Here is a 72,089-nt window from a genome sequence, read left to right as displayed (position 1 = left end):
AGCTTGGAAATCAGTAGCCTAACTGGGGAATCTTCTGGTCAGCTTGCTAGGCGTGCGCTATACCCAGCTCTATGTGTACCCCAGCTCTCCTTGTTCATTTTCCTCCTCTCCCCATTCTTTTCCAAGCCATCAGGTGGAGGAGAAACAGGGAACAGCTTTGGCACAGGGTTTAAGCCCCAGTGCCATCCCTGAACAGGTTCAGGATAAAGTGAATCACATCTCATTTCAGAGGTGAAGACAAGTCTCGAGACCAGTGTCCGGTCTCCAATGTGTCTCCCCTTTTGGGGGGGTGATTATGGGGTTGGGGGATTCTCAGCTTCCATCCTCCTTCCCAGAGTCTACTGTGCATGCTGAGCCCCAAATAGGTGCATAGCCCCAGGGAGCTGTCACACCGGTTTCCATTCAGGTGTCCTCCCAGGGAACAGAGCAGCACAACCTTACCCATTAATATACCACCCTAGCCTATCACCAAACTATTAATGTATGAATCCATTAATTAAAAATGCTTACCCATTAATATACCTGTCTAGCCTATCACCAACCTATTAATGTATCAATCCATTAATTAATCACTTGTCACTTGTGATTTTTTTTCTCTCCATTTTTGTGGCATGATACTGGGGATTGAACCCAAGGGCACTCTACCTCCAGGCTACATACCCAGCCCTATTTTTTAAATCTTTATTTTGAAATACAGTCTCAACTAAATTCCAGCAGGACATATCAAGTAGCTGAGGCTGTCTGCAAACCTGCGATTCTTCTGGATCAGCCTCTTAAGTTCTGGGATTGCAAGCATGCCCCAGCAGGGGTGGCTCACTGCCTTCTCTTCTACTCAGTGTCCTGTCTCCAATGTGTCTCCCCTTTTGGGGGTGATTATGGGGTTGGGGGATTCTCAGCTTCCATACTCCTTTCCAGAGTCTACTGTGCACCCCACCAGAGGTCTCTTGGGTAATAAAGTGGTCCCCTCATACCCTGCTGGATGCCCAGCTCAGTGAACAGAACCCAAAGCCCTATCTGTGCACATGACCTTGAACTAGTGAGGGAAAGAAGAGACAGCTAAAGTCTGACTCTCCTGAGGCTTCCTGAACATTTCTTAGGCTCCTTAGAAATCAGGAGGAAACTCAAAGACAGGCTCCTTCCATTACTCATTCACTGCCTGAGATGGAAACACCAGGACCTGGGAACCTGGATCTTGCCTTGGGAAACAGTCTTCATGCCAGCCCTCCTGTCCCTGGGCTGCTGTCTCCTGCCACAGCCTCCCTCTGAGCCCTAGGCATCTAGCTCCTCACTCAGCACCCTGTGAACACTTGCTGACAGTATGCTACGTATGCTGACAGTCCATACGTAGGTCTGGTCTTTCAGAGGACTTCTCTGTGCTACTGCTCTAACAAGGAGAAAATATCACTGTAGAAAGACCAAACTGGAGCTGGGTGCGCTATCTAGTGACTGTAACTGCAGTCCTTGGGAGACTGACACAGGAAAATTGCAGGTTTAAGGCCACTCTAGGCACTTAATGAGCCCTCAGCAACTTAGGGAGACCCTGTTTCAATAAATAAAAATAAAAAGGGCTGGGAGTGCAGCTCAGAGGAAGAATACCCTGAGTTCAATCACCAGTACCAAAAATAAATTAAAAAATGAATATCCTGTGCCTATCAGTTTTTCCTCTCAGGTATTAGTGTCATAGTGGCAGAATGCTAACTAACCCAAGCCCTCTAAGATGGCATTCTTTAGGTCTGCTGGTCAATGGCTGCTGGGAATCCACCCCCTGGCCTGAGACTCACTGGCAGGAAAGGTGACAGGTCAGAAACCTGGAAGAACAAGAGCAGAGTTCAAGCTGGACGTGCTGATACACATCTGTAATGGTAGTATTTGGAGGCTTATATAAGAGGATCACAGATTCGAGGCCATTCTCAGTCAATCAGAGAGGCCCTCAAAAAATTAGTAAGATGCTGTTTAAAATGATGCAAAATGGCAACTGCAGGACACAGCACATCTCCTTAGCTGAAACAAATAAAGTCCAACTACCAAGAAGGCAGTGTCTTGACAAAAAAAAAATACACAAAGCAGTGCTTCCACACATGAACCAAACAAATACTCATGAACCAAAACAACATGGGATCCACGACAGAAAGAATCCGGTTCTCTGAACACCAGATCCACTGCAAAAAGCCTGACCTGGTGCAGCCGCCGGTGTCTTCTTGGGCCGCTGTTCCAAACTGTGAGTGCCAACTCCAGCTCTGCAGCCCCAAGAAATTTTGAAAAGTAATCCAAGAACTAAGTGCAGAAAGTGGTGGCAGAGCTCCAACATTTTTGTTTTGCAAGTCTGGGAATAGAACCCAGAGGCATTTGACCTCTGAACTACACCCCCTACCCTTTTTTTTTTATTCTTGTTCTTCTTTTTTTTTTTTTTTTTTTTTTTTTTTTTGGTGGTTCTGGTGATGGAACCCTTCTACCTCTAAGATACACTCCCAGACCTATTTTATATTTCATTTGGATAACAGGGTCTCTACCTGCACGATCCTCCTGTCTCTGCCTCCCAAGCTCAGGGATTACAAGCGTGCACCACCACAACGGGCTTATTCTTTATTTTGAAACAGGTTTTCACTAAGTTGTGGGGAGTCTCACTAAGTAGCTGAGGCTGTCCTCAAACCACAATCCTCCCATCTCAGTCTCCAAATGCTGGGATTACAAGTGTGCGCCACCACATGCTATTTGAGCTCCAACATCTTAAGTGACCAGGTCCATGCTTCGGGGATACAGAAAAAGATCCCAAAGCCCATGTGCTCACCAGAGGCATCACTTGCAGTGGTGCGCTGTGCCCTCCAGAGACCTGGCCCACAGGATGGCCAGGGAACTGCACTGAGTACTCCTTACTCAGCGGAAGACCACCAGAGCAGCAGCGGGACCCCAGAGGGATAAGACTGGGTGGCCCAGCATGGAGGTATACAGTTAGAACCTACAGAAACACAGAAAAAGCCCATAGGGTTCAAAATGCAGTAACTGCACAGGGTCACAGGATGTCACTGTGAGACTACACAGGGCGGCCTCTGCAGGTGCAGGTAGGGAGTCACAGCCCAGGGCAGGAAGGGAGAGAGCAGAGGGCCTGAGCCCAGGGCAGAGAGCTCAGAGCCAGGGCTGAAGAGTGCTGAGCCCAGGGCCGGGGGGCATGCAGAGCAAAGGGCGGGGAAGTACAGAACCCTGAACTTACATGGAACTCATTACCAGTGTCACTTGAAACCCTGCTACCTAAACACAAATCTGTCAGAGGTGAGAGAGGAGCGCAAACACTCATAAAGTGGGTCCAAAACCTGACAATGGGTTATGGAGCAAATGAGAGACATTGGAATATACTCCAGCAGGGATGTCCCCCCAGTTCTTCAAATCAGAACTCCAGAAATCAATTACTCCGTGTAACTTATCTCATGGACAAACTCTCCTACAATGGGCCCTGTGGTAGGGAGTGGCCGGAGTGGGAGGAACATTAAAGGATGCAATGGGGGCAGCCTCTTTTCTGCAATGGTATCATTCACTCTTCCCTCCTCTTCCTCACCAGGGCTGCTTTTCTGCCCACAGGCCACTCAGCCGTGTCACTTTGGAGGCGCTGTGAGCTGTTGGAAAACCTGCTCATGTGTAGAATGTCACTTTTCCTTCAGAGTTTACAAACTCCATGGCTACCAGCTGCTCTGGCTGAGCCATGCCCCACCCTGACTCTGCAAGGAAAATGCAAAACAAAGAGATAAATATCTGTGCTCATCTTTCATGAGCATCGACTTTATTATAAGATTCTCAGAAACACAAATTCATTAAGAACCATGCCAGGACAGGGGGCACTCCCCAGAAAAAGTCTCAGGGTTTTGCTTGCAGGTAGGGAAGTGGCCTTGTGGCTCAGCCTGAAGTCTGTGACTTTCATGATCCCTTCCTGGGCTTCTACCTCCCAAAGGCCAGTGAGCGGCCTACCTGCGGGTAAAGCTCGTGTGCAGAGGGCACCAGCTCCATGTTCTACTTGCTGATGAACATGTGTGCAGAAGGCACAGTTCACTAACCTACCTGCTGATAGACACCTGTGCAGAGGGCACTGCCTCAAGGACATACCTGCTGATGGAGAATGCATGTGGAGGGCACTGGAACATGGTGTACATCTGTGCAGAGGGCACCCGCTCATGGACCTGTCTGCTAATGAGCTCCAGTGTGGAGGGCAGTGGCACACAGCCCTACCTGCTGATGAGCATGTGTGCAGAGAACACCGCCTCATCGGCTGACTGCTAATGGAGCACATGTGTGTAGGCATCGGCTCACGGGCCAACCTGCTAGTGAGCTCATGTGTGTGAGACATTGACTCATGGACCAGCCTGCTGATGAGCATGTGTGTGGAGGGCACCGTCTCACGTGCCTACCTCATGATGAAGCCTATGTATGTAGGGCACAGGGTTACTGACCTCCCTGCTGAAGAGCATATGTGCAGAGGGCACTGACTCACGGGCCAACTGCTGATTGAGCCCATGTGTGGAGGGCATTGGCTCATAGGCCAACCTGCTAATGAGCACATATATGGAGGTCCTCAGAATCACAGGCCAACCTGCTAATGGAGCATGTATGTGGAGGGAATGGCACCTGGGCCTACCTGCTGATCCAATGTCAGCATTAAATATCTTTGTCATACAATAATAATAATAATAATTTTTAGTTTCAGGATGGAGAACTATTTTATTTATTTATTTATTTATTTTTTATTTATTTTTTATTTATTTATTGCAGTACTGGGGTTTGAACCCAGGGGCATTTTACCTCCAAGCTACACCCCAGCCCCATTTTTTCTTCTTTACTTTAAAAAAGTGTCTCACGAAGTTACAGAAGGCTTCACTAAGTAGGTGAGGCTGGCTGTGAACCTGTGATCCTCCTGTTCTAGCCCCACCACCACCACGCCTGGCACCATATTTATTATGAAAGTCTAGTAAAAGACTCACAGGTTTCTGACCATATGGTGCTTTAGTAAGCATAGACGGTTTAATATAATTTATATTTATCATGTAATTACTAGCAAAGTGTTCACAATACAGATTTTAAGGGTACATATAAAATAATATCAATTTGATCTTTTTATGGTACTGGAGGTTGAACCCAGGGGCATTCTACCTCTGAGCTACACCCTTAGCTCCTATTTTATTTTCTTTTTTTTTTTTATTTTTAATTAATTTATTTTTTAAATTGGTGCATTGTAGTCATATATCAATCACATTGGAGTACAAGACTTGAGAGGATATACAAGCACACATCATCCAATTAGCCCTCCTCCAGCCCCCGTCCCATTCCCTCCCCCTCCCTCCATCCCACACTTCTTTGGTGGTTTACTTTGATACATTTGTTTATGTACCTCCTGCATTTTAAAGAGGCTCCGTCCTCCAGTATTACATACCCTCTGATTGGTCACATTAGTTGCTTCACTATAGGGCCCTTTCTATAGCTCAACCTCTTCCTGTTGCCCGTTTCCTCCTAGTTATTGCTGATTAAGAGAAGCGTCTGATTTATATTTTCTGCGATATTTCTCTGTGCATGCTGCGTTGCAAGTACCAATCCCACTCTTGATGGTCCCAGTAGTGGCCTGGCTACTCAGTGGACTGATCCAGACCTCGCTGGCTCACGCAGCGGCCTTGCCTCATGGGAGGACCCAGTTCTGGTCTCGCTGGCCCCTGAACCGGTCAAACCCCTAAGCTGACTTTGGTCCCGACCTTGGAGGCCGCAGGAGTGAACTTGCCTCACGCCAGGCTCCGATGCTGGCCATTGGCCCCTGCACCAGTCTAACCCCTTGGCAGGATTCCAGTCCCGGCCTCGGAGGCCCCAACACTGGTAATGCCTCACTGCAGGCTCCGATGCCGGCCTCACTGGCCCCAGCACCGGCCTAACCCCTTGACAGGCTATTATCCTGGCCTCAGAGGCCCCAGTACCGGCCTTGCCTCAAGGCAGGCTCCGATGCCGGCCTCGCTGGCCCCAGCACCGGCCTAACCCCTCGGCAGGCTCTTATCCTGGCCTCGAGGCCCCAGTACCGGCCTTGCCTCAAGGCAGGCTCCGATGCCGGCCTCGCTGGCCCCAGCACCGGCCTAACCCCTCAGCAGGCTCTTATCCTGGCCTCGGAGGCCCCAGTACCGGCCTTGCCTCACGGCAGGCTCCGACGCCGGCCTCACTGGCCCCAGCAGTGGCCTAACCCCTCGGCAGGCTCCGATCCCGGCCTCTGAGGCCCCAGTACCGGCCTTGCCTCAAGGCAGGCTCCGATGCCGGCCTCGCTGGCCCCAGCAGCGGCCTAACCCCTCGGCAGGCTCCGATCCCGGCCTCAGAGGCCCAGCACTGGTCATGCCTCAAGGCAGGCTCCGATGCCGGCCTCGCTGGCCCCAGCTCCGGCCTAACCCCTCGGCAGGCTCTTGTCCTGGCCTCGGAGGCCCCAGTACCGGCCTTGCCTCACGGCAGGCTCCGATGCCGGCCTCGCTGGCCCCAGCAGCGGCCTAACCCCTCGGCAGGCTCCGATCCCGGCCTCGGAGGCCCCAGCACTGGTCATGCCTCAAGGCAGGCTCCGATGCCGGCCTTGTTGGCCCCAGCACCGGCCTAACCCCTCGGCAAGCTCTTATCCTGGCCTCGGAGGCCCCAGTACCGGCCTTGCCTCACAGCAGGCTCCGATGCCGGCCTCGCTGGCCCCAGCACCGGCCTAACCCCTCGGCAGGCTCTTATCCTGGCCTAGAGGCCCCAGTACCGGCCTTGCCTCAAGGCAGGCTCCGATGCCGACCTCACTGGCCCCAGCACCGGCCTAACCTCTCGGCATGCTCCGATCCCGGCTTTGGAGGCCCCAGCACTGGTCATGCCTCACGGCAGGCTCTGCTGCCGGCCTCGTTGGCCCCAGCAACGGCCTAACCCCTCGGCAAGCTCTTATCCTGGCCTCGGAGGCCCCAGTACCAGCCTTGCCTCACGGCAGGCTCAGATGCCGGCCTCGCTGGCCCCAGCACCGGCCTAACCCCTCGGCAGGCTCTTATCCTGGCCTCGAGGCCCCAGTACCGGCCTTGCCTCAAGGCAGGCTCCGATGCCGGCCTCACTGGCCCCAGCACTGGCCTAACCCCTCAGCAGGCTCTTATCCTGGCCTCGGAGCCCCAGTACCGGCCTTGCCTCACGGCAGGCTCCGATGCCGGACTCGCTGGCCCCAGCAGTGGCCTAACCCCTCGGCAGGCTCCGATCCCGGCCTCGGAGGCCCCAGCACTGGTCATGCCTCAAGGCAGGCTCCGATGCCGGCCTCGCTGGCCCCAGCACTGGCCTAACCCCTTGGCAGGCTCTTATCCTGGCCTCGGAGGCCCCAGTACCGGCCTTGCCTCGCGGCAGGCTCCGATGCCGGCCTCGCTGGCCCCAGCACCGGCCTAACCCCTCGGCATGCTCCGATCCCGGCCTCGGAGGCCCCAGCACTGGTCATGCCTCACGGCAGGCTCCGCTGCCGGCCTCGTTGGCCCCAGCACCGGCCTAACCCCTCGGCAAGCTCTTATCCTGGCCTCGGAGGCCCCAGTACCGGCCTTGCCTCACGGCAGGCTCCGATGCCGGCCTCGCTGGCCCCAGCACCGGCCTAATCCCTCGGCAGGCTCTTATCCTGGCCTCGAGGCCCCGGTACCGGCCTTGCCTCAAGGCAGGCTCCGATGCCGGCCTCGCTGGCCCCAGCACCGGCCTAACCTCTCGGCAGGCTCCGATCCCGGCCTCGGAGGCCCTAGCACTGGTCATGCCTCAAGGCAGGCTCCGATGCTGGCCTCGCTGGCCCCAGCTCCGGCCTATCCCCTCGGCAGGCTCTTGTCCTGGCCTCGGAGGCCCCAGTACCGGCCTTGCCTCACGGCAGGCTCCGATGCCGGCCTCGCTGGCCCCAGCAGCGGCCTAACCCCTCGGCAGGCTCCGATCCCGGCCTCGGAGGTCCCAGCACTGGTCATGCCTCTAGGCAGGCTCCGATGCCGGCCTCGCTGGCCCCAGCTCCGGCCTAACCCCTCGGCAGGCTCTTGTCCTGGCCTCGGAGGCCCCAGTACCGGCCTTGCCTCACGGCAGGCTCCGATGCCGGCCTCGCTGGCCCCAGCAGCGGCCTAACCCCTCGGCAGGCTCCGATCCCGGCCTCGGAGGCCCTAGCACTGGTCATGCCTCAAGGCAGGCTCCGCTGCCGGCCTTGTTGGCCCCAGTACCGGCCTAACCCCTCGGCAAGCTCTTATCCTGGCCTCGGAGGGCCCAGTACCGGCCTTGCCTCACAGCAGGCTCCGATGCCGGCCTCGCTGGCCCCAGCACCAGCCTAACCCCTCGGCAGGCTCTTATCCTGGCCTAGAGGCCCCAGTACCGGCCTTGCCTCAAGGCAGGCTCCGATGCCGGCCTCGCTCGCCCCAGCACTAGCCTAACCCCTTGGCAGGCTCTTATCCTGGCCTCGGAGGCCCCAGTACCGGCCTTGCCTCACGGCAGGCTCCGATGCCGGCCTCGCTGGCCCCAGCACCGGCCTAACCCCTCGGCATGCTCCGATCCCGGCTTCGGAGGCCCCAGCACTGGTCATGCCTCACGGCAGGCTCCGCTGCCGGCCTCGTTGGCCCCAGCAACGGCCTAACCCCTCGGCAAGCTCTTATCCTGGCCTCGGAGGCCCCAGTACCGGCCTTGCCTCACGGCAGGCTCCGATGCCGGCCTCGCTGGCCCCAGCACCGGCCTAACCCCTCGGCAGGCTCTTATCCTGGCCTCGAGGCCCCGGTACCGGCCTTGCCTCAAGGCAGGCTCCGATGCCGGCCTCGCTGGCCCCAGCACCGGCCTAACCCCTCGGCAGGCTCCGATCCCGGCCTCGGAGGCCCTAGCACTGGTCATGCCTCAAGGCAGGCTCCGATGCCGGCCTCACTGGCCCCAGCAGCGGCCTAACCCCTCGGCAGGCTCCGATCCCGGCCTCAGAGGCCCCAGTACCGGCCTTGCCTCACGGCAGGCTCCGATGCCGGCCTCGCTGGCCCCAGCAGCGGCCTAACCCCTCGGCAGGCTCCGATCCCGGCCTCGGAGGCCCCAGCACTGGTCATGCCTCAAGGCAGGCTCCGATGCCGGCCTCGCTGGCCCCAGCTCCGGCCTAACCCCTCGGCAGCCTCTTGTCCTGGCCTCGGAGGCCCCAGTACCGGCCTTGCCTCAAGGCAGGCTCCGATGCCGGCCTCACTGGCCCCAGCAGCGGCCTAACCCCTCGGCAGGCTCCGATCCCGGCCTCGGAGGCCCCAGCACTGGTCATGCCTCAAGGCAGGCTCCGATGCCGGCCTCGCTGGCCCCAGCACCGGCCTAACCCCTCAGCAGGCTCTTATCCTGGCCTCAGAGGCCCCAGCACCGGCCTAACCCCTCGGCAGGCTCTTATCCTGGCCTCGGAGGCCCACGTACCGGCCTTGCCTCATGGCAGGCTCTGATGCCAGCCTCGCTGGCCCCAGCACCGGCCTAACCCCTCAGCAGGCTCCGGTCCCGTCCTCGGGGGCCCCAACACTGGCCTTGCCTCACGGCAGGCTCCGATGCCGGCCTTGCTGACCCCAGCACCGGCCTAACCCCTCAGCAAGTTCCGGACCCGACCTCGGAGGCCCTAGCACAAGCCTTGCATCATGGCAGGCTCCAATGCCGGCCTCGCTGGCCCCAGCATCTGTCTAACCTCTCTGCAGGTTCCAATCCCGGCCACGGAGGCCTCAGTAGTGGCCTTGCCTCACAGCAAGCTCCGATGTCGGCCACTGGCCCCGGCGCCCGCCTAACCCCTCAGCAGGTTCCGATCACTGTCTCTGTGGTTATTATTTCAAAGGTTCCAGTTGTAATGTATCAGATCTCTGCCTCCCCCGAATATTGGCCACTGGCATTGCCACTGCCTCCACCGTTTCAAATCCTTCCCAGGCTCTTTTTCCACTCTGAATGTTGTCCAGTGTTCCTAAGCATGCGTGATGGTAGCATTCGACATTTAGTGTAATTTCTCCAAAAAAATAAAGTTGGTAAGATCCGGTTTCTGCTTCTCCTGAATACAAGTCTCCACCACCATCGCAAAGAACTCTTTCAACACTGCATTTCTCCTTGGTCTCCGCTAAACTCTCTCCTTATATGTGATGTCTGAGATTCTTAACAATATAGAGAAATAGCAGTCCTCTTTCACGGCGAATTTTTCCATAAGTTCCAGTGCATTTAGATAAGTTTTGTCTGCATCTCCAGTGTCCTGGCATCCATAACAGCTTTCTTACCACCTCTCCGATATTTTTCTTTATCTTTTTCTGTTCTGGGCCCGGTTTCTCCAGGGGTCTGGCGTGCTACTCGCAGTTCGGCCGGGACCCAGAGTCCCGCGATCCGGGCCCCAGCTGGCGTGCCCTGTGCTCGACCCCCGCCCAGAACCCAGCGTCTTACTGGGCCTTGTTTCTCCAGGGGTCTGGCGTGCTACTCGCAGTTCGGCCTGGGGCCCAGAGTCCCGCGACCAGGGCCCCATCTGGCGTGCCCAGCCCGCGACCCCTGCCCAGAACCCAGCGTCTTACTGGGTCTGGTTTCTCCAGGGGTCTGGCGTGCTACTCGCAGTTCGGCCTGGGGCCCAGAGTCCCGCGACCCGGGCCCCATCTGGCGTGCCCAGCCCGCGACCCCCGCCCAGAACCCAGCGTCTTACTGGGTCTGGTTTCTCCGGGGGTCTGGCGTGCTACGCAGTTCGGCAGGGGCCCAGAGTCCCGCGACCCGGGCCCCATCTGGCGTGCCCAGCCCGCGACCCCCGCCCAGAACCCAGCGTCTTACTGGGTCCGGTTTCTCCAGGGGTCTGGCGTGCTACGCGCAGTTCGGCTGGGGCCCAGAGTCCCGCGACCCGGGCCCCATTAGGCGTGCCCAGCCCGCGACCCCCGCCCAGAACCCAGCGTCTTACTGGGTCCGGTTTCTCCGGGGGTCTGGCGTGCTACGCAGTTCGGCAGGGGCCCAGAGTCCCGCGACCAGGGCCCCATCTGGCGTGCCCAGCCCGCGACCCCTGCCCAGAACCCAGCGTCTTACTGGGTCTGGTTTCTCCAGGGGTCTGGCGTGCTACTCGCAGTTCGGCCTGGGGCCCAGAGTCCCGCGACCCGGGCCCCATCTGGCGTGCCCAGCCCGCGACCCCCGCCCAGAACCCAGCGTCTTACTGGGTCCGGTTTCTCCGGGGGTCTGGCGTGCTACGCAGTTCGGCAGGGGCCCAGAGTCCCGCGACCCGGGCCCCATCTGGCGTGCCCAGCCCGCGACCTCCTATTTTATTTTCTATTTTGAAATAGGATCTTTCTAAATTAAGTTATGCTGGCTTTGAAGTTGAGATCTTCTTGTCACAGACTCCCACCTAGAAGGAAATTATAGGTGTGTGCCACTGTGCCCCGCTTAGTATTTATTTTTACTTTATGTTACTTATTATTTTGGGGGTGGGCACAGAAGATTAAGCCTAGGGGTATTCTACCTCTGAACTAACTTTTCAGCTGGTTTTATTTTTAAATTTTTATTTATTTGTTTGTTTATTGTGGTACTGGGGATGGAACCCAGGGACATTCAACCTCTGAACTACACCCCCAGCCCTGTTTTTAATTCTTTATTTTTAAACAAGGTCTCACTAAGTAGTTGAGAGCCTCACTAAGTAGCTGAGGCTGTCCTCGAACCACAATTCTCCTGTCTCAGCCTCCTGAATGCTGGGATTACAAGCGTGCGTTACCATGCCCCACTTCATTTATTTATTTATTTATTTATTTATTTATTTATTTATTTATTTATTCAGGAGTATTGGGGACTGAACCAAGAGGCAGACTACCACCAAGATTCCCCCCAGCCCTATTTTATTTTTTATTTTGATACAGTCTCACTAAGTTTCAGAGGGCTCAGAAGGTTGCTAAGGCTGGCCTCAAACCTGCAATTTTCCTGTCTGTCTCCCAAGTACCAATATGACAAGCATATGCCACCACTGGTTTATTTTTTGTTTTGAAAAAGTGTCTCATTCAGTGTCTGAGGGTCTCACTAAGTTGCTGAGGCTGGCTTCCAACTTGCAATCCTCCTGTCTCAGCCTTCCAGGTATTGAGATTACTAGTATGTGCCACCATTCTCAGCTTGGTGTTTATTTTATTTTCTTTGTTTATTTTGTGGTACTGAGATTGAAACAAGGGACATTCTAACTCTAAGCTACACCCCCATCCCTACTTTTTTTTATTTTGAAACAGGTTTTTTCTACGTTGCTGAGGGCCTTGCTAAATTGCTGAGGCTAGCTTTAAAACTGCAATCCTCGTCTCAGTTTTCCAGGTATTGAGATGACAGGTGTGTACCACACACCATTTAGTGTCCTTATTTATTTATTTACTTATTTATTTGTTTGTTTGTTTTCAGTCCTGGGGATTCTACTTCTGAGCTACACGCCCAGCCCTTATTTTATTCTCTCTCTTTTTTTTTTTTCTTCAGTACTACAGATGGAATCCAGGGGCATTCTACATCCAAGCTACATTTTTAGCCCTATTTTTTATTCTTTTATTTTGAAACAAGACTCAATAAGTTGCAGAGACCCTAAGTAGCTGAGGCTATCCATGAACCTGTGATCTTTTTGTCTCAGCCTCCCAAATACTGGGATCTATTTTGTATTGTTTATATTGAAACAGTGTCTCACTAAGTTGTGGAGAGCCTCACTAAATAGCTGTGGCCAGCAAAAAACCTGCAATCCTTCTGTCTCAGCCACCCAAGTACTGGGATTATAAAGAGTGCACCATCATATCCAGCTAGTCTTTACTTTTAAAGACAAGTTTATAGTTTCTGGTCTAATTTCTAAGTCTTTGATCCATCTCGAGTTGATTCCTGTGCATGGTGAGAGGTAAGGATTTAATTCCATCTTTCTACATACGAATAGCCAGTTTTCCCAGCACCATTTGCTGAAAAGCTGTCTTTTCTCCAGCGTATGAATTTGGCCCCTCTGTCAAAGATTAATTGGCTATAGGTGTGTGCATTTGTTTCTGTATCTTCTATTCTGTTCCACTGTTATTGTGCCAGTACCATGCTGTTTTTACTACTATTGATCTATAGTATAATATGAAGTCTGGGATTGTGATGCCTCCTGTGTGATTCTTATTGCTGAGGATTGCTTTGGCTATTCTGGGTCTTTTCATTCTCCATATAAAGTTCATGATTGATTTTTCTTGGTCTGTGAAGAATGTCATTGGTATTCTAATGGGAATTGCATTGAATCTATAAATCACTTTTGGCAGAATGTCCATTTTGATGATATTTATTCTGCCTATCCATGAGTACGGGAGGTCTTTCCATCTTCCAAGGTCTTCTTCAATTTTTTTCTTTAATGTTTTATAGTTTTTGTTGTAGAGGTTTTTTTACATCTTTGGTTAGGTTATTCCTAGGTATTTTATTGGTTTTGAGGTTATAGTGAATGGAATTGATTGCTTTATTTCTTTCCTTGTGGATTCACTGTTGATGTAAAGAAAAGCCACTCATTTCCTTAGGTTGATTTTGTATCCTGAAACTTTGCTGAATTTGTTAATCAGCTCCAGAAGTCTTTTGGTTGAGTTCTTAGAGTCTTCAAGATAAAGGATCATGTCATTTGCAAATATGGATAATTTTGATTCCTCGCTTTCTATTTGAATTCCTTTGATTTCCTTCTCTTGTCCTATTGCTGAGGCAAGAGTCTCAAGGACTATATTGAAAAGAAGTGGTGATAGTGGGTATCCTTGTCTTGTTCCTGATTTTAGGGAAAATTCTTGCAGTTTTTCCCCATTAAATAGAATGTTGGCCTTGGATTTACAGCATATTGCCTTAATGATGTTGAAGTATGTTCTTTGGTTCCAATTTTCTGCAGTGTTTTTGACATAAGTGGGTGTTGGATTTTGTCAAATGCTTTTTCAGCATCTATTGCTATGATGATGTGTTTTTTGTTCTTGATTCTATTTATGTGGTGAATGACATGTATTGAGTTGCGTATGTTGAACCAGCCTTGTTTTTCTAGGATGAAACCAACTTGGTTGTGGTGTATTATTCTCTTGATATGGTTTGAATGCATGTGGCTAGTACTTTGTTTAGAATTTTTGCATCTACGTTCATTAAGGTCTGTAGTTTTCCTTTCTTGAGGTATCTTTATTTGGTTTGGGGATTAATGTGATCCTGGCCTCGTAGAAGCACTTTGGGAGAGTTCCATCTCTTTCAATTTCCTGGAACAAGTTATGAAGTATTGGTATTATTTCTTACTGAAGGTTTTGTAGAATTCAGCTGGAAACCCATCTGGGCCTGGGCTTTTCTTTGATGGAAGGATTTTTAACGCTATTTCTATTTCTTTGTTTGCTATTGGTTGGTTTAGGCTTGCTATGTCCTTTGGTTCAGTTTAGGTAGGTTAACTGTGCTTAGGAATCTATCAATTCTTCCATGTTTTATTGTCTATTGGAGTATAAATTTTTAAAATAGTTCCTGATAATTCTTTGAATTTCTTCACTATTTGTGATGATGTCTCCTTTTTCATTTCTGATTTTAATAATGTGATTTGATTCTCTTTTTCTTTTGGTTAGGTTTGCCAGGGGTTTATCAATTCTATTAATCTTTTTAAAGAACCAGCTTTTTGTCTTATTGATTCTTTGAATTGTTTTTTGTTCTATATTTCATTTATTTTTGCTCGAATTTTAATAATTTCCTGCCTTCTGCTGGCTTTGGGATTAGACTGTTGCTGTCCTTCTAGGTCCTTGAGTTGTGTCAATAGGATCTGTACTTGATGATTCTCTGTCCTTCTTATGTGGACACTCAATGCTATAAACTTTCCTCTTAATACTGCCTTCATAGTGTTCCATAGATTTTGGTAAGTTGTGTCTCTGTTTTCATTTATTTCCATAAATTTCTTTATTTATTGTTGTCCTGTAAGGACCATCTTAGAAATCATATGGAATCCAGTTCTCAGCTCAAGATTGCAAGAATTCAATGCAGTAATTAGAAACAAGCCCATAAAGCATGCATGTCTTTTTTAAAAGAAGAAATAGTATCAAAGCCAAACCCTCTCCAATTAGTTTGCTGCAGCAGATCAAGATTAAAAGTGACAGGAAACTGAAAGCTAGTCCCAAGATTTAAAAGACATTAGTTTTGGCAGAGCTGGACCCACTCTTTGTTCAAAAAATTGTATGATTGTTTTTTTATTTTTTTGCCACAGGGGCCAAAGGGGGAGGGAGTGTTGGCACCAGGGCACTCGTTCCAACTTCTTTTCCTGGGCTTTTTGAGGCAAATGTGATCTCCTTCTGATTTTTTAGCATGACCTAGATTTTCCTCTGACAATTTATATACATGAAGCAATTTTTCAGTTGCACTTTCCTATATAAAAAACCGTGCCGTCAATTTGTTGAATGATAATTCTAATTAAAGACTAAATGACCCACCACTAGGGGGAGGTGTTTCTCCTCTTGCCAACAGGCTTTCGTAATATATATGTATATTTTTTCGAATTCTGTCACATATCTCTTTGTCTAGAGTCCCTTCCTCGGGAAGCCAAAGAATGCATTCTATTGCTAATTTATAGCAACTTTGCAATTCTTCTGGTGACATCTTTATCTTATATTGCCTTAAAGGATGATGTACTAATTTTGTAAAAGGATTCTTACTCACTGCATTTCCCATACTGCTTCCTGGTGCTTTCTTAGCACTACTATTATTAGCTTTCTTATGATTATCTTCGCAATCTTTACTCACGTGTTCTAATTGGCCACATGGCAAATGTACCTCTTTTCCAACCAGAGGTGTTCTTTTTTGAATCTGCTTTATATATGAATTAAATGTTTGTCCTTTCATGACTACAGCGTACATTATTCCCTGAATGACTGCTGATGAGGCATTTAATGAGTGCCTCATGGCTACCTGTTATCCTCTCACCTTCTTAAAACTGATGAGTTTAGCAATGAGCCTGCAGCGCTCTGGCGAGGACCTATCCTTTGCCTAAAATTAAAGAAATAAAGAAAAAAGAGATAGCTTACCTTCCAAGACTCAGTCTGAGAAGACCATTGGGGTCTCGGGCCACCTGGTTGGGCGCCACCTGTGATGGACCAGCTCAGTTGGGCACTGAATCCGTTCGGGACTTAATTCCTAAAAGGTGGGCAAAGAGACTCGGCTGTGTTCTGCAGAGGCCTCTCTGCAGCGATTTCCCTCTCTGGCCAAGTAAAACTCCTTCAAATCCTTGTTCGGCGCTAAACGTGGGGATTTTTCCCAGGACTTGGGAGAGAGAGATCTGAAAATGACTGGACACGGACAACTGCCTCTCGTCCAATTGACGGAGTTTTATTTTTCATAACCAATATTTATACCCTTATCCCCAGTGGCAAAGTGTAAATACCAAAGAACAATAGTGAGGCATTAAGTGTAAACAAGATAAACAGGATAAAAGGAGGACCTGTGGCGTCACAGTTTAAGATTTGTCTGGAACCTTGTGATTAAAGTCAGCCCCCTTGGCTTTGTGATTGAGATCAGATTTCTGCCCTCACAGGTGAGCCCTAGGGGGGAGAGTCTGGAGTCCAGAAAGGCAGGAGTCACACCCAAAGTCTTTTTGGAGAAATTCAGCCTTTAGGATCCCCTTTAACCCTTTTGGAGTCTTCCATTCCTAGGGCTTAGTCCATGCCCTCCTCTGTCTAGCAAGGTCCGAGTCGTGTGCGTTTATGATGATCCAAAGGGCTGCGGTGGAAATCTGTCCGGTCCTGTCTGCTCCGCCATCTCCTATGAGGCAATACTTATAGTATAGTTAGTAGACAGGGCCAAAAACATTATGACACAGGCGATTTGATTTCTATATTTGTTCTTTAATAAATAACCTTGAAGCCAGTTTTTTATTGCAGACTTTGGGATTTTACAATTTGTTAGAAGTACTTTTATAGCTCCTACTCTCCTGCTGCTGAGTCACAAACGGTAGACTTTGGTTAAGCCAAGGCCAGGAAAAGGCTTATTTGCATCTCTAAAAGAGAAGCAAATGGCCCAGATTTCAGAGAAAACAATTTCACACCTCTTGGGGGATGAAGCAAAAGGTAGGAGCCCCTGTTTGGAGGCAGGACAAATTTGCAGCCTCCCCTTCTGGCAGAGATGGTGCTGAGATACAGGAGCTAATCTGTAGATCAAAAGACCTGCCTGTGGAAAGGCCCAAAGGAACTTTGCAGCCCCTCTCCAGCCCCTGAACTCTGACTATGTTTTATTAGCAAGGCAAAGGACATTTAAAGGCTTTTAAAGGCCCAGACATATTACTAGAAAATTTATCTTCCACGGACTCAACTTCTCCCACAGTTCTAATTTTGGGGATCCCATTTTACATCATTGGAGCTATTAGTATAGAATAAGAGCAAGGAGTACTCTGGGCAGAGACAACGCTCCCTCCTCGGGGCTTTGCTTTCGTTAAGCATTAGCCAGTCATGCGCGCAGGCTCACGCGCACAGATGCCGAGGAAGAGGATGTGGTGGCAAGGGCCAGGGGTCTTCACAGACATAGAAAGACCAGAGCCTCTGCCCTGGGTAACTTCTTGGTGATCCCAAAGGGGGAAGAATCAAGACTATATTATATGACCTTGGGCTTCCCCCAGGTCAGCAGATCCTGGGAATGGTATGGTCACTGACCATGGTGCTGAAAGCCGGGCAAAGTGCTTGGCACTCCAGTGCCTCTGTATTTTGTTTTTGGTACTGGCTATAGAACCCCAGGGACCTACCTCTGAGAAACATTCCCAGCCCTTGTTTTATTTTAACTTTTGAAACAGGGTCTCTCAAAATTGGTAAGGTTGTTCTCAAACCTGTGGTCCTCCTGTCTCATCCTCCCAAGTATGCGATTACGGCCATGCAGCACTGCTCCCAGTTCATAGATATCCCCATTTGCTGAGGAGAAAGGAGAGCCCAGAGAAGGGAATGAATTCACTGACAGCCAGATGGTGACCTTCAGAATGAGAATGGAAGCAGATTCCTGACACTTGCTCAGACCATACTCACATATTAGAAGGCTCCTTTGGTGACATCCCAAAATGGAAACAACCCTGGTTCTGAAACTCCAGACAGAAATTCCCTGGGTAAATTGGAGTCCACAGAAGCAGAGAAAAACCCCCAGACAGGGTGTGTGTGCCACAGCCTGGGGGCCAAATCAAATCTACCACTTCTTTCTGCAGGGCCATCCAGCTACCTGGCCATCCAGTTTTTACACTGAAAAAGATAAAGAATAATTTTAAAAAACAACTGGTGGACAATTTAATTCCAGCACTTGAGAGGCTAAAAGAGTAGGATCGTAGGTTCAAGACCAGCCTCAGCAACTCAGTGAACATCTCAGTAGCTTACTCTGACCCACCCCATAAGGACTGAATTTTCAGGTTAAACATTATGAAATGGCCATTTAATATAAGTTTTAAAAGACCTGGGTGCAGGAAGGGAATGTATGTGTCTGGTTCTCTTGTTATAACCATAAGACAATAATCACTGATATCTGTTTTACCTCCTCTATGTCACATGTATATGTGAGATTGGTGGTGCACGTTTGTAATCCCAGCATTCGGGAGGCAGATACTGGAGAATCGCAGTTTGCAGACAGACTCAGCTACTTAGTGAGGCACTTTGCAACTCAGACCCTGTTTCAAAAAATAAAGACTAAAATAGGGCTGGGGGTGTATCTTGAAGGTATAGTGCCCCTGGGTTCCATCCCCAGTACCACAAAAACAAAACACACACACACACACACACACACACACACACACACACACACACCTCAAGATTCTTGTGAAACAGGTTCTGGTCTTGGCATCTCATTTTGCAAGTAGGCACAATGAACTATGGTGAGGTCAAGTAACACATTAAAAAAATACAAGATTGACTAGTATATAGGAAATAGACAGTGTGTGCGTGTGTGTGTGTGTGGTGCCACGATCAAAGTCAGGCTGAGTGAGTCCAGGCCCTGCACACTTAACTACCAGGTGCACTTCCAGGCAGAAACCTAACCATGCCAAGTGACCGCGTGGCCAACTTACCCTGCTGTGTTTTCTGGCCTATGCATTTATTATTTTTTTATATTGGGGACTGAGCCCAGAGGCAATATACTTCTGAGCTATATCTGTAGCACTCTTGTTTTTATTTATATTGCTATATTGATGAGAGTCTCACTACTCAATGAGGCTGTCCTTGAACCTGCGATACTTCTGTCTGAGCCTCCCAAGTACTGGGATTACAGATATGTGCTACCATGCTTGGCTTGGCCTGTGCATTTTAAATGCTGCATCCTCTTAACAGTGAATTGGTAACTGGCACATCTATGTACACATCTGGATTATTTCTGAGTGAACAGCTAAATGTGACTCAATTATTACTGAACCAAGGTCTTCTGACTTGGGTTATCTGTATCTTACAAGCATGTATCTCTTTCCTCATATATTCAGGCTTTCATACCAGGGCTCAGACTCACATTGGTGGTAGGACAGACAGCCAACAATGACTGCACGTGTACCAGGTGGTTGACACTGGGCTACACAAGGGGCAGTGGTGGAGAGGTTCTTCTAGGCAGAGATAGCAGCATGAGCAAATGCCCAGTGACACAGATGAGCAGCACCCATCCAGGTATACACAGACAAGGCCTCCTGCATGGAGTGACCTCCAGTCACTGAGAACCAGCATATTCATGGACCTCTCACTGAGTCCCCACAGCAACCTTGTGTTAAAGTACTGCTACCAAGCTACAGTACCAACAGCAACTACAATATAGTTAGTGTGTTCAACCTAACTGGCCTGCAAGACCCAACGAGTGTCCTAGGTGACCATGATCCAGATGACCCACATGTCAGAAGTGTTATCTACAGCAAAGCTAGTGAAAGACTAATAATGAATCTCCCAGCAGTGAGACCTCCACAATTAGTGTTTGTTAAGTCAACTAAGAGCAAGTGCCGCTGGAGGCTTTATTTAGGTTTCCCCTGTTAACAGAAGCAGATGTGAGGGTTTCTGGAGTTCTGATACAAGCAGTACAGAATTTCCATACAATCATAAATATGTAGAAAAAAGTCTGGGCTAGGAGTGCATCTCCTTGATAGATCACTGGCCTATCACGGGTGAGACACTGGGTTCCAACCGCAGCACTACAAAAGCAAACAAGCCTGAATGAGAGTAACAATTGGTGAACCTAGTGCTCAGAATTTCAAAAAAATACAAGATTGGCTATTGTATAGGAAATAGACAGTGTGTGTGTGTGTGTGTGTGTGTGTGTGTGTGTGTGTGTTAGTGGGGATAGAACTCAAGAGCATTCTACCTTTGAGCTGCCCCTCTCCCAATTTCATTTTGAAACAGGGCTCATTGAGTGGCTGAGGGCCTAAATTCCTGAGGCTGGCTGCAAAACTGCAATTCTCCTGTCTCAGTTCCCCAAGTACTGAGATTACAGGCATGCACCTCTACACCTAGCTGTTTTACATTATTAAATAGATTTATAAAGTAAAATAAAACAATTTGATTCAGCAAAAATACTTAACAAAAATGTTGCTTGATTTGTTAGTGCACACACGTAACACCAGCAGTCTAGGAGGCTAAGGCATAAGGATCGCAGTTCAAGGCCAGCGTGGGCTACCTCATGATACCCTATCTCAAAATAAAAAGATTTGTGTATATTGCTCAGTAGGTAGAGCACACCTGGATTCAATACCCAAAATAGTTTCAGTGTCTGAAAACCATTGGTTTCCCAGTGAAGTGCTGAGACTTACTGATAGACATAGGAAGTTGTTAAAATTAAATTTAAAAATCTCCCCTTAGATGGTCACCGTGGCACATGCCTATAATTCCAGTACTTGGGGGGGCTGAGACAAGAGGATCATGGGTTAGAGGCTAGCCTCAGTAACTTAGTGAGACGCTGTTTCAAAATAAAAATAAAGTAGGGCTGGGGGTGTAGCTCATAGGTTTTATGTCCCTAGATTCTAACCCTAGTATGACAAAATAAATAGATGAATAGTTAAATAAATTAATTGATGAAAAATAAGGGCTGGAGTGTGGAATGACATTTAAGAACACTAACTCTGAATCAGACATACATGTTTTCAGATGTCAACCTTGATTTTTTTTTTTTAAGTTTTTGGTATTGAACCTCTGGGTGCTCAACCACTGAGCTGTAACCCCATCCCATTTTACTTATTTTTAATTTGGAGACAGAGCTGGTGATGATCCTGTAACCCCAGTACTTTGGAGGCTGATAAAAGAGGGTCACAGGTTCAAGGCCAGCCTCAGCAGTTTGGTGAGGCCTTCAGCAATTTATTGAGGCCTTCAGCAATTTAGTGAGAGGCTATTTTAAAAAAAAAAGTAAAATAGAGTTCAAGATGTAACTCAGAGTTAAAATACTCCTGTGTTCAATCCCCAGTGTTCCTCCAAATTGATAGAGGGTCTTACTATGTTGCTGAAGTCAGCCTTCATAGCTCTGGCTTTCTTGGGGGGGGTACTAGGTAGTGAACCCAGGTGCATTCTACCTCTGAGCTACATCCAAGCCCTATTTTACTTTAGTATTATCCTTATTACACTCTCCCAGTGGGGTTTTAGGAGCTTGGCTGTCTCAGGCCTTGCCCAAGGGGAGCAGCAGCAGTAGAGACCCAGGTGTGGGGGAAGCCAGGCTGCTCTCACAGGCCTCTTCTTTGCAGGCAGATCTTGGCACTTTTGGAAGGAGGAGACCCTGCTGGGGCTGCAGTTGATTCTGGAGCAGCATACAAGCTGACCACCATGGAGACAGTGGGCAGAGAAGCACCGAGGGCTACAGAGGATGCTGCGCTCCTGGGCTTCCAAATCCTACAATGATGAGCCTGTAGCCTTCAGGGCTGGGGGCAGAGAGCTGACTGCATGGTCTATCGCTGGAGGAAAAGTGCTCAGCAGCTAGAGAAGTACATCTGAGAATTAAATCTAAAACTTCATGTTACTTTTTGGTGTTTATCCGCTAAACTGTGTTGTGAGTTTGTTTAAGCTTTCAGACTTCAGATGGCATTGCAGACAAAACCCGGCAGACCTCCATCGCAGCCCCTTGGAGGCTCATGCCAAATATATGGACTAAGCCCTAGGAATGAAAAGTTCCAAAAGAGTTAAAGGAGATTCCATGAGAGGCCGAATTCTCCAAGCCCTGGGCATGCCTGTGCCTTTTGCAATGTTCCCTTTGGAGCCGCCTGTCTCCAAGGGCAGGGGGCTGGATTTGGTCACAGGATCTGGAGCTAATCTTGAATGCCAGACTAGTGTCCTTTTATTTGTTTATATGTCCTTCACTATTGTTTTGCGGTGTTTACAATTCTTTTTTACTATTAATCTCACTGGTGAAAGAATATAAATTTTCCTGGGTTCTTGTAATAAAGGGTCAATTGCACAAGGGGCATTTGTCCATGTCAGTCATTTCAGATTTTTCCCGGAGAGGAATCGCCACTTTTAGTGCCATGAACAGGAACTTAAAGGAGTTTATTTCATAAAAAGGGAAAAATCACTGCAGATAAGCGGCTGCAGAACTACAACCGAAGCCTTTGCCCACCTTTCGAGAAACCAGTCCCAAAGGGTCCCGACACCCTGGCAAAGTCCTTAGTGTCCAGCTGAGCTGGTCAGTAGCACCGCATGGCCTGGCTTCTTCTCCTCCCTAGAGCTGAGAGCAAGGACCAGCTACTGGAGGACTGACAGGGTCCGTCCTTCCCCAGATCACTGAGGCCAGAGGCTGGACCTGGCTGTGGCCCTGCAGCCCAACTTCACCTGCCTGGGGAAGTCCCTGCTGGTGGCCCTGAGACACCTGGCCCGCTCACCATCCACCAAAGGGACCACCTCTTCGGGCTCTGTCACCAGCTTCCTGAAGGACATTCTGCCCTCCCCACCTTGCCTTGGCCCCTCACCTCAGGGACCACCTGCCCCTCCCCACTCCCGGCCACACAGAGGCCAGAGCAGGAGCTCCTGGGCCAAGGGGATTGGGTGACTTGCATTCATTCAGGAGGGCTGCTGGCCCAGGCTCACTACCCATCACTTTGCAGGCTGCAGAGATTGAAGTTTTCTGATTGGCCTCAGTAAGGCAGGCGATGACAGAGTTAATAGACACGTGGTACTCCAGGGGACCTGGGCACCCATGAGCTCAGCACAAATGAGGCTCCTGTGCTCAGATGTATGTTATGACCTCTGTGCCTTCATTTCTGTCTTGAATAGTTTGTCAATAGCATTTGATTAAAAAAAATTGGAGGTTTAGCCAGACATTGTAGTGCAAGCCTGTGATCCCAGTACTTGGGATGCTGAGACAGGAGGACCGCAGGTTCAAGACTAGCTTCATTAACTTAGTGAGGCCCTCAGAAACCTTGTGAGGTTTTTTTTGTCAGCATTTGGACATATCCAGGTTTTATTACCATTGTATCTAGAAATTTAACACTAGCATCTCTGCAATACTCCCCTGAAGAGGGAGAACACTATACACAAATATTACACACTAAGAACAGACCACATCTGAGAAGACCATTTCTCCATCAATAAACCTAACTTGACAAACCAACCAACTCAAGGTGACTGATTCTAGTTATAGGACATAAGTGAACTTTTTACTTAGTGAACATTGCAAATAATATTTAAATATTATGCAGAGTTACAAAAGTTACAAAAGTTCAGAATTTTTCCCTAAGACTATATATATTTAGAGACAGGTTCCACAATATAAAAACCTGTACCTTACAGTACTCTGAGGTTTTAGCAAAGCATACATTATAGACACATTCGCCATACAGTGCAATTTTATTGTGTAAGACATGAATAATAGTGCACTTAAATCCAAGAGTCACATTCAAATATATCAAGAATACAATCCAGATACCTGGTTATTGAAGAAATATGTATTTTTTTTATAAACTAAGTTGTACACATACAGTATTTTTAGTGTAGATGGTGATAGACAAATAAGTATTCTAAAGTGTGGAATTCAGGGTGTATCTGTGTGGAAATCACCTCTCCAAAGATAGGTGCATTTTAAAAGTAAAGCAAACACAGGCAGTGTTGCACAACTCCCTCTTATTACAAATCACAAAGCGTTAATCCTTAGATGTGCAGATGGTTAAACAGAAAGGCTCTGAAAGTGAGCAGGCTCTCAGGACAATGTACCTTGTGAGTTACTGTTTCAAAACAAAAATAAAAAGATCTTGGTGTATAGCTTGGAGGTAGAGTGCTTCTGGATTCAATCCCTAGCACCATATACATACACACACAAAAGCAGGATGTTCAATGATGTGTGTGTGTGTGTGTGTGTGTGTGTGTGTGTGTGTGTTTGCATTACCTCCAAGCTAAACCCCCAACCTTTTATTTTTCTTTCTTTTATTTGTATGTGTGTTTAGTACTGGGGATTGGACCCAGGGGCATTTAACCTCTGAGATACACTATACCTCCATTTCTATTTTATTCTTTTATTTTGAAAAGGAGTCTTACTAAATTGAAGAGGACCTTACTAAATTGCTGAGTCTGGCCCTGAACCTGTGATCCTCCTGTCTCAGCTTATATTTTATTTTGAATCAGGATCTTTCTGGGTTGATGAGTTTCTATTTGCTGAGGCTGTCCTTGAACCTGCGATCCTGTCTTAGCATCCATGTACTGGGATTAGAAGCATGCATCACCATGCCTGGCTTCCATTTATTCTTATTACCAACAGGTTAATCCAAAACATGAATTGATGCTTAAAAATGTTACAGTGTAGCTAGGCATGCTTCCAGGTGCACACCTGTAATCCCAGTACTCCAGAGGCTGACAGGCAGATTGTAGGTTTGAGACCAGCCCAGCAAATAAGTAAGACTATCCACCTAGCAAAAGCCTGTTTCAAAATAAAAGTAAAATAGGGCTGTAGGTGTAGCTCAGAGAATTTTCCTGGGTTAAATCCCTGACCCACCAAAAAAAGCTACAACATATGTCACTGAAATGTGAAGAATGCAAGGTTTTCACTGGAGATCTTGAGAAGGTGTGTGTGTGTGTGTGTGTGTGTGTGTGTGTGTGTGTGTGTGTGTTACTGGGGATGGAACCCAGGAGCATTCTATCTTTGAGCTACACCCTGGTCCTTTTTTGAAGTCATTTTATTTTTTGAAAAAAGGTCTCACTGATTTGCAAATGGTCTCTCTAAGTAGTTGAGGCCATCTGTGAATTGTGATCCTCCTGAATGCTGGCATTACAAGGTTGCGCCAGCACACACAGCTATCTTGAGAAGTTTTTGTTTGGGTTTTCGGGGGAGGTTATTCCTGAGGATTGAGTCCAGGGGTAGACTACTCTGAGCTACACCCAAGCCCTTTTTTGGGTTTTTTTTTTTTTTTTTTTTTGGTGGTACTAGTGTTCCTGGAAACCCTTCTACCTCTGGGCTACACACCCAGATCTATTTTATATATATTTTTTGGAAACGGGGTCTCTTAAGCCAGTGCACGTGACTGGCTTCGAACCTGCACAATCCTCCTGTCTCCACCTCCCAAGCATGGGGATTACAAGCGTGCGCCACCACGCCTGGCAACCTTTTTCAGTTTTAAAGGTTGAATTTTAAGAAAGGTGCTGAAGTTGGCAGTGAACATGTGGTTTTGTCTTACCCTCCTAAATCAGGGTCTCACTAGTTGATGAGAGTCTCGCTGCTTGCTGAGGCAAGGCTGTCCTTGAACCTGCAATCCTCCTGTCTCAGCCTCCCTAGTTTCGGGATTACAAGCATGCACCACCGTGACCAGCTCCAGATTAAGATTTTGGTGTATTTCTTTACAGGAAGTTTTCTGTCCACAGAGATACCTAGAAAACTGTGGGTGGTGTGTACAGACAGCTGTATATAATCCCGCTCTCCTACAGCCACCATTCATTCCAGTGAGTGCTCTTTCCCTTCCTCCCTCCCTCTTCTGGTGGAGGGGCAGGTGCCTGAGAGGGGGGCACTTACTGCTGAGCACTGATGGCAGTGGCGGCTGGGTAGGGTGGGACTTGGTGTGAAGGACTTGATGCTGTGGGGAGCAGGGCCAGGTTAGAGGCCTGGTGGGCACCTTCTACAGCCCGGACCCTCACTTGGGACCCGGCAGGAAGCCACCAGTGATGCCAGGGGCTATGGCACTCCTCCTTTCCTTCACAACTCAATTTGTACACAATCCTGCTCCACCTCACAGACGATGGGCACCTTAGAGCTGGCTCCTGAAGCTGCGGGTGTGACTTACAACCCCTCTCCGTGACACCGGACTGCCCAGGATATCAACTGAGTGAGTAGTAAGGATGGATGGGCAGCCTGTGATCCTCCTGCTTCAGCCTCCCAAGTCACTGTGGTTACAGGCGTGCGCCACCACCCTCTAGTGTGGATTCCAACTTTGCTCCACTGTGCCTAGAGCCCGGCTTGGGGTGGGGAGCCTGTGGCTGGCAGGGGAAAGCGCACAGGGGGACCCAGAGTATTCACCAGGCTGCTCTCCCAGGAGATGGGGCACTCCAGAACTGCAGGTGGGACAACATGGGGCTGGGGCTCAGTATCTACTAATCCTCCAAGGCTCCCACCACCCAGGCCAGCTTCCAGCCCTGCACCCTGGAGGGGGCCATGCTACCTACCAAGTTGATGGCCAGTGAGGGAGAGAGGGAGGATGGGTTAGAAGAGATCAGAGCGAGGCTCCTGGTGAGGGCCTTGTCTTTCTCCCACTCCCACCCAGTACCCATCTGCCACCAGCTCTCAAGGAGCCCAAGGATGCTCAGAGGCAGGTGTGGGCCTTCCCTTTCCCAGGCAGGGCTGCTTGACAGCTGGGGCTGCCCTGGAAAGGGGTTCAGGGGATAGAGGGCAGGCTGGGCCCACTGTGTCCCCTGGAACTGTTCCGTGGGCATGAGATCTGGGGAGGGAGAAGAGCGCCTGTTTCAAAATAAAGAATAAAAAGTAGGGTGTCTGCGGCGCCTCCCTCATTGGCGCTCCCGGGTCCTGATAAGGGGCAGCCCGGCTCAGTCTCCTGCTCCAGCTTCCTGCTTCCCCGCTATCCACATGCTCTGCTGCCTTCTGACCATATAATGGTAGAGTTATTTAATATCACCATTTGTCTTCTACACAGAGGGTTAATTACCTAGCAGGGGTGTTGTGTGTAGATGTAAAAATGCTTAGAACCGATCCTGTCACATTGGAAAAGGTGGCCAGTAGTCGCCGGGCTGTGATTTCTTCCCTGAGAAGCCCACAGTCCCTGAACGCTTCGGAGAGCAGAGGTGGGTGCTGAGCTGAGCCATGGAGCCTCTGGCCCCTGCCGGGCCCTGCAGGAAACAGCTGTTCCTAAGGACTCCCCCGCGTGGTGACCTGGATATGGAGGAGAAGAGAGTGGGAGAAGGGAAATGGGGAGATGATAAATTATGCCCCGAAAGCTCTTTGAGGAGACTGTATAACTACCAGATGAAGTTATTATAACAAGAAAATAGGGATAATGAGCTGGGCATGGTGGCGGGCGCTTGTAATTCCAGGGCTTGGGAGACTGAGACAGGAGGATCGCACAGGTTCAAAGCCAGCCTCAGCTACTTAGGCTCTCAGCAACTTAGTGAGACTCTGAGACCCTATAAAATAGGTCTGGGACTATAGCCCAGAGGTAGAAAAGCTCCTGGGTTCCACCCTCAGTACCACACACACACATACACACACAATGAAAAATAAAAAGACTAAAAAATAGGGCTGGGGTATAGCTTGGAGGTAAAATGCCCCTGGGTTCCATCCCCAGTACTGCAAAAAAAAAAAAAAAATAGGGTTAATGTTATTCATTGCTAAGACGGACCCTTTGATGAACTATTTTGTTGCTGTTCTTAACTTTCTCTCTCTCTCTCCCTCCCTCCCTCCTTCCCTCCCTCCCTCTCTTCTCTCTTCTCTCTCTCCTATAAAAGTCTTCTATAAAAGGACAATATTTATTTATTTATCTACCTATTTATTTATTTTGGTACTGGGGATTGAACCCAGGGACATTCCACTCCTGAGGTACCCTTTTATTTTGACTGAGGGTCCCATTAGTGGCTGAGGCTGGCCTCCAACCTTGTGTCCTCCTGTCTTAGCCTCCCAAGTACTGAGATTACAGGTGTGCACCATGATGCCCAGCTCTCTTATTAATTTCTAAAAACTCTCATGCAGGAGTTATTTAGAGTAATATTTTACAATTCCAACAGGAGGATTTTGATGGAAAGTGCTGTGGTTAATTAGTAGTGTAATTTTGTTGTGATTTAAGTGACCTGTCCTTTTACAATTTATGGATATTTCCTTGCTGACCTATTGTTACTGTCTCTACTTTGATATTTAATAAACTTTTATTTATCAACACCTGGCTTTACTTCTTAGAATCCGCACTGGGATAAGTCAAGTCTGAGCTTCTGTCAAGGGAAGTAAGGCTTTGCCCCACTGTATTTGTGTAATCAGGTTATAGGATTGAAACAGTCTATTACAAGTGACTGAGCCATTGCAAAAACAAACAAACTGTGGGATATTCTTGAAGAAGGAAGTATTGGAATGTAGATTATTTGTTTACCTGCAGAGACATGAACCAGCTCAATGCTCTCTTCCTCCTCCTCCTCCTCCTCCTCCTCCTCCTCCTCTTCCTCTTCCTCCCCCTCCTTTTACTTCTTTTATGGTGCTGGGATTGAACCCAGGGCCTTGTGCATGCTAAGCACACATTCTGCCACTGAGCTATACCCAGGCCCTCATTTTATTTTTCATATAAATGTTGAGCCTAAAGCCAATTTCAGCCATCAAAGTACAAAATTTTTTGTTCTGATACTGGGATGGAACCCAGGGGCATTCTACCTCCAAGCTACATCTCCAGCCCTATTTTTTATTCTTTACTTTGAAACAAGATCTCACTGAGTTGCAAAGGCCCTCTCTAAGTAGCTGAGGCTGTCCTCAAACCTGTGATCTTCCTGTCTCGGCTTTTCAAGTACTGGGATTACAAGCGTGCGCCACCATGCTTGTAAAAAAAAAAAGAATGAATTTTTAAGGCTGTTTCAAGTCTACTAGTGTGACTTGCAAATGTAAGCATCAAAGAGAAGGATTAGGAACATGGAGGAGAAAAGAAGAAGAGGGAGAAAGAAATGCAAAGCAGCAAAAGAAAATTAGCTAGAGGTAAGGATTTATTTCCATTTTTCTGCAAATGGAGTGAAAATTATAAAACACTAAAGAAATTGAAGAAGATCTTGGAAGATGGAAAGATCTTCCTTGCTCTTGGATAGGCAAAATATCTTGACTTGAAAGGTATGTTTCTTGCAGGCAGCATATAGATGGATAGAGCTCTCACCCTGCACCAGAATCAACTCAAGATGGATCCAAGTCCTTGAAGTTAGAACATAGACTATAAAGCTAGTAGAGGAGGCCATAGGTTCAATACCCCAACATATAAGCACAGGTAGAAACTTCCTGAACAAGACCCCTAGAGCTCATGAAATTAAAACAAAAATTAATAAGTGGGATAGCATCAAACTAAAAGTTTCTGCTCACCAAAGAAATCCATCAAGAGTCTAAAGAGAAAGTCTAGAGAATGGACTTTACCATCTATCCCTGTGACAGAGGACTAATATCTAGAATATACAAAGAACTTAAACAGCTTTCCACTAGAAAAGCAAATAACAATCAAGAAATGGGCAACGAATTGAATAGACACTTGACAAAAGAAGAGATACAAATAGCCAATAGACACATGAAAAAAAACGTCCAACATTGCCAGGTGTGGTGGCACACGCTTGTAATCCCAGCATTTGGCAGGCAGAGGCCGAAGGATTGTGGTACATGAACAGCCTCAGCTACTTAGCGAGGCCATTTGCAACTCAGCGAGACCCTGTTTCAAAAGATATAAAGACTAAAAAAAAAACAGGACTGGGATGTAGTTTGGAGGTAGAATGACCCTGAGTTCCATCCCCACTACTGCAAAAAAAAAAAAAAAAAATGCCCAACATCATTAGTGGTTAGGGAGATGCAAATTAAAAGTACACTGAGACTCCATCGAACCCCAATCAGAATGGCAATCATCAAGAAGTCAAATAACAATAAATGTTGACAAGGATGTGGAGAAACAGGAACTCTTCTACACTGTTGGTGGGAGAGCAAACTAGTTCACCAATTATGGAGATCAGTGTGGAGATTCCCTAGAAAACTGGGGATGAATCCACCATATGATCTGGCTTTACCACTCCTGGGTATCTTTTCAAAGAGGTTGAAAACAGAGAACCACAGTAATATATGCATACCCATGCTCAGAGCAGCACAACTCACAAAAGCCAAACTATGGAACCAACCTAGGTATCCATCAACAGATGAGGGAATTACAAAATTACGGGAAGTACACACAATGGGATTCTCATCAAGAAGAAGAAAATTATGTCATTTGCAAGAAGATGGAAGAACCTGGAGAACATTATGTGAAGTGAGATCAGCCAATCACAGAAAGTGAAAGGTCACATGTTTTCTCTAATATGTGCAGGATAGGGAGCGATCGGGATACAAGTAATTGGGATAAAATGGAGGAGAAACCCTCGGAGCCAGAGAGGAGATCTAAGGGTAGGGGAGGAGGAAGACTGAGGTCCAGTAACGGAAATACTGCCATCAACCATGTGTATACATGTTAATATACCAATGTCGATCTTGGTATTCTGTACTGGGAGGGAGGGAAATGGCGGGGGCATGTATGTCATTGTTAACGCGATTTACATTATGATGTGGCACTATAACACATCAATAAAAGTACATTGATATAGCTTTAATAATTAGCTAGAGAAGGGAGATGATGGAAGTAGAGAGAAACAGAGAACAGCCAGGGTGTATCTAGAGATCATCCTGTCTTTTCCAGACATTGACTTTGAATGGACCTCAGAAACAGACTGATCCTTAGCTGTGATCACACGATTCTTGCTTCCTTCACTTGCTTTTATTGGCGCGCTGTGCTTGTATCATAATGAACTCAGACTTGCCAGGTGAAGCTCCTGGGACGGGCCCGCCCTCCACATGAGCTCCATCTCTGGTCCCCGGTGCCGTCCCGTGAGCTTCACTGGCAAGTCTGAAGTGTCCGAGGCCTGGGGGTGGGCAGTAAATGAACTGCACTGACCTCAGAGGACAGCGGGGCCACAGGTGCTCAAGGAAGAGCCCGCGCGCCCTCTAGTGGCCGCCTCCTGCCAGGCGAGCAGGCCAGGAGGGAGGAAGGGAGGGAGGCTGAGCCTGGACAGAGGACACCTCAGAAAGGGGGGTGAGGGCTAGAGGAGGCCCTGAGGTGGGAGGGCTGGGAAGCAGCAGGGGGAGGAGGCTCTGGGGAGGGCCCGCCCAGGGCTCAGATCTCTGCACTGACACCCTGGGCTGCTCAACCTGTTGAGGGCTGTCAGGGGCTTGGGGGAGTTTGGCACCAACTGGGGACTCTCCCCTCTACGGCCTGGTAAGATTCCCTCCCCTGCTGTGGCACCAAGTGTCTCAAGGCACTACCAGATGTCCCTGGATAACAAACCCCCCTGCTGAGTCTCGCCTGTGCACACTGACCTCCAGGAACAATTCGCAGATGAAACCCTTCCCCTCTTGGCAGACTCGGAGTTAGGAGGGACAGAGACTGAGCGATGGCCTGTCACTGGTCGGTCCCTTGCAGTCCTGGGGAAGGCGCCTTAGGGCCATGGGACCTGGGGCCTGAGCCTCAGCAGGGAGTGACGGTTTCCCAGGGTCCATAACCACCCTGATGGCACCACGAAGTTTCATTACAGCATGGGACGGGGGAGATCCCTGGGCCTTGGGAAGAGGACCATGTGACACAAAGCCACAGGACAGTCCACCAAGCTGCCCTCTCCACCTCAGGAGACGTCTGGGCAATGAAGGCAAAGTCAGTTCTGTGTGTAGAAGAAATGGCTTGGTTCTTAAGGCAAAATAAAATGGGTCACAAAAGGGATTTAGGCATTCTGAGCTCGTTTATTAGTTATTTAATTGCCTTATTTGATGCCAAGCTATGTTTCTTTGAAAGATGTCAGGAACAAACACCAATTTAGTCATTCCTCCTGCCTGATTACTGGGGCCTTAATATTGAGAGCTTGGGCTGGGGAATTAGTCATATACTTGGGAAAGGTGAGCTTTTTTCCCCTAAAGGGAAAGCCCAAACATTAAAAAGTGACCAATGCCTGTGGATTGTTTTTTTTTTTTTTTTTTTTTTGGCTTCATTCTAAGTGATATCAATTACATGTCAAGGTCCTTTTTGGTATGGGGCCGGTTATCTTGCTTTCTCACACTGTGCTCTGGGAGGTCATAGACATTATTGTATTATATTTGTAGGTGTCAGTGGACATTTAAGTCCTAAAACTTGTCCATTTATTTTTTAAAAAAAGCTTGTTTTTGCAGTACACATCTTTGCAGATGCCCTATATTAGGATTATAGGAGTCCTCCTGAGATTTTACAAAGAGGAGACTGAAGGTCAACCTGGAAAAAAAGGGGAAAGAAAATAGTTTTTAGAAATAGATATAATTTGCTCTTATCCTATGTCTATATTGGCTTAAGAAAAAAATACTTTTAAAAGGTTTTCATTTTAGTTTTTTTTGTGTGTGGTACTGGGGGTGGAACCCAAAGGGTTTTCTACATCCGGGCTATACTTCCATACCTATTTTTATTCTTTATTTTGAAACAAGGTCTCACTAAGTTGCTGAGAGCCTCACTAAGTAGCTGAGGCTGGCTTCGAACCTGTGTGATCCTCCTGTCTCAGCCTCCCAAGCACTGGGATTACAAGCGTGCGCCACCACACCCGGCTTCATTTTAGTTTTTTTCAGATTTTTTCACTCAACCATAGTGATTTTTGATCTGTGGTTTATCTCGAATACTGGTCCTTTTTAAATGGTAACGCTTTGTGTTGCTGGCAACATTGATCCTAATCTCCCTCTCCTTCCAAAGCTATAAGGCTTTTATAACCCACACGCAGGTAGAAGGCTATATTTTACTTAAATATAGCTTAACATTTGGACCGTCCAATGTATTGTTTCTCTACAAAATCAGGTTACCCTGTAAATAACATTAACATAACCAGAAATGTAATAAGGGCATTTAGTACACATCAAATTTATTTCTAAAATATTGCCGTGGATTCAACCCCCTGAATTCCAAACAGATGTACTTCCAGAGTATTACACATGTCCTATATATTTTACATTTTTTTGGTTCAAACCCAGGGGATCGACACGATAATTTGAGAATATCTGTACCAAATCCAAACCATTTCCCTGATCCTTCCCCACGGGAGGAGTTTCTTTTTTAAAAGAAGCCCCTGCACATTTTGTCTACCACCTTGAGGGCAGTTGCTGGGTCTGCCAAGGCTTAAACAGGAGGGCAGGGAGGCCTGCTGGGGTGCTGGGTGTGGATGGGGTGGGGTCTGCACTCGCCATGGCTTGGTTGGCAGCGCCCCTTCCCGCCAGGAGCCTGGCAGGCCGGCAAGTGGCTGCAGGTGTGTGGGCCTGGGCAGGGATTGGGCACCGCTGCCCTCTACCAGGCCAGAGCTGCACAGAGCCGCTGGCCATGGGCGCTGGGCTCCCATCTGCCAGGGCAGCCAGCTCAGGAGTCCCTGCTCGCCCCTATGGCACACAAGTCAAGCTTGAGATGGGGGCGCTGGGCAGCCCCCCTCGGGCACCCAGGCACCTCCCCTGGGTGGCAAGCAGGCCCCTGACGCCGGCCAAGGACCCAGGACACAGGCGTTCCCTGAATCCCTGGGACTTTCATTTCGGCCCTTCCTTCAAAAATGCCCAAATCACTTCTCGGATCAGCGGTCAAGAGTCCAACTGGCTGAAAACACCATTGTTTTCCACTTACATGCTTTATTTTGTATTCCAGACATTTTGCATACATATACTTTTCAAGATTAAAGAATTTGGGGATTTGTTTTAACTAATGACACATTAATGAAACTCGGGCAAGTAAAAATCCAGTATTAACTACTGGAAACTCAAATTCGCACGAGTGTGTAATCTATTAAAGACGATGAGCAGAAACACATGTGCTTTTGCCCAGGTTTCTGCAAAATACAAAATAAAAAGGAAATCTAAACAGAATTAATTTTTTTTGGCTTAAAATTTAGCAGTCCTGCAAACTTGGGACCGCTTTCTGTGTTGGGCGGGTGCACCCACACTTTGCAACTCGTTGCCCCCCAGGAGTAGACGCCGAGGGGTCTGAACACAGTGGCTTCCGGGGTTGCTCGGCAGCAGCGCTGCGCGGGGTTGGGGCCCAGGACTCTCCTCGCGGGGCCTCCGCGCCCATCCCGGGACCCCCGCCACGCTCGGCTCTGGGTGTGGGCCCTGAGGTTTCAGGCTGCTTCCCCCCAACTTCGCTTTGTTGTGACCTACCCACCCGAGAATAATTGTCCAAAGCCAATTGTGTCTGCAAAGCCACACTTTATTGCAGGTTGGAACCTGGACCCAAGCGCATGTGTTTCCACATAGGCAGCAAGGGCCCAGATCTCCATTTGGGGGGAACTTACATACTGTTTTACAACATTTTGCAAGTCATCTTTTTACATCATTGACGAGGCTTTTACATTTTACAATTCTATACTTTAAAGTAACTTATACAGACATTTTTAAGATAACAGGGGTAAAGGTAGAGGGTCTCTTATCTGAGGTATGCGACCTGGACATGGGCGGCTGTTCTTAGTTATCTTGGGAATTTTCTTGTGAGCTATTTCCCGCCTTTGTGCCTGGGTTTACAACTTAAAGAGAAAGTTAGTTTAAAACTTTTTATTTATTTATTTATTTATTTATTTATTTATTTATTTATTTATTTATTTTTGGTGGTACTGAGGGTGGAACCCAGAGGCTTTCTATCTCCAGGCTATACTCCCAGACCTTTTTTATGTTTTATTTGGAAACAGGGTCTCACTAAGTTGCTGAGAGCCTCACTAAGTAGCTGAGGTTGGCTTCAACCCCGTGTGATCCTCCTGTCTCAGCCTCCCAAGTGCGGGGATTACAAGCGTGCACCACCACACCCAGCTGCTTAAAACTTATTTAAAACTACAATTAAACTCTATTGGGAGAACACACTAAAATATTTATTTTATTACTACTTTGAATCCTAATATTTATTATAACAAATTGTATTATTAAAATTTAAACTATATTAAGTATAATTTTATTTTTAACCTACAATTATGTGCCACACAAATGTTTTATTGTTGATTGACAGTATTAATTTATCTATTATTACGCAGCACACCACAGCACAACTAATGTATTTAACACTTGATCACAGCTTGTTATATAAAAACTTCAACTTATTCTAATATAAACTAAAACCTAAATATTAAGCACAACAGCTTCTCCCCAACTTGGAAACCTGCTTCCAGCAGGGACCGGGCACATGGTCGCAGCGGGAGCCAGAATGGCGCAGGGTAAGCGCCTGCCATGGGACTGCCCAGCGCTCCTGCCCCTGGCCTGGAGGGCTGCCCCCCCAGGACCCAGGCCCAAGGGCCCACAGGTGGGAGGAGTCAGAGCCGGCACCGCCCACTCGGGTGGGCGGGGTCGCAGGGCAGGCTGCCTTGTCATGCGTGGGCGGTCACCACTCCAGTCCTGCTCCAGTCCTGCTCCAGGCATCCGGGAGGCTCCAGCGCTCCAGCCCTCTCCAGCAGCCTCTCCAGCCTTTCCAGCCTCCAATGGGTCTCCAGATGCCAGCTGCAGGTCTGACTTCTCCTCCCGGGGATGCTCGCTGGGATGGGGGTTGCAGGGGGCGGAAGGGGAGGAGGGGGAGCCAGCGGGAGCACAGCCCAGTAGTGGACAAGTCCCTCTCGCTCCCGGGCCCCATTGATAACTGGCCTGATCAGAAATTTATGGATCAGGCCAGGATGGCCCGGGGAGCCACCGCCCCCCACCTCCCGGTTGCTGCCCCCCGGTGTCTGCCCCCACCCCAGCGCCCCCTGACCCTGCCCGCCCCCCCACCGCTGCCCCCGTTGTCCGCCCCCACCCCGGGTGCCACCCCCCGCCCTGCCAGCCCCTGCCCGCCCTGTCCCAGGGAAGCTTGTGGGGAGCTGCTGGGGTGAAGTGCCCGCCTACCCAGGGGAGGCTGAGCTGGAGCTGGGGGCGCTGCGGTGTCTCCTGCTCTGGAGGGTCTGAGCAGCCACCAGGGGCGGGGTTCTGGCGGCCGCGCCCCCTGCCCCGGGCTTGGCCGCTGGCCCAGGTGTCCGCCCCCACCTTTGGCGCCCCCTGACCCTGCCCCCCCCGCCGCTGCCCGGGTCTCCGACCCCCACCCCGGGCGCCCCCTGACCCTGCCCGCCCCCTCCCGCCGCTGCCCCCAGTGTCTGCCTACACCTCGGGCGCCCCCTGACACTGCCCAACATCCAGGTCGCTGCCCCCGGTGTCCGCCCCCACCCTGGGTGACCACTGACCCTGCCCACTGTTACCTTCTCTGCCTCAGGTGTCTGCACCCACCCGGGGCGTCCCCTGACAATGCCGGAGGTCCTGGTCGATGCCTCCCGGGCGACTCCCCCTGTCGCTATCCCCTGGTGTCCGCCGCCTCCCCAAGCGCCCCCTGACCCAGCCCACCCTCCCCAGTCACTGCCCCCGGTGTCCACCGCCTCCCCGGGAACCCCCTCCCCCGCCCTGCGCGCCCCTGCCCGCTGTGTCCCGGGGAAGCTGCTCAGGTGACACAGGTCTCCTCAGGAGTGGCAGAGCTGGAGCTGGGGACACTGCTGTGCCTCCAGAGTGGCCACTGGGGGCGGGGGTCTGGCGGCCACGCCCCCTGCCCCACCTCAGCTCCCGCCGTTCATCGGGTTGTTTAGGTCCAGGGCGCAGGACCCCTTGCAAGCTCAGCAGCCGCCTGCTGTTTCCTGCCCCTGGGTGTTTCCTGCCCCTGGCGTGCTGCATGGACCTGCAGGGCTCTTTGGGAACTTGGCTTCTCAGAGCTGCAGCTTTCCCTGATCCCTGGCCCCTATGGCGCACACTGCCCGGCCTGGAGAGCCTCCTCCCCGCAGGGCCCTCACTGCCTGCCCTGGCCATCACTGGCGGCCCTCATGGCTGCCCGCTCCACTCAGTCCCGCCTCAGGGACCATGTCCTCCCTCAGGTTCACATCGCCCTGGAGCATGCGCCAGTCCGCAGGTCGCCCTCTCTGGCCAGGTTCTCCCTGGCAAAGCCCTGGACCCCCCTGGACTGCTGCCTGTGGGGCCAGGGTCCAGACTCTGAGCCCCTGGAGCGCCAGGGGCTGAGGCTGGGGCTCCCCATCCCGCACCAGAGCAGCCGCCCTGCCCCCGGCGGGTTCCTGCCTGCCGCCCCCACCTGGGGAGCCACGGGTCCTGGGGTCCACCTGCATGTGCCAGCTCAGTGCTCACAGCACCTAGACAGCCCGGGACCCTGCCGGGTGGATATTGAGTGTTGCTGGAGCCAAGTTGAAGGTAAGCCGAGTGGCTTGGGGGCTGAAGCTCTTGAGCCCTGGGGGCGGGAGAGGTGGACAGTCCTGTGGCTGGGAAGGGCCGGGGATGATCTTGTGCAGGGTGGGGACGTGGGGTGCTGGCAGTCTGTGTCTCTGCTTTCTACTTCTGTCCTGCCCAGAGCACATGCTGTCTGTCTTGCTCACCTTCCTGGTGCTCTTGTCCTTATCAGCAGCAGTTTGGCTTTAGCCCTGGGGACAGACTCTCTTCTTTCTTTACTGTCTCCCCAGGGCAAGTGAGTCTGGCTGACTCAGCAGGTGCACAGTTTGTGACTGGGACCATTGTATCTGATTTTTTTTTTAACCTTCTTGGACAGCAGTTGCAGAAAGAGAGGCTTGGGATGCTCCTTGAGATTGGACTTGGAAGGAAATCTTGCACCCTCCTTCAGGTGTCCTCTCTCTGCTGATGCCTTCTGGCCTTGGCAGCTGGGTGGGGGAGGGGCCTCTGCTTCTGATCAGTCAGGATGAAGTGTGTCTGAGGTCAGAGACAGAACTTTTGGTTCTGGTTAATTTCTGTACTGGGGTCGGCAAAGGACCTAGGAGGACGCGCTGGTGGGTCGCCGGTCAAGGGTCTTGCAAGACATATCTCATATCTTATTCAAAATCCAAAATGTTCCCGCATCTGAATTTGTTTCTTATCTTGGAGTGTTTGGGACGTTCAGGATTTCAGGTGGTGGGATGGAGGCTGTTCAGCCTGTAATCGCCCAGAGGCTAGGAAGGTGAAGTGCATTCAAGTATGAGAACTCGTGGCAGATGCTCAGCAAGTGCTTTCCTTCTTCCCTCTCTCTTCCTTCAGTGAGTGGTGAAGACATCTTAGGGCCCGAAGCACTGAGCTATGACAGGGCCTGAGCAGGAGAGCGAGGGAGGGTAGAGAGAGACCAGTGTCCAGCTCTTACAAAGCTTTTACCACGGCCGGGACAGTGGCCAAGTAACAAATGATATGCCTGAGGTTTCAGGCAGAGATGAGAACAAAAATAGAGTAACATGGCAGTGAGTGGTCATGCATGGGTGAAGACACTTCAGGGACTCTGAGAGGGTGTTTGGAACCCAAGAAGTAAACCCTTCTGTAATCTTTCTCCCCCTACCCCACACATGGGGATTTTGAAATCCCAAGGAATGAATTTGGACAGGTTCTTTAGCAGTGAGGGCCCTAGAATTGTTTTCAATTGAAGGCCTGTTCCTCTTTGTTGACTTAGTATGTAGTTAGTTTTAAATGTCAGATTCTGTCTCTCTCCATTTAAGCCCAGTGGTGCCACTGAATTTGAAATCTTGTTTTAGGAATGCTGATTCTGGGGAAGAATCCTAGGCAGTAGATAGAGCTAGCCTTAGTCTCTGTCCTCATCGCTGGCAGCAGTCAGAGCTGCCCTGGTCTCAGCCCAGGGGTAGTGTGGGCTGTGCTCTGGGCCGCAGTCCCTTTCCTCCAGGCCCTGATGGCACCTCCAGCCTCGCGAGCTGAGCTGTCTGCAGGGCTGGAGATGCCTTTCCTTCCTGAGCCCTGTGTCGCTTTCTTCATGCGTCTCGCAGTTTCTAAAGGGCTATTTTTAAAGAAACATCACAAATTATCTGAAAGTTTTAATAGCCGTCAAAAGGAAAGGGCTGTAATTAGATCCCTGTGGATGGAGTTTTGGTGGTGACCTTGCTGAGCCATGCGTCCTGTCCTGTCTAAGCCTCCGCTTTCTCATCCAGCAATGGGGCAATGACAGCTACCTTTGTGGCGTGACAGACACAGTGCTGTGGAATTTCCAGAGCAACTTTTGCAAGTTGTAGAGACTCAGCCAAAGAATGACGTGTTGTCCCCCGAGGATACCAGATCTAAGAGTGTGTCCACATTCCCAGAAAAGAACCATTTGTCCCTGAGGAGATGGCCTTCTATTTTCCCTTGTCTTCTATAGGCTTCTGTAACTAACCTAGCATTACTGCTCTGGGCACTGTAAAGCCTTGGATGAGACCTAGAAAACACCCACTTTTCAGGGCCATGAATTAATTTGTGTGGGCTGAAGAAATTATGACCTGGGTAGGGCCCAGGAGAACTTTTTTCTTCTTTTTTGAGGTACTGGGGATGGGACCCAGGGACATTCTGCCTCTGAGCTACACTCCCAGCCATTCTTTATTTTGAAACAGGGTCTTACTTAGTTATGGAGGGCCTCAGCCCTATTTTTTATTCTTTATCTTGAAACAGGGTTTCACTGAAAGTTGCAGAGGGCCTCACTAAGTAGCTGAGGCTGGCCGCAAATCCTCCTGTCTCAGCCTCCCAAGTACTGGGATTAGAAGCATGCACTACCATGATTGGTTCCAGAAGAATTTTCTAGTCTTCTTGGGAACTATACATCTCTGTTCTAGTTGTTTGTTTGTTTGTTTGTTTGTTTGTTTACAGTACTGGGGATGGAACCTAGGGCATTGTACCTCCAAGCTACACCACCAGCCCAATTTTAAGTCTTTTTGGTATTTGAATCAGGATCTCACTGAGTTGCAAAGGCCTTGCTAAGTAGCCGTGGCTCTCTGCAAACCATGATTCTCTGGTCTCTGCCTCCTGAATGCTGGGATCACATGCGTGCGCCACCACGCCCGGCCATCTCTGCTCTAGTAATGGAGAACTTATTTACCACCTGTTTTCTCCTTCCTTTCTGAGACTAGTGGTAACAGTCAATCTTCTAAGCTTCATCATTGCAGACTGTTAGGGAAGTATTCCCAAGGACCTGTGCTACATGAGAGAACATACTTCTTGAATTTTTTTTTTTTTTTTTTGCAGTACTGGGGATTGAACTCAGGGGCATTCTATCTCCAAGACACACCCCCAGCTCTATTTTTTTAACTTTTATTATTTATTTTGAAACAGGTTTTCATTCAGTTGTGGAGGGCCTCACTAAGTAGCCAAGGCTGGCCGTGAACCTGTGATCCACCTGTCTTAGCCTCCCAAGTACTGGGATTATAGGCGTGCGCCTCCATGCCCAGCTCTTCTTGGGCTTTTTGATCTGAACCCTGCTGACCGCTTGCCTTCCACCATGACCCACTTCACATTCCATGTTCTGGCCAGATTTCACCATTTAATAGTTTCAGGCCCTACCATGCCCTGTCTTATACAATACCAACCCAACCCACAATCATTCTTCACTGAACTAATTTGTGTAAGTCCTTAAAAATTTAGCTCATTGCCCGATAAGAACTGCAATGGTGGATTTGAAAATATTGATAAGAACAAAATATAATGTTCACCCAATTCTTTCACACAACAGGGAATGCAAGGAAAGTTGTTTCAGAAATAAGCAAAACACGGAGGAAAGTTCCTGATGCTGACTTGTAATTCTAGTTCTTAAGAGGGTGAAGCAGGAGGACTGCAGGTTCAAGGACAGCCTCAGCAAGTAGTGAGATTCTCGCAGTGGCACTGTGAGGTCTGGCTGTGAGGCCTGGCCAGAGGAGGTGAGAACAAAAGAGCTCCAGCAGTGGCAGGAAAGTAACCCTAACCCCTCCCCTGCCCCAGCCTCATAAATCTACCTGTCCTGGCCCCATGTCAAGACCATCAATAGGGGAAACCCACAACTGCCTAGCTCCGATCCCTCCTAATGCCCCATACAAAGCACTTAGTCTGTAAGGAAGGGGACTTTTTCTGACTCTCATCGGACCTCTTCTCAGTCAGTTCCCCCTTTCAGGCTTCCCTCCAATAAAAGAGCCTGTTCTGGTCTCTAAGGCTGTGTTTTCTTTCTTTTCTCCCTATATTACCTAACAGTTATCAACCTAGTAAAACCCTTTTCAAAATAAACTAAAATAGGGTGGGGGTGTAGCTCAGAGAAAGAATGCCTTTGGGTTCAACCCCAAGTACCACACACACACACACACACACACACACACACACACACACACAAAGTTCCTGACATGCTGTAACTACAAGCCAGATCTCATTTGGATCTGAAGCCCCAATGTTCTACCCTGGCTGCTTCAGTACCTGAAGTCAAGAGAACTGAATTTCAAGCAGTCCCTTCTCAATGTCTTATGTATCAAATAAAAGCAAAAGACTTATATGGAAGAACATATCTTGATCCCAGGCTTTTAAGAATTCCTATGACCTGGGTGTGGTGGTGCACACATGGAATCCAAATATTTGGGAGACAAGAGGATCACGGGTTCAAAGTCAGACTCAGCAACTTAGTGAGACTCAGCAACTTAGCGAGACATGTTTCCAAATAAAATATAAAATAGGGCTGGAGGTATAGGCTGGAGGTAGAAGACCCTTGGGTACCATGCCCAGTAAAACACACACACACACACACACACACACACACACACACACACCATGCATGATGGCACATGCCTATAAGACCCTATTTTAAAATAAAAAGAGCCAGAGATGCAGCTTAGAGGTAGAATGTTCCTGAATTCAATCCCTTGTACCAAAAAAAAAAAATTCCCATAAAGAATGGTCCCCCCCAAAATAAATAAGTAGGACATGGTTTGAGACAATCAAGCACACAAAAACAAGACATCATAAGCAATAACTACCCAGAAACAAGACAATAAAAATAAACCTATGGTGACTTTCAAATATTAGAATTATCAAAGATTATATTGAAATTATATTTAACAAGTAGATGACCAATTTGAAAGAAATATTTTCAAAGAATGATGAATTAGAAATTGTCTATGCAAGGCTGGGCATGGTGGTGCACACTTGTATTCCCAGCATTCGGGAGGCAGTGACTGGAGGATCGCTGTTCACGGATAGTCTCAGCTACTTAGGCTCCTTGCAACTTAGTGAGACCCTGTTTCAAAAATAAAGAATAAAAGCCAGGCGTGGTGCACATGCTTATAAACCCAGTATTTGGAAGGCTGAGACAGGAGGATTGTGGTTTGAGGACAGCCTCAGCTACTTAGTGAGGCCCTTTGCAACTCAGTGAGACCCTGTTTCAAAAATAAAGAATAAAAATAGGGCCGGGGTGTACCTCAGAGGTAGAATGTCCCTTGTTCCATCCACAGTACTGCATAAAAGAAAGAAAGAAAGAAAGAAAGAAAGAAAGAAAGAAAGAAAGAAAGAAAGAAAGAAAGAAAGCTAACCATGCAGATTTAAAAGAAAAACTAAAGCCAGGTGTGGTGGTACATGCTTGTAATCCTAGCATTTGGGAAGCTGAGACATAGAATCGTAGTTCACGGCCAGCCTCAACTACTTAGTGAGGCCCTCTGCAACTCAGTGAGACCCTGTTTCAAAAATAAAGAATAAAAAATAGGGCTGGGGTGTACCTCAGAGGTAGAATGCCCCTTGTTCCATCTGCAGTACTGTAATCCCCCGCTTGGGAGGACGAGACAGGAGGATCTTGCAGGTTCAAAGCCAGCCAGGCTGGCTTAAGAGACCTTATTTCCAAATAAAAGGTATAAAATAGGTCTAGGAGTGTAGCCCCAAGGTAGAAGGGTTTCCAGGAACCCCAGTACCAGTACCACCTAAAAAAAAAGATTAAAAAGAAATAGAAGCCTTTGCCAATTATATGGTTGTGTATGTAGAAAAACCTAAAGCTACAAGAACTAATGAGTTTAGCCAGGTCCTATACACAAAGCAGCTGTATGTACATTGACTAACAATGAGCAATAAGAAATTGAAGTTCACTGAGTGTGAACAAGCCTATAATCCCAGGACTTGAGAGGCCAGAACAGGAGGATTGAGGTTCAAGGAGAGCCTCAGCAACACAGTGAGACTCCTAGCAGTGTACTCGACTTTGAAAAAAGTTAAACAGAGAACTCAAGGAACCAACACTAAGAAAACAAAGCATCCAATAACAAAATGGGCAATGAACTAAATAGACACTTCACAACAGAATACATTCAAATGGCCAATAAATGCATGAAAAAATGCTCAACATCACTGGCAATCAGAGAGATGCAAATCAAAACTCCCCTGAGATTCCACCTAACTCCAACTAGAATGGCCATCATTCAAAACACAAACAACAACAGATGCTGGCGAGGATGTGGAGAAGTGGGAACTCTAAGACATTGTTGGTGGGATTGCAAATTAGTGCAACCACTTTGGAAAACAGTATGGAGAATCCTCAGAAGAATGGGAACAAACCTCCCATTTGATCCAGCAATACCACTTCTGGGTATCTACCCAAAAGAAAAGAAACCAAACTACCAAACTAATGCATGTGTATCTATGTTCAGAGCCGCACAATCCACCATAGCCAAACTATGGAACCAGGCAAGATGTCCATCAACAGATGAATGGATTACAAAACTGTGGGATATGTACACAATGGAATTTTACTCAGTCATCAAAAAAACCCTCAATTACATCATTTTCAGGGAAATGGATGGAACTGGAGGACATTATGCTAAGTGAGATTAGTCAGTCACAAAAATAAGAAATCAGATGCTGTCCCTAATATGTGAGAGTTAGGGAGAAATGGGTCATAGGAGGAACTCTAGATGAAAAAGGAAATCCTATAGAGGAGCAAACAAGGGAACCTAAAGGAGGAGAAAGGAGGGGGGAAGAGGAAAATCTCTAAAACACACAATGTACTTAAACATATCGAAGTCAATCACTAAGCCAAACAAGGGAAGGAGGGACGGGGAGGGAATGGGGTGGGAATTGGGTAGGGATTAAATCAGAAATGTGTACATGTTTGTACACACAAGTTTTGTTTTATCCCAATATGATATTTGAATATAATGCACCAATAAAACAATTTTAAAGATTAAAATAAATAAAATAAATAATAATAAAAAAATAAAAAAATGAGAGATCAAAGTTAAAAAAAATTAAAAAAATTAAAAGGGCTGGGGGTGTAGCCCAAAGGTAGAATACTACTGGGTCCAATTCCCAGTACCACACACACCTCCCCCCAAAAAAAGGAAAAGAAAGAAAGAAGAAAGAAAAAAATTGGTTACAAATATATATCTAAATACATATATTTATTTATCTACTTACTTTGCGGCACTGGGGATGGGATCTAAGAACATTCTACCTCTGAGATACACCCTCAACTCTATTTTTTACTTATTTTTGAAACAGGGTCTCACTAAGTTGCAGAGGACCTCACAAAGTAGCTGAGGCTGACCATGAACCCTCAATCTCACTAAGTTGCCAGGCTTACTTCTCAACTTCTTTTTTCAGTTTTGGGGATTGAACCCAGGGACATTCAACTTCTGAGCTACTCCCCAGACCTACTATTTATTCTTTATTATGAAACAGGGTCTCACTAAGTTGCAGAGGGCCTCACTAAGTAGCTGAGGCTGGCCACTAACCTGTGGTCCTTCCTGTCTCCGCCTCCCAAGTTCTGAGATTGCAAGCATGCACCACCACACCTGGCTGAAGTTACAAATATTACTTATGACAGAATATAAAAGATGAAATTGTTGGGGATACTTTACAAAACAGGTGCACAATGTGTTATACACTAAGAACTATGTAACATGACTGAGAGGAGTTAAAGAATATGTAAATAAACAGAGGGTACAACGTGTTCCTGGATGAGGAGACACAATACTATTAATGTCTGTGCTTCCCAAATGGTCTATTGCTTTAATGGGATCTCAGTTAATACCAGAGCAGCTTTTTCTTTTGTTAAAAATTGACGGTGGTGCACGCTTATAATCCCCGCGCTTGGGAGGCTGAGAAAGGAGGATCGCGCAGGTTCAAAGCCAGCCTCAGCTGGCTTAAGAGACCCTGTTTCCAAATAAAATATAAAATAAGTCTGGGAGTGTAGCCCCGAGATAGAAGGCCCCTGGGTTCCATCCCCAGTACCATACACACACACAAAAAATGTTCTCAAGTTTCACCTATGTTATAGCATATATCAGAATTTCATTTTTTTCTAAAAAGAAATGGTTATTATTTATGGGTAAATAATTCCTTTTGAGCCAGGCCTGGTGGCACATGCCTCTAATCCCAGTACTTAGGAGGGTGAGACAGGAGGATCACAGGTTTGAAGTGAGCCTCATTAACTTAGTGAAGGTCTCAGCAACTTAGCAAGACCATTTCCAAATAAAAATAAAAGAGGGCTGGGGTATAGCCCAAAGGTAGCTGCCAGGGTTCTATCTCCAGTACCACAAAAAATAATTCCTGTGAATATATATGTATTACCTATTTCTTTTTTGTAGTTAACCTCTTTTGAGTATTTTCTCTAGAGTTGGTTTTGAAGACATAAATTCCTTCAGTTTCTGTGTGTCACGGAAGCTTCTTATTTCCCCATCTAATTTGATAGATAGTTTTTCTGGGTAGAAAGTTTTTGGCTGGAAGTTGTTTTCTTTCAGAGTTTGGAATATGTTACTCCAAGCCCTTCTGGCTCTCATGACTTGGTTTGGGAAGTCTGGAGTGATTCTAATTGGTTTGCCTCTGAATGTCACTTGGCCCTTTGTTTTTGTTGCCTTTAAGATTCTCTGCTTGGCTTCCACATTGGTCATTTTGACAATTATGTGGCCTGGGGATCCTCTTCTCCAATCCTGTCTAAAGGAGTTCTATAAGTTTCCTGGACCTGTGTATCAACCTCTTGCTCTATGTTTGGAAAATTTTCTCCTATTACTTCCTTGAAGAGATTATTGGTCCCTTTTTTTTTTTTTTTTACCTTCTTTTGCCTCCTCTATTCCAATTATTCTTAGGTTAGCTCTCTTAAAATGGGCCCATATTTCTTCAATATCAGATTCCTGCTGTCGGATTTTTTTTCTAAATTATAGACTATGTGTTTGTTTTTGGAGTGATCATGTTCTAGGAGCGATATTCTATTCTCCATGTGGTCTAGTCGATTGTTTATACTTTGAATTGAGGCCTTTACTTCAATGATTGCATTCTTTATTTCTTTTAAACTCTTTCTAAATTCTTTTTGAAGGTCCTGTATTATTTCTACAGTTATATTCCTGATTTGATCTTCTAGAGATCTCTGAATTCCTGTATTATCAGGTTCTGATGTTGTGGGGTTGTGGGCATTCATTGCTCCATTGTTATTCCTCTTTCCCATGATTTCAGAAGATGTTAGATGTGAAAACCCAGGGTCCTAAAGAAAAATAAAGTTTGAGGGAGTGCTACCCTTGGAGAGGGACGCAGCCACATTTTGTGAATTCCATACTGGCCCCAAGCTGGCCTGTGAGCCTCGCTGTAAGCAAACAGAGCAGGTGTAGCACTGTCAGGCCAGGGTGAGTTGCCTCCGCCTCCCTGGCCTCAGCCTATTTTAATTTTTATTTGGAAACAGCATCTCACTCTATTGCTGAGGCTGGTTTTGAACTCCTGTCTCAGCCTCCCAAGTACCAGAATTACAGGCATATGCCAACGTACCTGGCATATTATTTTTGAGACAGGAGCGGGAAGGAGGGCTCAACAGTTAGAGGAGAGAAGGGTGTAACGGTCAGAGGGGAGGAGGGAGCAACGGTCAGTAGAAAGTAGGGTGTAATGGTCAGCAGAGAGGAGGGTGCAACGGTCAGTGGGGAGGAGGGAGCAATGATCAGCGGGGAGGAGGGAGCAACGGTCAGTAGAAAGTAGGGTGTAATGGTCAGCAGAGAGGAGGGTGCAATGGTCAGAGGAGAAGATTGTGTAATGGTCAGCGGGGAGGAGGGTGCTACGGTCAGTGGGGAGGAGGGTGCAATGGTCAGAGAGGAGGGTGCAAGGGTCAGTGGGGAGGAGGGTGCTACGGTCAGCGGGGAGGAGGGTGCATGGGTCAGAGGAGAGGAGGGTGCAATGGTCAGCGGGTGTAATGGTCAGAGGAGAGGAGGGTGCAATGGTCAGCGGTGAGGAGGGTGCAATGGTCAGCAGGGAGGAGAGTGCAATGGTCAGTGGAAAGGAGTGTGCAATGGTCCACTGGGTGGAGGGTGCGACAGTTAGCAGAGAGGAGGGTGCAACGGTCAGTGGGGAGGAGGGTGCAATGGTCAGAGGAGTGGATTGTGCAATGGTCAGGGGGAGGAGGGTGCTACGGTCAGTAGGGAGGAGAGTGCAATGGTCAGTGGAGAGGAGAGTGCAACAGTCAGCGGGGAGGAGGGTGCTATGGTCAGCAGGGAGGAGTGTGCATGGGTCAGAGGAGAGGAGGGTGCAATGGTCAGTGGGTGTAATGGTCAGAGGAGAGGAGGGTGCAATGGTCAGCAGGGAGGAGGGTGCAACGGTCAGCGGAGAGGAGGGTGCAACAGTCAGTGGGGAGGAGGGTGCAACGGTCAGCGGAGAGGAGGGTGCAACAGTCAGTGGGGAGGAGGGTGCAAAAATCAGCGGGGAGAAGGGTGTAACGGTCAGTGGGGAGGAGGGTGCAGCGGCCAGTGGGGAGGAGGGTGCAATGGTTGGTGGGGAGGAGGGTGCAATGGTCAGAGGAGAGGATTGTTTAACGGTCAGCGGGGAGAAAGGTGCAATGGTCAGTGGGGAGGAGGGTGCAGCGGCCAGTGGGGAGGAGGGTGCAATGGTCAGAGGAGAGGATTGTGCAATGATCAGTGGAGAGGAGGGTGCAATGGTCAGTGGGGAGGAGGGTGCAATGGTCAGAGGAGAGGATTGTTTAATGGTCAGCGGGGAGGAGGGTGCTACGGTCAGCAGGGAGGAGGGTGCAAGGGTCAGAGGAGAGGAGGGTGCAATGGTCAGCGGGTGTAATGGTCAGAGGAGAGGAGGGTGCAATGGTCAGCGGTGAGGAGGGTGCAATGGTCAGCAGGGAGGAGAGTGCAATGGTCAGTGGAAAGGAGTGTGCAATGGTCCACTGGGTGGAGGGTGCGACAGTTAGCAGAGAGGAGGGTGCAACGGTCAGTGGGGAGGAGGGTGCAATGGTCAGAGGAGTGGATTGTGCAATGGTCAGGGGGAGGAGGGTGCTACGGTCAGTAGGGAGGAGAGTGCAATGGTCAGTGGAGAGGAGAGTGCAACAGTCAGCGGGGAGGAGGGTGCTATGGTCAGCAGGGAGGAGTGTGCATGGGTCAGAGGAGAGGAGGGTGCAATGGTCAGTGGGTGTAATGGTCAGAGGAGAGGAGGGTGCAATGGTCAGCAGGGAGGAGGGTGCAACGGTCAGCGGAGAGGAGGGTGCAACAGTCAGTGGGGAGGAGGGTGCAACGGTCAGCGGAGAGGAGGGTGCAACAGTCAGTGGGGAGGAGGGTGCAAAAATCAGCGGGGAGAAGGGTGTAACGGTCAGTGGGGAGGAGGGTGCAGCGGCCAGTGGGGAGGAGGGTGCAATGGTTGGTGGGGAGGAGGGTGCAATGGTCAGAGGAGAGGATTGTTTAACGGTCAGCGGGGAGAAGGGTGCAATGGTCAGTGGGGAGGAGGGTGCAGCGGCCAGTGGGGAGGAGGGTGCAATGGTCAGAGGAGAGGATTGTGCAATGATCAGTGGAGAGGAGGGTGCAATGGTCAGTGGGGAGGAGGGTGCAATGGTCAGAGGAGAGGATTGTTTAATGGTCAGCGGGGAGGAGGGTGCTACGGTCAGCAGGGAGGAGGGTGCAAGGGTCAGAGGAGAGGAGGGTGCAACGGTCAGCGGGTGTAACAGAGGAGAGGAGGGTGCAATGGTCAGTGGGGAGGAGGGTGCTACGTTCAGCAGGGAGGAGGGTGCAAGGGTCAGAGGAGAGGAGGTTGCAACGGTCAGAGGAAAGGAGGGTGCAGCGGCCAGTGGGGAGGAGGGTGCAATGGTCAGAGGAGAGGATTGTGCAATGATCAGTGGAGAGGAGGGTGCAATGGTCAGTGGGGAGGAGGGTGCAATGGTCAGAGGAGAGGATTGTTTAATGGTCAGCGGGGAGGAGGGTGCTACGGTCAGCAGGGAGGAGGGTGCAAGGGTCAGAGGAGAGGAGGTTGCAACGGTTAGAGGAAAGGAGGGTGCAGCGGCCAGTGGGGAGGAGGGTGCAATGGTCAGAGGAGAGGATTGTTTAATGGTCAGCGGGGAGGAGGGTGCTACGGTCAGCAGGGAGGAGGGTGCAAGGGTCAGAGGAGAGGAGGGTGCAACGGTCAGCGGGTATAACAGAGGAGAGGAGGGTGCAATGGTCAGTGGGGAGGAGGGTGCAACGGTCAGCAGGGAGGAGGGTGCAACGGTCAGAGAGAAGGGTGCAATGGTCAGCAGAGAGGAGGGTGCAACGGTCAGCGGGGAGGAAGGTGCACCCTCCTTTCCTCTGACCGTTGCACCCTCCTACCCGCTGACCGTTGCATTCTCCTCTCTTCTGACCGTTGCACCCTCCTCCCCGCTGACCGTTGCACCCTCCTCCCCGCTGACCGTTGTATTCTCCTCTCCTTTGACCGTTGCACCCATGCTCTGAGGACCATCGCGTGCATTGCACCCCGCGCGCTGCCCGCGGGTTGACTTTTGAACTTGAGGCTCTGCCAGTCCTGGGGTTTGGTTCCTGAGCTCGCGGAGGCCACGCCCCCTGGTGCGTGGCGGTTGCCAGGCGACCACAGTTCTGAGGCTGACAGAGTGGACCTGGAGCTTCCCAGGGAGACACTGCAGCAGCGGCTCTTGACTCTTGCTGGGTCTCAGCTACTGTGTTCCCCAATCGAAAATCTGATAGAGTGAGAGTGAAAGTGAGAGTGAGAGTGAGAGTGAGGGTAGGGCGGAGAGGGAGAGAAGAGGAGAGGAGAGAAGAAGGAGAGAGGAGGAGTGGTAAAGGAGAAAGGAGGAAGGAGGGAGAATGGCCTGGAGGAAGGGGCAGGGGGGAGGCTGGAGGGTGGAGAGGCGGGTGAGGCCGGCAGCCTCTGCCATGCAGGATCAGGGCTGCTGCTGCTTCAGCTTCCCGTGCTTTGGGAGGCGTAAACCCAAGTACCAGGTGGGCTACAGAGCAAGAACCAAGCTCCAAAAGGCTGCCAGCAAGGGCCAGCTGGACAGACTGCAGCGCCTCCTGGACAGCCAGCAATGCTGTGTGAATGAGGCGGATGGCCAGAGGAGAAGGTGACAGGGCTGAGGGGCACAGGCAGGAGCCCTGGGACATGGGCCACCTGCCAGGCTGCGCAGGGAGGGAGGGAGGGAGGCCGCTCCCTGCACAGGGACTCTGGCTTGGGGTGAGTCTGGCCTTGTTGGCTTAGTGTGGAATTCTTTTGGGTCAGAGTTCTCTAGTGCTTCTAACTTTCTTAATTTCTTATCTGCAATTTCTACTGTAAACATGTAGGAAAGTTCCAGGAAAGTTTGATTGTTAATATCCCTTGCAAAGAGCTGAAATATTGATCTTGCATATATAAAATGTTCTCTGGCCATGTGTGTGTGTGTGTTTGCTTGCGCCCCCAGGTAATTTCTGCCAACATTTGGCCTCCTCTGAAAAAAGAACCTTTTGATCTGTGCTCATAGGTTTTATAGTGTATATATTTTACTAAAAATGTATGTTTTTTTGCAGGAGACTCAGTCTCCCCTTCTTCAGTTTCCCCGATTTCCAAGACAGGATTTCCAGAGGCCAAAATTAGAGACAGGTTTATTTATGGGCCAATGACTTAGTTGACAAACTCAGAGAACTGAGCCTCAAACAAAGGGCTCACTTGATTCTTATAAGTGTGAAAGTAAGTGCCTAGCCAGGCACTTAAGTTACATATGGTCCCCAGCTCTCCCAGGTCTTTTAAGTGTCTCTCTCTTGTTTACAGTAGAAAGAGCTCCTGGATCCCGACTCTGGGTTGCCTAAGCAACAGCTCCCTTATCTTTAGGAAGTGTCTTCTCCCTTGGTCCTAGAAAACTAGGGGGAGAGGTGGAAAAACTCTTACTCTCTCCCATCTGAGGTCTAAACTCCTGACAGTCTTTGTAAGGCTCTGAATGGGTGTCCTGTCTCACTTAAACTACATGTAAATTTGCTACTTATGTACATAATTATACCTTAAGCATTTATTTTAGTTGCAACTTTATGAAAAGAAAAGTACAAATAGCTTTTGTAGAAGTATTGCTTTACTTTATAAAAGTTTTCTTTAAAAATATCTAACTCTTCAATGATCCACTGTTTTAGCCCACTTATTCACCAACTGTGACCTGAATATTTATTATGCAGCAGACACAGTCTAATATCTCTCAGGACCTGTTCATCGAAATAATCCTGTTCCCCTGTTCAGTCTAGCAAGTTAACAGGTTTGAAGTTGAAGAAGTAGGACTTCATTTCAATGGAGCTTTCCTCTACACGTTCAAAAAAAGCATTTCTGAAGTTAGGAAATTATAGCTTTTTTTTTTTCTTTTGCTGTACTGGGTAAAGAACCAGGGACATTCTACCTCTGAGTGACACTGCCAGCCCTATTTTTTTATTCTTTATTTTGAAACAGGGTCGCACTGAGTTGCAAAGGACCTCACTAAACAGTTGAGGCTGTCCGTAAACCACGATCCTCCTATCTCAGCCTCCCAGATGCTGGGATTACAAGCTTACACCACCACGCCAGGCAATTTGTAACTTGACTCCCCTTATGAAAGTTTATAGCAGCATTGGATATTGAAATTAAGTGTGGGAAATTTCTCCTTTCTAGAAATGATACTATTGAAATAATTCCAAAATATGTGATTCTAGAACTTGAAATATTGAATTAAACAAGCCATACTTCTTCATTTAAATCTTGAGTTTCCTTTGGCAAAGGTTTTTTGTTTTAGATTTTTATTGTCCAAAGTAATTTTAAGAACTAAAATTGATTTCGATGCCCATCATATGATGAGATCTGGCATACACCTGTTGAAAATATCAGTTTAATTTAATGCGAGGCATCATGAAATGGATGATGACCCTTTGTGTCCTTTTGTGTCTTAAGTTTTAAGTGATGCCAGTATATAGAGTTGCCCATTATGAATTACAAGTGGTGTCCAAAATCAGAGATTTTTCAGTGTGAAAAGAGGAGCACCTTAGATGCAGTGAAATGCAGAAGAGTTAAAACATCATTACAACTGGTGTTATTGTATGATTTCTCTTAATTGAGCTGTTTTGTTAAGTACTAGTAACAATTCTATTATCTAACAATTACCATGCTGCTGTTTGTGCTGCAGACATCTAAGTACTTTGCATAGATTCTTTTAATCACCATTGGGGTGTCCCGTGAGATAAATATCATATGTAATGCTCATTTTATGGACGAGGAAATAGAGACATAGAAATGCTAAGCAATAGCGAGTAAATCAGCTAACTCCAAGTGCCGTGCTCTTTCCATTCATATTGGCATTTTGGGCTGGGATGTCCCTCCAGGGACATTGTGTGCCTAGCATGTGCCAGGCCCTGGGTTTCCTCCCCAGCACAGCCCCACCCCAGTCCATGAAATAGGCTACACTTTTATTAATCTGGTGAGTAATAATAACTAAGAAATGACTCTTTCTCTCTTTCTTTCTCTTTCTTTCTTTCTTTCTTTCTTTCTTTCTTTCTTTCTTTCTTTCTTTCTTTCTTTCTTAATTACTGGGGATTGAACCCAGGGGCATTCTACCCCTGAGCTACAACCCCCGCCCATTTTGTATTCTTTATTTTGAAACAGGGTCTCACAAAGTTGTGGAGGGCTGAAGCTGGCTGTGAACCTGTGATCCTTTTGTCTCAGCCCCCAAGTACTGAGATCACAAGTGTGTGTCACCACACCCTGATGAAAGAGTGTACTTTCTTCAAGAAAATAAAATATTGCTTTGAAGGCAGAGAAATCATGTGATACTTAATATTGACAATAATCTCCATAAGTAAAGTTTTGAGATAGTATTCTCCAATTTCCTGAAAAGTGCTTTCACTTCCATAGGACGGCTCTTCATTTTGCCAGCGCGTATGGTCATCCCCACATGGTGACTTTCCTCTTGGAACGACAATGTGCAGTCAACATGTATGACACAGAGCACTGCACAGCCGTGATGAAGGTACACTGGACTTGCAGGCTTAGAAAAATGCGCTCACTCCATTTACATAGAAATCTTTGGAATGTTTCTCTTGAATTCCTTGAATTGACCTTCTGTTTCTTGTACCATATCATAGGCCGCACAACGCCAGCACACGGAATGTGTGCAGATTTTAGTAAGAAATGGAGCTGACACAAATTTCGCAGACCACGGTGGCAACACTGCCCTTCATTATGCCGTTCTTAATGAAGACACCGTGATAGCAACAGAACTGCTGTCGCACAATGCCAATATTGAAGCAGGAAACAAGGTGAGACCCACCATCTTTATTATCAAAGAACCTGACATGTGATATGTGTAGGGCAGACTTTCCGTGTTCCCAACCTCTAGCATCTGTGTAAGGCCTTGCAAAGGAATTAATTGGATTCAAAATAAAGACTATACCAGCATTTAGTTTGTATCAATAAGTTGAGTCAACAGTTCAAATTCAGCAGACTCATGCAGAAGTCTGGATTTCCCTAGGTGTGGTGGCTCCCATCTATAATCTCAGGATATTATATTATCTAATCAGGATATTTTATAATCTCAGTGGGAGGCTGAGACCGAAAGATAAGAATTTTGCAGCCAGCCCCAGCAACTTAGTCAGAACCTGTTTGAAAGTTAAAAATACAATAGGACTGTGTATCGAGCTCAGAGTAGAATGCCCAACTCCCTCTGTTCAATTTCCAGTTTAGAAAAATAACCTGGATTTCAAGCTTCTCTGAAAGAGTGACAAGGGGTCTCCTTTGAACCCACACTGCTGTTAGGTGGGCTGTGCAGTAGGCTCCCATAATCATCACTATGTGAGATCTGTAACCGCTAAGATGAAACCATTCCATCAGGCCATAGCAGAAACCGCATGGGTCCTTAGTTGGCCACCAAAGTGCACTTGAAGCCTCTGTCTTTATAGACAGAGCCACTTCCTTAGTGTGACCACTTGGAGCTGAAGTGCCCTGAAGTCAGTATCTTGATCCTGACGCCACAGAGAAGAGAATCAAGGTAGTTTCGTCCCTACCCTGAAGGAAGATTCCATTTCATCAAAAAGCTCTTAAAACTGTGTCTGTGAAACTCAAATTCCTGACATGTTAGTGTTTGCCACAAAAAAGTGTTGTCCAATAGGAAAATTAAGCAAAGTGAAAGCGATTCTGCAGCACCGGCCATATAACTCCCAGGCCTGTTTCTTTCTGAAAAAGATGGTCATGGAATCTTTCAAGTCTAGGAAAGTAAATATTGTTTGGGATATCCATTAAAAATTCCTACTCTAGAGAGTATGATTTATTTTATGTTTTCAAGAAAATATACTTAGAGCTGCTCCTACTGTGTCATAGGGCTTGGGGCTATGGAGGTTCAAGATCCAGCACCTGCCCTCGCGCAGGTCTTGGTTTCTAGGATGGGGAGCAATCACTTAACTCCAAACCACCATAATCAATGTGATAGGGGCCAAAGTCCTTGGAAGCAGTGTGAGTGTGAAGTCAGTTTTGGAGGAGACTGGAGTTCCTGTGGGGCTCTAGGCAGGGCTGGGCATCGCAAAGGGAAGGAGCAGCAGGTGAGGGCAGTGGGGGAAGAAAGGGGCTGCTGTGTTTACCAGGTGTTCGCCTTCACAGGGTCTCAGATGAGACTTTTATTTCTGTTGGGACAAATGTATTTTGCAATTACTCTTTCATGTTTTCTCACAGCTGGGATTGACACCATTATTGCTAGCTTTTCGAGAAAACAAACAATCCATGATCGATTTTCTTCTCGATAGAGGAGCTAACATCCATGCAATCGATGACATCGGAAGGTATAATTCTCTCTCTCTCTCTCTCTCTCTCTCTCTCTCTCTCTCTCTCTCTTTTCTCCTCTCTTTGTCATTAATCTTGGTGGTAGTCTAGGGTGGCAACAATCCCTCAAATCAGAAATGCCATACTAGCAATGATTAGGACTGGGCAACAAAAACAACAGCATATAGTAGGATTCCCTTAGTTCATCTTTGTTACTTACAATTTGGTTTTGGTGGTCATTTGCTTCTGTATTGGCTAAAAGGATTTCACTGTTTTATTAAGTACAGAATTTTGGTTTACTTTTTGATTCAATATTTAACTTCCTACTCTTATAGTGTTTTTAAAGCTTTATTTCTTTTATGCTTTTCCTTGAAAGTATACATTAAGCACATATAGAATTTGAGACTCATTTTGTCTATGGAATGACTCTTTGCTTTTAATGGCTTTCCACAAAGAATACTGATGTTAGGTCATCCCTGAATGAATATTGATTGCTGTTAGTAGATGCTATTGAGAATTTTTTCCATTTTCATTTCTAATGCAGTTTGATACTCTTATTTTTACTTAGCATAGACAGAGGAAAAAGGTATTTTAAGGTTATAAACTTTTGCTTTCATCAAGGTAAGTCCTGGTGGATGACAAAGAGAGAAGGGTCAGCTTTAGATTCACACAAGACTGGCTTTAATTTCTAGCTCTGCCACGCTAGTTATAGGAACATTGCTTGTCACCCAAATATGGCAAGGAAGATAAAATGCACTTGATGGTGGTGGTAAGATTTGATCTGTATAACATTTAACTGCTGTCTAGTATGGGCTTTCAGCATCATCACATGGAACTCCTATGAATAGTATTATTACCATTATTCCTGATATTAGTGTTTTAACTGGGACAATAGTTTGCTTATTTGATATTTAGCAGACTATGAATTATAATATATGATATCACACTAGGGAAGAAATAGAGAATTGTCCATGTAAACCTATTTTACATTTACTTATTTCAGAGAAATGACATCAGCATAGTTACTGTCAATCTGAGAACTGTTCAATTCGACTATGTTCAACCCCAGCAGGACAGGAGGCTTCTGGCTTGTTTTTTCCTTTTAGCCTTGCAGACAGTTCTCAACGATGAGCTTTTGAGCTCATAAGATGCTTATGTCTGCTAGTTTGCGTGTAAGTTCAGCTCTGCAGGGACAGATAGATATGAAATTGGTAGTATAGATCCAATTACCTATTTAAATAACCCTTCAATTACCTAACTAAATTACCTTACTAAATAACTTTATAAGTAACCTCTCTATTGTTTCAGATCTTCCATCATGCTGGCGATAAAATATGGCTCCAGACACCGAGTCAAGTTTTTGATCCTGCAAGGTGTCGATGTTTTTACCAAAGACTTTAACCAAAAGACGGCATTGTGTTATGCCAGAGAGAGTGGCTGTGATATGTAAGTGTTTAGCTGAAATGCTAGTTAACATTACATGCAGTTTCACAATCATTACAACTGTTGCATCTTATACATCTGGTCAGAGTTCAGTTTAGTGCCCATAATTTTGGGATGCCGGTGGGTTAGTCCACTTCATCAGCCAGAACCCAGGCAAAAAGTGACCTTCGGAAGCTACAGTGTGTGCAGGAGTCTTTATGTCAGGACTTCTTTTTCCCTTTGGAAGTGCTTAGATTTGACCCTAGGACTCGTGCATGCTAGGGAACTGTTCTGCCCAGCAATACCCCAAACCAATATCCCAGGACTTTAGGGTTCTATCCTGAGAGTTTCCCACATGGTCCATGACACTGAAATTTCAACTCCTAGGCATGGGAGTCAAATACAGTCACCTTTGATTTTTTTCTAATTAGCTATTTGTATCTGGAAAAGCCCAGCATAGCAGAAAATCTTGTTACTTTCCCCTGGGAGCTGTCTTCTACATTCTCCTCCTTGAATGTCCCCTGAACCTGGGGCTTCTTTAAGCACACAGAATACAGTCCTCTTCCACAAGGAAGCTGGAGGGAAAGAAAAGGCCATTCGAATCAGTCTTTTGAATGTGTTGCTGCAGCGTTGTTGCTTTTATTTATTTATTTATTTTTGGTGGTACTGGGGGTGGAACCCAGAGGCATTCTACTTCCAGGCTATACTCTCAGACCTATTTTATATTTTATTTGGGAACAGGGTCTCACTAAGTTGCCAAGAGCCTCACTAAGTAGCTGAGGCTGGCTTTGAACCTGTGCGATCCTCCTGTCTCAGCCTCCCAAGCGCAGGGATACAAGCGTGCACCACCAAGCCTGGCTCGTCGTTGCTTTTAAAACTGGTCCGATGGTCCAGTTTAGATGAATTAAGCTCTATTACCAGGTTGTCCTTACTGATCCAGATCCCTGAGTCTTCAAGGTCACACAAACTTAGCTTGAAGAGCTCCATCTCGTTTACCTCACCTGTGTATAGGCTTTTATGCTCTGCCAAAGTTTCCAAAGCAGAGCACTGTGCCTTGCCAGCTGAGCTTCCTAGATGTAGCCACACCCTAGTGAGCAACCCTCCTCCTGTCAGCCATAGGTGGAGCCCACACGGAGCCCAGACATCATGTTGAATTCCCCGTGGATCCCTTCGTCTTTTCTGCTGGCCAATACAGTCGGGATCCTCCTCAACTCTTGGACAGGTTCAAATGATGTTGCAGGAAGAGGTCAAACTTTCCTTTGATCTTTGCCACCAGAACTGAACCCTCCTTTATATTTCTGTAGAATCTTTCCTTAAGTTGTAGGAGGTTCCTTATCATCTGTCCCCAGGGCAGGTGCCAACTTTTAAATGGCCCCTCAAGTGATCTGATTTTCAGAGAAATGGAACTCTCCCAAGCTATTTACATGTCTGCCTGTGTTTTCAGAATATCTTCAAAGTGGCCTTCCAAGGAAGCTCTGTAGCAGACTTCTCTGAATTTAAAGTAGATCCAGACAAGGGAGGAAAAACTTGAGTGGAATGAAGGAGGGAACCTAACTTAGGCAGACCTGGATGGGGGACTTAGAGGGAACACGTCAGTGGACATGATGTCCATACACACACTTATCAAAGCCAATCCCTGTGTTGAGCACAGGAAGCTGAAGAGGGAGAATAAGTGGGGTAAGCACTGGGGTACAGTGTATAGATTAGCCTCTATTGTGCTAAGCTTCATCAAGATGTGTGATTACAATGCACAGATAAAAAGTAAGTTCATTGATGTTAAGAGTGTTATGTTAGTTAACCCCATGGAGAAGGGTTTTGCCTTCTCCATGGGAGGTAAATGTGGCAGTTAGGCAATGTTCTAGCAAAGCTCTGCAGATTCTGAGTCTGAGCACATAGAGACGGAAGAGCAGAGCAGCAGCTGTCATCTCTATCACTGTCCAAGCCCTCAGAGATGCTTCTGTTATGTTATTGAGTGAGGTAAATATTTATAAATAAATGGAGTTACACAAAATCAAAAAGCTGATTTTCTCCGAGTTGCTAGATGCAAAAAAAGGAATGGTTAATCTTCAAAGTCTGAACTTAAAGTTTTCTGATCACGGCAACACTGGTGTATTAGAACCTCTGAGAAGACATACATTCCTTCTTGTTTGAGGTTTCAATATCATTGCAGCATGAAAGAACAAATTATTCCATTGCTTTTTCTATTCCTCTCAGCATGGTTTTATATTATCTCATTTAATCTTCATAACAACCTGTCTTAAATACAACCTTTATACAAAGTTTGTTCAGGCATGGTGGCTCACACCTGTATTTCCAGCTACCTGGGAGGCTAAACGAGGAGGATCGCCAAGTTCATGGTCAGTCTGGGCATCTTAGGGAGACCCTGTCTCAAAATAAAAAGTCAAAATGAGTGAGGCTATAGCTCAGTGGTAGAGTGCCCTTGGGTTCTATCCATAGTACCAAAAAAAGAAAATAAAAGTTTGTAGATCTTCCAAATTCCAAGAGTATAGGATATAGTTCTGATAGTAGCTCTGATCGTATCTGATATTAATATACATGATAATTTTTTCCTACATCAGTATTAAAGTAATTTTATTTATCACTTTTTTATACATAGGTGCATGGAATTAATTACCTCAGCTCAGGATCTGAGACCTAAGCGACCTAAGCGCCGATTTTGTGCCGGCCCATGTAAGACTTCTGTTCATTACTTTTGTCATGCCATACTAGGTAAAAAAGTTAGGGTAAACATTTTGATCACAAAAGAATAGTTTTAAAAAAAATCAAGCTTGTCCGGGCGTGGTGGCACACACTTGTAATCCCTGCATTTGGGAGGCTGAGACTGGAGGATCACGGTTCGAGAACAGCCTCAGCCACTATTTAGTGTGGCTCTTTGCAACTCAGTGAAACCTTGTTCCAAAATAAAATTATAAAAAAAATAGGGCTATAGGTGTAGCTCGGAGGTAGAATGCCCCTGGATTCCATTTCCAGTACTGAAAAAAAAAGATAAAATAAAATTAAACTTTGATTATACTTATTTTTTTTACTAGGTTTGAATTCAGAGTTATTTTGTAGGAAATTTACGATCTGAAGCCACTTTATCTGAAATAAGTATACATTTATTTAATGTTGATCCCTGAAATCCTACGTATCTCTGCATTAATGAGCGAATGGTGTGACATCAGCACGTGCTGTGCTCTTCTATAGCCACATTAAGCATATTGGTCTCATGATGAAACGGATGCTCCCTTTGGTCATTACACTGGAATGGCTTACTTTTAGAAAGTGAATATTATTTCATAGCTATGTTATTAAGAAAGGGATTTATGCCACTAAGCAATATGAAATATTCAACCATTCTTCTCAGTTATTTTTTGCTTCCATATGAAACTAAAATTATTCGTTTTGTGTATTTTCAATTCTTCCACTTAGGAGATGATATCCATATGGTTTTACTTTGGTCTTTATCTCCCATATAAAGGCAATGACATCTTGCTGTACTAGATGGTACTAGAGTCAGTGATACTGTTTTAAGAATTAATAACTTCATTTGTTTTGGTGGGGATGGAACTCAGGTCTTGCTCATGCTAAGTACATGCTGTACCACTGAGCAACACCTTAGCCCTGTCTTATTTCTGAATCAGTTTGGTAGACTGAGAAGCAAGACATTTAAAACAAAAGCCTGAGTTTTCTCAGCATCCAAACAGAAGAACTTTAAAGATGAACAGAAAAACCATCAAGTAAATGCGAGCAACCTTCAACAGTCTGTGGGGTTCATCTCACATCTCTCAATAGTTTTTGTCAACAAGGACGGAGTGAAGGATAGTTCTCCAGGTACCCTGGTTTGTCCATTTGTTCATGTAATCAGGATTTATTCTGTACTGGGCACTGAACATTTTCTACTGTAAATATTTCTAAACACATTCCCTCTGTCCTGCATTATCTTTATTTTGCACTGTTGACTTCTTTTTCATCTCCCTCCACTTGCTCGTATGCCCTTCACATTCCTCCTCCACACAGCCTATCCAGTGACCCATCTCTGGTGCAAATCTGACCACGAACCACTCTTGAAAACAGAAAGGTCTCGGCATCTTAAGGGTACTGACGAGGCCCCCGTCATCTGAGCCTGCCTGCCGCTCCATCTTTAGCACATCCTTCTGTCTGCCTCTTACTGGCGTTATTAAACTGCTGGTGCTGTTGTCCTCACCGGTCCTTATTAGACAAGTGCATACCCGCGTTAGTCCTGTCTTCCTAACTGCTGCTGCCTTTCCTGCCCTTGTGCCCTTGCCTTCCTGCCCTCTGTCTTCCTTTTCTTTGTGATACCAGAGATTGAACCCAGGGCATTGTATCCCCAGTTACACCATCAGTCTTATTTTTATTCTTGCTTTTGAAACGGTCTCACTAAGTTGCAGAGGGTCTGACTAAGTAGCAGAGGCTAGGCATGAAACTGCAATCCTCCTGTCCCTGGATTACAAGTGTGCACCAACACTCCAGGCTCTGACCTCAACTTGAAGGCTTCTTTGTCATTGCCTTTAGCAAAGCCACTCTGATACCTTTTCTGTATATTTTTTAAACCCCAGAAGCCAGCACTTGGCAGGAATTCAATAAATATTGGTTCAAAGAAATAAATACCATTTGTACCATGATGACATAACAGAATGTTCCAGTCTACAAGTAAAAGGCATTTCTAGAAATAACGTAAAGTGGTAAAGATACATCAGAAAATTCATGCAGCACTAAGGTAGCCCCAAGCATAGATGCCCTAGTTTAGGGGAAGATAGTGATAATCAAAGAAGACTTGACAGAGCAGACTGAGTCTAAGAGAAGAAATTTGTCAGAATGATGGAGCGAATCATTTCAAATATATGAGCCTGGTGCACTCACAGTTGAAGGTGTAAAAAGTCACAGTAATTTTGGAAAACATTAATGATGCACATAGGCGAAGTGGATGGTTTAAAAGTTACCGACTGAGCCGGGTGTGGTGGCGCACGCTTGTAATCCCCGCGCTTGGGAGGCAGAGACAGGAGGATCTCGCAGGTTCGAAGCCAGCCGCGCGTGCTGGCTTAGGAGACCCTGTTTCTAAATAAAAAAAAATGTAAAAATAGGTCTGGGAGTGTAGCCCGGAAGTAGAAGGGCTTCCAGGAACCCCAGTACCACACACACACAAAAAAGTTACCAACTGAGGTAGAGCATCCTGTACAGCTTGAGTGTATGTTTCCAGGGTACTTTTATAGCTTGTTTCTGAAGATTTCTTATTGATGTGGACTTGGTGAGTTTGTGGATGAATCTTTGAGCTCATGAGATGTTGTGCCTTGAACCTGTGACATGGAGTGTTCTTCCAAGGAATGTGTTAAATGTTTGGATAATTAAGTTATTTCCTGAGGAAGTAACTTAATATGTAAAGATTAGCTTAATTAAAATCCTTACAGATGAAAATAAAAATAAGATTTTTAATGTTTTTCTCTTTAATTTCATAAAGATGATCAGTTTTTTTAATTGTTCTAAGTAGTTTCTGTAACTAATATATGGGTTTGTCTGCAGCATTAATTCCAGAGTTGACGCCAGTGCGCCCACCGGACAGCCCTTATTGGAACGAAAAGTACCAGCAGCAGGTATGTAAAATCTTAAATGCAAATTTCTGGTTCACATTTTTTGCCTGAATCATATAGCAAGAACCAAATAGAATTACCTTTCAGAGCAGCCTTTTAGAATGAATACATCCTAATTTAATATTTAATTTATGAAAAATTTTAACTTGCTATTAAACTTCAAATATTTTTAGGATATAAGAAGTCCTAGCTAAAGTTGGGACAAAGTTTTTCCTGAATACTGTTTGTGTTTCCATGTTTACAACCTCCTTACTTGAAAAAGTAAGAAAGAACAAGTTGGGGGTGGCGGCACCCACCTGTAATTTCAGTACTTGGGAGACTGAGGCAGAAGGATTGCAAGTTCAAGGTCAGCCTCCACAACGTAGTGAGACAGTTGGCTTCAGAACAAGATAAAAGGAGAGCCAGGTGTATTCCTCAGTGCCAGGGGGCCATTGGGCTCAGTTCCCAGTAAACACACACACACACACACACACACACACACACACACACACACATACAATTTAAGAACTTTTTGAGTTTTGTGATCTGATATCTGAAATTACAGACAATATATCAGTGACAGCAACCGAGTTGGGTTCATGTTAAAGGGTGACCTATCCCAGAGGCTCAAAAGTGGTGTCATGTTCTCAGTCATTAATGCCAAGATTCAAAAGTTAATTCTGCCTTGTGGTGTCTAATTGACTTGAGTGTCAACCGTGAGGATATGGTCCTAGAATTAACACCACTGTCTACTAAGAGGTTCAGACCTTCCGAAGCAGGACTTTAGGTGTTAGGGTACAAACACTAACTTGCTAACTTATTTCAATACGAAGTCAGTAAATATTAACAAAAATTTAATCTACATCTTTAGTGTAAGTTCTACTATATCAGAACTGGTCGGGATGGTGGCACAGGCTTGTAATCCTCAGCAACTTTGTGAATCTGTCAACAGCTTAATGAAGTGCTCTTCTAAGATAACAAAAAAGCTGAGAGTAGCTCAGAGTTAGCAATGCCTCTGGGTTCAATCTTTAGCAATGCACACACATGGAGTCGGAAATGGACCTAAGCTATATAGTCCTATTCATACATAAACACTATCACAATATATAATATTATTAAAGATTTAGAAATTTGTTTTTCATTCTGCTCTGTATTTATCACATAGGAAAAGGACTTAAATGCAGTAGAGAGGGTTCACTAAAGCAGTGGGAGGTAAAAATCCATTTTTTGTGAGGAAATCTTTATGATAAAGAAATTTGGCAAATTCATTTTCAGTAAATTTAACATGTAATGAATGAATTGAGTCCAAATAAGCAGTGATAGTTTGTGTTTCATGTAAGGAAATGAGGATTTCAATTCTGAGGTACAATCTGAGAGTTTAGGAGAAAATAAGTATGTGTTAAGAAGTTTAACACTTAATTTGTAATTATTTTCCAATTATTTTTTAGCATACCCTTCAATTTCTTAAGGATAAGTATATTTTAAAAAGCATGCAACCCCACAGAAAAGACATCTGAGAATCAAATGAAACAAATGAGTCATTTAGCCTCTGACCTGCATAAAAGATGTTATGAACCAGGAATAAATCAGGAGTGTGATAAGATCTGTCTGTACACTCAGGACTTTCTTATTAGCAAACACCTGAGGGCATATTGATCAATAATCAGGGCAAAACAGAGTGGAAAAGTCTTGTCCAACCGACCCATCCCAAATCAGTAAAGCAGAGTTAAGTTGAACATTAGGACACAGTCTTTCTTTTTTTTTTAATTTATTTTTTTACTGGTGCACTGTATTCATACATCATAGTGGGATATAAACTTTTGTAGACATACATACACACATCGCCCAGTCAGCCCCCACCCGATCCCCACCCCATTCTCTCCCCATCCCTCCCTCCCATGCTTGGCTTAGTGGTTGACATCTAGTATTATAGCAATTTATCCAAAATTAAAAATGAAAATCTCACATAAGTTTCATTTGTCTGATACCAAGCTTTTGATGACTTAAAGATAACATTTCAATATTTCTTTTTACTTTCTTTCTTACCAGATAATATTTTTTTCTATTTTTTAGGTGAAACTATCATATATTTATATATTTATGTTTCAGACAAAAAAAATCTATCCTAATATGGAATATGGACTCTAGATACCCACAACAATCTTGAAAAAGAACAAAGCTAGAAGATATATATTTTCTGATTTCAAACCATATAAAGCTACAATAATTGAAACAGTGTAGTACTGTTCTAAAGGCAGATATATAAACCATTGGAGTTAAATACAAGCCTAGAGCTAAATTCTTCCCTATATTGTCAAGTTATTTTTGACAAGGTTTCCACGAACATTTGGTGGTGGAAATAATAATCTTTTAACTAAATATTGTTGAAAAATAATAATTACATGGAAAGAATAAAATTGGACCCTTACCTAATCCCATATACAAATATTAACTCAAAATAGATAAAAGACCTAAATATAAATCTTAAGACTATAAACTTTTAGGAGAAAATCTGGGTCATAAAACCTCACAACATTGAAATTGGCAGTGATTTCTTGGATATGATTTCAATGGCACAGGCAACAGAAGAGTATACAAACTCCCTAAAAAATAAAAAAAAATTGTATATCCAAAGACAATGTAAACAGAGTTAACAGTTACTAATAGAATGGGATAAAATATTTCCAAATGCTATATCTGAAGGTATATTAATATTCCAACTAGAAATCCTAAAAATTAACAACAATAAAGGCAAACAATACAATTTAGAGATAGGTAAAAGTCTAACATAAATAATGACTCTCCACAGATAACCAATCTAAGTTGTCTGTTGGATGGAAAATCTTGTTTCTCTGGTTCTGGTGTGTGTTACCTATTTCTTCTTTGTAGTTAATCTCTTTGAGTATTTTCTCTAGCGCTGGTTTTGAAGATATAAATTCCTTCAGTTTCTGTTTGTCACGGAAGCTTCTTCTTTCTCCATCTAATTTGATAGAAAGTTTTGCTGGGTAGGAAATTTTTGGCTGGAAGTTGTTTTCTTTCAGAGTTTGGAATATGTTACTCCAAGCCCTTCTGGCTCTCATGACTTGGTTTGGGAAGTCTGGAGTGATTCTAATTGGTTTGCCTCTGAATGTCACTTGGCCCTTTGTTTTTGTTGCCTTTAAGATTCTCTGCTTGGCTTCCACATTGGTCATTTTGACAATTATGTGGCGTGGGGATCCTCTTCTCCGATCCTGTCTAAATGGAGTTCTATAAGTTTCCTGGACCTGTGTATCAACCTCTTTCTCTATGTTTGGAAAATGTTCTACTATTACTTCCTTGAAGAGATTGTTGATCCCTTTGGTATCACTTTCTTTTCCCTCCTCTATTCCAATTATTCTTAGGTTAGCTCTCTTAAAATGGGCCCATATTTCTTCAATGTCAGATTCCTGCTGTCGAATATTTTTTTCTAGATTAGAAACTATGCGTTCATTTTTGGAATGATCATCTTCTAAGAGCGAGATTCTGTTCTCCATGTGGTCTAATCGGTTGTTCATGCTTTGAATTGAGGCCTTTACTTCATTAATTGCATCCTTTATCTCTTTTTGGCTCTCTCTGAGTTCTTTTCGAAGCACCTCTATTATTTCTACAGTTATTTTCCTGATTTGATCTTCTAGAAATCTCTGATTTTCTGTTTTATCGGGTTCTGATGTTGTGGGGTTGTGGGCATTCATTGCTCCAGTATTATTCCTCTTTCCCATGATTTTGGAAGTTTGTGCCTTCTCTGGGTTCTTCCCTTGGGTCACTATGACTTCACTTAAGGTGTTCTGGATCTCGAGTCAGTAGTATCTCAGACCCCACTACTCCTTTACTGGGTTTTATCACAGAGTCTCCAACCCAGAGAGTCGATAGAGGCTGCTTTAGACTGTGGGGGGTGCCAGGTTGCACGTTCTCCTAAGGTGTGATATCTCTGCCACCACCCCTCCCCCACTGGGTCAAGTCCCAGGGAGTACAGTACTGGGATTTCTCCTCTGTGGCCCGTAGTTTGACTCACTGTTCTTGAGTACGCAGATGTAGCTGTACTGGCCTCGCTGAATTCGCTGCTGCTGCCGCCGGTGGCAATATGGCACCGCTGCTACGCCTTCGGCTGTGGGGCTGGCGTTTTTCTTCTTGGTTTTGATTTCCACTCTGAATCCCTGCAGCGTGTGCTGAGCTCGGCCACTGGGAGCTTTAGATGCTCTCTGCGCCGAGAAATCCCGCCTAGCTGTTCCGCAGTGGCTCACCTCGGCTTGCTGTAGCCGTCCGGTGAATTCGCCGATGCCGCCGGCAGTATGGCGCTGCTGCCGCATCCTCAGGCGCAAGGCCGGTGTATCTCCTCTGTGGCTCTGTTCTCAGTCCGCTTTCTCTCTGGAGCCTGGTGATTTTTTGGTTTCTCTGGCGATGGTGTTTTCTGGCTATGAAAGGCACTGATTTTGTGGTAATGGAGATTTGTTGTTAGCGGGGCTCTTAAGCCCCGCTTTTCTCGGTCGCCATATTCCCGGAAGTCCACACACAAATTTTATCTTCTCTGTATCTAGGCTGGATCACAAGGAGAGGGGGTAAACAGAGGCACCAGTTGCCTCCCTTACAGGTTTTTAGGGCTAATGGTTTCAGCTGACTCTTAAGGCTTTTACTGTAGGTTAATGATTAGAATGAAGGTCAGAGATAGAGGGGAAATCTGCATTTTTAATTGCTGTGACTGGAATGCTCCCACTGCATCTGAATTCTGACTAGATTTTATTACTATTTGAGCAAAGCCGAGGGCATTTAGAGGCTTAGACAAATTACTTGAAAATTTATTTTCCACTGACTCAGTTTCTCTCACAGTCCTAATCTTACATTACCAGAGCAATTCATGTGGAAAATTAAAAAAATCATTACCAAAAGAATAATAGTTATGAAAGAATATCTAAGAGTGGGGGAGTACTTTGGCCAGAGACAACACTTCCCCTCGGGGCTCTGCTTCTTTAAGCTTAGCCAATTTCTTGTGTTGGAAATATCTTCACACAGATACCGAGGAAAAGGAAGTAACGGCGGCATCTAATGGCATTATATATAAATTATTACAAGTGATGGAGGAAACACTGTTTGATTTCAGTTTAATTCAGAACTTAACATTTGTAACTTTTGTTCTTTGTGTAGTACTGGAGATTGAAACCAGAGATATTCTACCTCTGAGCTACACCCCAGTTCTTTTAAACTTTTTTGTTTATTTTTTGTTTTTTATGTATATCTTTTTATTGGTGCATTGTAGTCAAACATCACAATGGAGTACAAGACTTGTGAGGGTATACCAGCAACATCATCCAGTTAACCCGTATCCCCTCCCTGTCCCATTCCCTGCCCCTCCCTCGATCCCATGCTCGATTTGGTGATTAACTTTGATTCATTTGTTTACATATATCATGCATTTTAAGGAGATTCCATCTTCCCACATCCCATCCCCTCTGATTGGTCACATTAATTGCTCTCCCATGGGGCCCTTTCTTCAACTAGATCTCCTCCCTTACTCATTTCTTCCTAGTTTTTGCATATTAGGGAAAGCATCTGATTTTCTATTTTCTGTGATGATTCTCTAAGTATGCCACATTGCAAGTTCAGATCCTGCTCCTGAAGGCCCTGGTGCCAGCCTGGCCCCCTGGAAGACTCTGAAATTGGCCTCGCTTGCTCAAGTACCAGCCTTGCCTCGCAGCAGGCCCCAATGCCAGCCTCGTTGGCCCCAGTTCAGGCCTAACCCCTCAGCAGGCTGTGATCCCAGCCTCACTGGCCCTGGCACAGGCCTAACCCCTTGGCAGGCTCTGATCCCAGCCTCAAAGGTCCCAGCACCAGCCTTGCCTCATGACAGGCACCAATCCCAGCCTCGCTGGCCTCAGTTCTGGCCTAACCCCTCAGCAGGCTCCAATCCCAGCCTTGGAGGCCCCAGCACCGGCCTTGCCTCACGGCAGGCTCTGATCCCGGCCTCAATGGACCCGGCACAGGCCTAACCCCTTGGCAGGCTCTGATCCCGGCCTCAAAGGCCCCAGCACCAGCTTTGCCTCATGACAGGCTCCAATCCCAGCCTCGCTTGTCCCAGCACCAGTCTCATCCCTCGGCAGACTTCGATCCCGGCCTCGGAGGCCGCAGCCTCAGCCTTGCCTCATGGCATACACTGATCCCGGGCTCATTGGCCCCAGCACCAGCCTCACCCCTCGGCAGGCTCCAATCCTGGCCTCTGAGGCCCCAGCACCCGCCTTGCCTTACGGCAGGCTCCAATCCCGGCCGTGCTGGCCTTGGCTCTTGACTCACTCCTTGGCTGGGTCCAAGGCGGAGGATGGTCTTGAGCTTGTAATCCTCCTCTTCTCTCTCAGCTTTCCAAGTACTGGAATTATAGGTATATTCCACCATGCCTGAATTAGTACTTACATTCCTAATTCGAACAAGTCTCTTTCTGTAGCCATTTGCTGCTACCAAGTCAGCTGCAGTGATATAAAGAATGCAGGATCTGCTGGACAGGTAAAAATCTACCAGTGTCAGGACATCCTCAAAAATGAGTTTAATTTTCCCTTAAAATGGAGGAAATGAGAGCTGTTAACTTAGGCAATAGGTAGATTTTAAAATTTATTTTTATGATATATATTTTGTGTGTGTGTGAGTCTGGGGATGGGACCCAGGGGCATTCAATCTCCGAGCTACACCCCCTTGTGACGACTAGCTCAGTACTGGGCACAATAAATCCAGCACTGAGTCCGCTTGGGAACAAGAGTCTCAGAAAGGTGGGCAAAGGTTTCGGTTGTAGTTCTGCAGCCACTTATCTGCAGCGAATTTTTCCCTTTTTATGAAATAAACTCCTTAAAGTTCCTGTTCACGGCGCTAAAAGTGGAGATTCCTCTCCAGGAAAAATCTGAAATGACTGACATGGACAACTGCCTCTTGTGCAATTGACAAAGTTTTAATTTTCATCACCAGTATTTATACCCAGTGTAAGCACCAAAGGACAATAGTGAGGCGTTAAGTATAAACAAGATAAACAGGATAAAAGGAGATCCATGACATCACAGTTTAAGATTCGTCTGGGACTGGGCGGTTAAAGACAGCCCCCTTGGCTTTTGTCACAGTTTTCTTTGCCTCACAGGTAAACCCTAGGGGGCAAGGTCCGGAATCCAGACAGGCGGGGGTCACACCAAAAGTCCGTTTTGGAGAAATTTAGTCTTCTAGGATCTCCTTTGGTTCTTCCAGAGTCTTTTGTCCCCAGGGCTTAGTCCAGGCCCTCCTCTATCAAGATCCATAGGGCTGCGGTGAGGATTTGTCCGGTCCTTTCTGTCCCGCCATCCCCTATAAGGCAATACTTATATTACAGTTAGTAGACAGGGCAAAAACATTATAACACAGGTGACTGGATTTCTATAATTGTTCTTTAATGCATAATATTGAAGCAGACTTTTGGGTTTTTTACTGTCCTGCTGCTGAGTCACAAAGGGTATGCCTTTGCTAGAAAAAAGCTTATTAGCATCTCTTAATGAGGAAACAAATGGCCCAGATTCCAGAGACAGTTTTACATCTCTTTGGGAAATGGGGCAAAAGGTAGGTTTGCAGCTTCCCCTGCTGGCAGAGAGGTGCTGGGAGCTAATCTTTAGATCAAAGGACCTGCCTGCGGGAAGGCCGAAAGAAATTATGCAGCCCCTGAATTCTGACTGCCCTTTATTACTGCTGGAACAATACAGAGAAAGTCTGAAGGCTCAGACATTTTACTAGAAAATTTATCTTGCATGGACTCAACTTCTTCCACAGTCCTAATTCTTGGGATCCTGTTTTACATCATTGGAGCTTATTAGTATAGAAATCTAAGAGCAGGGAGTATTTTTGCCAGAGATGACGTTTCTTCCTCGGGGCTTGCCTCTGTGAGGCCTTGCTGATTAATACAAGTGTTTCTCATGTTCATATATGCTGAGAAGGGACAGCGGCACACCCTGTCCTATTTTTATTCTTTAATTTGAAACAGGATCTCACTAAGTTGCAAAGGGACTCACTAAGTAGCTGAGGCTGTCTGAGAACCATGACCCTCTGGTCTCAGCCTCCTGAATGATGGGAGAACAAGTGTGTGCCACCATGCCAGGCTTAAATTTATTTTTAAACCACAGAAAGGAAAGGGCATATGACAGAAGGCAGGCCACTGACCTTGCATTTCCTGTGCCAGCTGCTACCCATGCCATTTCTCATTGGCCACAATATGCCCAAAAGGTACGTGTACTGGACCCACACAGTCAGGAGGATGCCTTTCCATAGGTGGTCTCGACCTAGTGAGGGAAATGCAATTTACCTCTTAAGCCAGCCTTCCTGCACACAGCCCCAAGGTCCACTGGAAAGCCAGGGACTCTAGCAGGAGCCTGTCTGCTTAATGGTCTTTCAAAGATGGAATTGTGTGCTAAAGTCTAAAAACCTGGGGATTATGGCCCTGGCAGCTGTGTTCCTCATTTTCAGAACTTGTCTAGCCTCTGATATCCCAGATTGTTCAGTGCCATGGCTCCTCTGTCCAGTTCAGGACCTGAGATAAGCCAGCAGGGAGCCCCCTCCACCCGAGCCTAAGGATCAGGGAAGCACATTCCTTCCTGATTCCTACCAGCTATGCAGGTCCAGTTTTTCATCCTGCCCACCTTCCACCTTCCTTGGCTCTGGATTGGCTGCTGTGTCAGAGATTGACACCGGAACTCTCCAATAAGAGCTAGACAATGCAGTTGCTTTCCTATTGGTGGAGATTCAAAAACACCCGCTAGTTGCCAAGAGCAACATTTGTGAAAGCAACTTTGACTCTAATTGGTCGAGGCCAAAACAGAGCCAGTGGCAGTTGTTGTTGTTGGAAAGTCTTCTGAGAGAAAAGGCGTCTGGATTTAAGCTAGAGAAAGCGCAAGAGTGCGATTGGGTGATAGGCTTTGGTCCCTGCCTGAGACCAGGCCACCTCCAGGAGCAAGGATGCTCCAGAGGCTTCAGAAAGGCCGCCGGAGCCTGTTGATAAGTAGATCCCACCGGTCTTGCTCTCACCGGGTGGTGCCTGGAGTTAAGGGTAAGAAGTTGGGGTGGGTTAGGGGATAGTCCTGAGACTGAGACTGAGACGAGGCGGGGCACGAGAGGGCGTGGTTTTCAGTTTGAGAAGACCTGAGTTTTCCTGTTGTAAAGAATCTCTCTCCTGGGTTGGCTGCAGACAGACAGGAATCACTCTGTTAGCAGCTTTTGCTCTGTGTTGGGAAGTGTGCTCCTGCCGGGCGCAGACCAGCTCCACTGCTGGATCCCCCATAGGGAATCATCTTGACTTTTCCCTTTTCCACCCACCCCGTCCACCCATCAGCAAGTGCACCGATTCCACCCACCATATGTACCTATAGGCGGTGCCCACCCGACCTCCAGCATCTGGCTACCTGGCCTGCTCCCTAAACAGCTCCTCGCTAGCTTCTCTGCCTTCACCCTTGCTCTCACACAAGGTCCATTCTCTGCATGGCATCAGTCATGCCTAACATGTGCCATGCCCTGGGTGGGATCCGCACCACTATACCCCAGAAAAAGTTGGTAGAATCAAGTTGTAGGAGAGCAGTAGGGAGGTATCAGAGGATTAGGAACCAGGATCTTTGAGGAAGCAAGAAAGGCAGCAGGGGTGTTCAAAGGATGAGACGGGGAGTATGAGCACACAGCGACAAGTGGTCATGGGAAAATTTGCAGGGAAACAAGGCAGGCAGAGGGAACAGAAAAGGGGAGGCCTGAGTGGAGCTGGTGGGGGAGGGGCGGTCAGTTGAAGGCACTGGGTTCTAAAGACATTGGCATGATCAGGCTTGCGTATTATTATTTTATTTCTTTTTGTGTGTGTTTTGTACAGGAGGTGGACCCCAGGGGCTTTTCTACCTCCAGGCTATACTCCCAGACCTATTTTATATTTTATTTTGAAACAGGGTCTCACTAAGTTGCTGAGAGCCTCACTAAGTAGTTGAGGCTGGCTTCGAACTTGTGCAATCCTCCTGTCTCAGCCTCCCAAGCGCGGTGATTGCAAGCGTCCGCCACCCCATCTGGCAATGATAATTTTACTAATTCAAATCAGCATGTTATTGAGTTTTTATCCAAAGCATTAACATTCAGAACATTTTCCACTGTGTGCAGATATACACAACTGATTGACAGCCTATGGTGGCACTGTCTAGAAGTTAGACAGGTGACTGACATGGCCAGGGCAGCTGCTCTGGGAAGGTCCACATGGCCCCATAGTTGACAGGTGTAGTGGCACCCCCTGGTGGATGCACTGTCTGGCATATGGGGCTTGGGAATGGGAAGGCATAGTGGGGCTCCTGGTGGGCTGGATCCCTGGTGGCCAGTGCAGGTTTC

Source organism: Muscardinus avellanarius (assembly GCF_963383645.1).
Source record: "Muscardinus avellanarius genome assembly, chromosome: 10".
In the NCBI taxonomy this organism is placed as follows: domain Eukaryota; kingdom Metazoa; phylum Chordata; class Mammalia; order Rodentia; family Gliridae; genus Muscardinus; species Muscardinus avellanarius.
This window is presented reverse-complemented; position numbering follows the sequence as displayed.